The sequence below is a fragment of the Choloepus didactylus genome, chromosome 13, assembly GCF_015220235.1.
Source record: "Choloepus didactylus isolate mChoDid1 chromosome 13, mChoDid1.pri, whole genome shotgun sequence".
NCBI lineage: Eukaryota > Metazoa > Chordata > Mammalia > Pilosa > Megalonychidae > Choloepus > Choloepus didactylus.
In genome coordinates this window covers 79,423,751-79,495,484 of record NC_051319.1, presented here as the reverse complement: position 1 = coordinate 79,495,484, position 71,734 = coordinate 79,423,751, and the positions used below count along the sequence as shown (strand labels likewise).

Genomic DNA, 71,734 nt, shown 5'->3' with positions numbered 1-71,734 from the left:
CCGCCTCGCCTTCGCCTCCGGGAAAGAGCCCCCGCCGCCGGTACCCTCAGAGCAAGCCTGGGAGCCTAGGATTCAGCTACCGGCCGCCACCCCCCCCCCCAGACGAATCAACTACGACTGCAACTGGCGCCCAACGTGGGGCACGACCTCTCCACGCAGCGATCCAGTACACCACCCGCTCGCCCGGACGCCTCTCCAGCTCCCCTTCTCCTCGCCTGCAAGGTAAGGGCCGCCTCTCCTTCGCCGCTCCCGGAGCCGCTTCTCCCTCGCCGCTCCGCGTTAGGGGCCGCCTCTCCCTCGCCGCTCCGCGTTAGGAGCCGCTTCTCCCTCGCCGCTCCGCGTTAGGGGCCGCCTCTCCCTCGCCGCTCCGGAGCTGCTCCTCCCTTCCCCAATTATCCCGGCTGCCTCTCCTTCTTTTCTTCTATGACCCCCATTCCTCCTAACGCTCTCCCTCTTTCCCTCCATTACTTTGCTGTAGTCCTTTGTATGTTTCTTTCTTTGTTTGGCGCCGTGTACCTCTTTGCAACCGCCCCCCCAGACTGCTCCAAAATGGCGAACTTCCTCCTTCTTCTTCTACTGAGGGGAGGAAGTGCTCCGGCGATGACGTCAGCCCTAAGCCGGGCCGGAAACCGCATGCACTTTACCCCGCCCTTTCACAGGGCGGAGCTAGTCCGCCATCTTATGCCTTAGGCCCCGCCCTTTCACAAGGCGGAGTTAGTCCGCCATCTTATGCCTTAGACCCCGCCCTTTCACAGGGCAGAGCTAGTCCGCCATCTTGTGTCTTGGCCACGCCTACCGCGCCGCCATCTTGCGACGCTTGGGGCCTCCCACTTCCGCCTTCCCCTTCAACAAGCTCCCCCTCGGAGCCGCTACCGGCAGCTGCCGCCGCTCCTCCCACCCTGCCGACTAACAACCCCTGGCTGCCTTCTACACCTCAAGGCAACCCTTAGGACAGCGCTGCCCCTACCCCCACTCCCGTGCCAGGCCCTCTACTTTGGGTGCACCCTGCTAAAAGCCGGCTTAGGAAAATTTGCCCCGCAGTGCGGCTCTGGACCAGCCTAGCTTCAGATCTAGTCACCCTGGCTGTTCATGTATTTGGAGCGCCGCCAGAAAAAATTGTTTGGCCCCTGGATGCAGGCCAAACCCGCCTGCTTATACGTGATAACCTGGACATGCAAATTCTCTTAGAAGGATTTCAGGGGGAATTCAGCTGTCATTATCCTAGCCATCGGCTGTTACAGGGACTCGCCAAGCTTCCCTTCCGCAGCCCCTTCCATCCTTTCCCCTCCTCTGCACCCATCCCGGGTGCCACTACTGTCTTCACTGACGCCTCCAAAACCTGTTTTGCCTTCCTCTCTTATTCCCAGGACCACCTGGAACCCCGCCTATTCAGTTATGTCAACCTTCATTCAGTCCAAGTGGGGGAAATTCTGGCGGTGTCATACGCGCTAAACGCCCACTGTAACCACCCAGTAAACATTTTCACATACAGCCTCTACACGTATCAGGTCTGCCGAGTCCTCGCGTTTTCCACCTTTTTCCCGGGAGACTCGGCCATTGATAAAGCACTTTCTGACCTCAGAAGCATCCTGGAGCATCGACAGGATCCTTGGTTCATTAGCCACATTCGTAGTCACTCAGGCCTTCCGGGGCCCCTGGCTAATGGCAATAGTATAGTAGACCAAGCGGTCTCAACTCAGAATACCCAAGCTATGCTAACTCACACGGCAGCCCCTCCGGGGGATGCTGTTAATCAGGCCAAGTTATTGCATTCCAGGTTTCACTTTTCAGCTACGTCATTGCATCATTTATGTGGCCTCCCCTTAGACACCTGTAAACATCTTGTCCGCAATTGCGCAACTTGTGCGCCCTTTGCGCCACTTGGCCCCCTGCAACCTCAGGGAGTCAACCCACGAGGCCTAAAACCCAATTCTAGATGGCAAATGGATGTAACTCACGTTCCGTCCTTTGGACGCCTCAAATATGTGCATGTAATAATTGACACCTTCTCGGCCATGTGTTACGCAGTCCCCCTCGCCGGGGAAACGGCCAAACACTGTATCAAGGCCCTGAGACAAGAAATTCTCTTCATGGGAATCCCCTGGGACCTAAAAACGGACAATGGGCCTGCCTATCGCAGTGCCTCCTTTGCGGCCTTTCTTCAGTTATATAACATCACCCATCATTTCGGCATCCCCTATAATCCGCAGGGGCAAGCCATTGTGGAAGCAGTCCATCGCCGCTTAAAAACACAAATTGAAAAAGAAAGGGCAATGCTCCCCCAGGCAACTCCAGGGGACCTTATCATAGCAGCCCTTATTCACCTTAATCTACTCACATTCAATAAGGAAGGGCTTTCGCCCCTACATAAACATTGGGGGCCCTCATACAGGCCTACTCAGGCTCCGATGGTTTACTGGAAGGACCCAGAGAATAATGCCTGGAAGGGTCCCTCCCCACTTCTCGCCCAGGGGCGCGGGTTTGCTTGTATTTTCCCAGATAATGCAGCACAACCAATCTGGATCCCAGGAAGGGCAATCCGGCCTGCCACCAGCAACCACGCGTCAAACGAGACGAGAACGCCGTCGTCTTCGCAACCTGGTGCACCAGATGACAACAGTACACCTGAGCCTGGACCTCAGTCCGAGTGAAACCCCGGAGAAACAAGAAATCAGAGAAATCATACGTCCCCCTAACCTTTCATTCAGTCTCCTTTACAGGACAGTGCATCCACCCTCGCTCAAGTAACTCTCCCAGCCTCACAGCTTGTGCCAACTACTCCTCTCCCAGCAGCTCTGCCAAGTTTCTTATTCCCCACAACTCCTCCCAATGGCTGTGCTCCTCTACAGGACTTACCCCCTGCCTTAACGTGCAGACCCTCAATACAACTAATGAAACTTGCCTCCTAATTGTCCTTATCCCTAGGGTCCTATACCACAGCGAGGAAGACTTCTTCCTCCGCCTGGAAAGAACTGCAGATCCCGCCCTTCTGCAAAAGCGAGAGCCCATCACCGCCCTCACAATTGCCTCCCTCCTAGGTCTTGCAGGCGCTGGCACCGGAATCGCTGCATTAGCCAGTCAAGGCTCCGCCCTAACTCACCTCCGAGCAGCGGTTGACGAGGACATTCGTCACCTACAGAACGCTATTTCCCATCTTAAAAATTCTGTCAATTCCCTCTCTGAGGTAGTGCTCCAAAACCGCCAAGGTCTCGACCTTCTCCTCCTCAAAGAAGGAGGCCTCTGCGCCGCCCTAGGAGAAGAGTGTTGTGTTTATGCCAATTCCACAGGTCTCGCCGAAGACAGCCTAAAAAAGGTCCGAGAGGGACTGGAGCAACGTAGAAGAGACCGTGAAGCCACCAGCTATTGGTCCCACATCTTTACTCCCCTCCTTCCTTACCTTCTCCCTCTCCTCGGCCCCCTACTAATGATTATTCTAGCTCTCACTTTAGGACCCTGCATTATCCGCAGAATTGTCCAGCTTGTAAGGAAACAAACGGATGCTATTTTTTCCTCGTTCGTGCAAGTCCAGTACCAGCGACTCGCCACCTCTGACGCTCCCTACTCCAAGATGACAACCAACCCTCCGCGACCTCACCGCCACCGGTCAACCCGCCGACTGCGAGGCCCTTCTCAATCGCCTGAACATCGCACCAACCTCGAGCTCCAGCTTCTCTGAACCTTCAACTTTAAACCTCCCACCTTCGCCCATCCCGCTAGCAGCAAGGCCCCTGTCGAGCGCCCGGGCGCCACACCAACGTCAAGCTCCAACCTCGCTGAGCCACCGTCAACCCCTTTTCCCCTCCCCGGCCTCCCCCTTCCCTCATCCCTTAGTGGACCTCTCCGGTAAGCTTCTTCCTTTAATTGAAAAGAAGGGGGAAATGCGGGATACTGATTACGTGCTTCGACTTGGCGGGCCTGGGCTGGGGGACCTGATCAGCCCCTGGGGAGGGTGGTGGGCACGGGCGACAGCGCCCTCCACAGCCCCCCAGGCCTGGGAAAGTGGAGCCGGAGGCAGGCCCCATTTCCTCACCCAAAATACCACCGTTAGGGGAGGCTTGCCGGAGGGAACCGCCTTTTCCCCACCCCCTTATCTTGCCCCTGACACTCCCCATTGCCAGAGCAACTCCCCCACCGTCAGTGCGCATGCGCAGTTACCAGAACAACTCCCGCCCCTTGTCTATCAACCTCCGCGCCCTCTCTGAACCAATCCAAGCCTTTGACCTCTACAGCTACCCCGCCCCCTAAGCGCCCAATATAAGCTGGTGCTCTCCCCTAATAAAGCTCTCTCTCTTGGTTTCATCATCCCTCAAAGAACCGTGTCCCGCCTGTTCCTTCTCGCCGCCCTCCACACCTTGCACGCCCCCCCGCCGGGGACCTGGCCAAGCCCCCCGCCTCGCCTTCGCCTCCGGGAAAGAGCCCCCGCCGCCGGTACCCTCAGAGCAAGCCTGGGAGCCTAGGATTCAGCTACCGGCCGCCACCCCCCCCCCAGACGAATCAACTGCGACCGCATGTGTAGCCAAATAAACCCCCTTTTTATAAAAGCCAATCCATCTCTGGTGTTTTTCATTCTGCAGCATTAGCAAACTACAATACTAGGCTTTCAGGAGGAGGTAGCTTGATTGTTATTGGCACCAGAGGGTGAGGTTGGAGGGGCTCCACAGCCCTTTGTGAATGAATTGTTCTCTCACCAGCCAGTCCTACAACCACCCCTCACTGCTTGGACTAGAACATTTGGAGAATGTCAAATGTGTTGCAATGCAAAGGAGGGGCACGTTGTTCCTAGAAGGCCCTGAGAAAGCTCACAGTCTCAGCTGATGGGGCACACAGTTTGTCAGTCACATGTAGTGCCACAGTCTGTGTGTGCAAATACTGCCCTGGGTGACAGCTGGCCCACTGGGGAGGAAGATTTTGAACACAGATATGGAGGAGAGGTGCAGCCAAAGCCCCAAGGGAATCCTCTACCCCCAGCTCTCAGCTCTGAGCAGGCCTTGTGTGGGTCTGGAACAATTTTAGGGATGGGGAGCCATCCTAGCCTGCACTCCCAGCCCCAAGCCTCCATCCTGGGCCAGGACCCAGGCTTTCCAGGGAGCAAAGGTGCCTCTGCAGGTGCTGAGTGAAGAAAATAAAACTAAACTCACAGGGTTATTCCCAAATGTGACTTTTCTAATGTTAAACATATAGTTAGAAACATGACAAAAGGGCTTTTGTTTTTAATCATTCACTGTTGTTAAAGCTTATATTAGTTTTCTATTGCTATACCACAAATCACCACAAATTTAGCAGTGTAAGGTAACACCCTTTAATTGTCTCACAATTCTGCAGGTCAGAATTCTGGGTGGACTCAGCCAGGTTCTCTCTGAGTCTCACGAGGCTGACAACCTGGCATTGGCTGGGGTCTCAGGTGGAGGCTCTAGAGAAGAATTCGTGTCCAAGGTCATTTAGGTGGCAGAGTCCAGTTCCTTGTGCTTGAAAGTCTGAGGGCCCCATTTCCCTGCTGGCTGTGAGCCAGGGGCTGCTGTCTCTGCTCCTCGAGGCTGCCTGCATTCCTTCTCCCCTGGCGCCCTCCACCTTGTTACCAGCAACCTTGTATCCAATCCTTCTCAGCTTGGAATCTCTTTGACTTCCTCTGCTGCCACCGGCTGGAGAAAACACTTTGCTTTTAAAAGGCTCATTTGATTAGATTAGGTCCACCTGGATGATACTCCCTTTGCCATCTAAGAAGAATGTTAGGGGGTGAAAAGCATGGGGGCCTCCTTAAAATTCTGTCCCTACATTGCCTATTTTGTTTTTCTTTTGAATTTATTAGTAATTTGTTCTGATACAATAAAGTAAGATTACAATATGACATGTATGCCAACATTTTCCTTAAAACTAAATCTGGAAGGATCTGCTCCTGTAATTTGACAATGGTTGTCACTGGCTGCAAGAATTATAGGGAATCTTTACTTTTTCTTTCTGCTTCTCTGTATTTCCTAATATTATTTCAAAGGCAAAAGTGTTAATTTTGTAAAAAGAAAAAAGGTGTCTTCAAAAACAGAGATGTGACTATGACATGTTAAAAGATACTAAATTAACATCAACTGATTTAAATGGTGTTGCAAAGGTGCAAGCAAAGATAATGTAGATCAAAGAAACAGAAACTATGGCCCTGAGACAAGCGGATATGAATAAGACTAAAACATCATCAAGAAGGCAGAACAACACAGTGAAGAAGAAAATACTTAGTTAATTTCTGGTAGTGGGATAAAATTCTGAGCTGAAATTATTAAGACCCTGAATTCCCATCCTATGGTAAATCAAATTCAAATTTGATTAAAAAGGTAAAAAGAAAATAATTGGCATTTTAGGAAATAAAACTAAATTTGTAAATGTGATTTATCTAATGTTAAAAAAAAAATGGTTAGAAAGATGACAAGACTTTTATTTTTCATCATTCACTGATGTAAATTCCATGATTTCCAAAAAAAGGTATAGGCTGTGTTTTAGTTTCCTAGGCCGCTCAAAGCAAATACTGTGAAATGGGTCTGGTTAAACAATGGGAGTTTATTCGCTCAAGGTCTTAAGACTGGGAAAATGTCCAAATCAAGGCATCATCCAGGTGATGCTTTCTTCCTGAAGTCTGGCTACTGGTGATCCTTGGCTCCTCTGCCAAATGGCAAGGCACATGGCAGCATCTGCTAGTTCCTCCCTTTTCTTCTGGGTTTCGTTGATTTCAGCTTCTTGCTCCCATGGCTTTCTTCTCTTATAAAGAACTCCAGTAATAGGATTAAGACCCATCCTGATTGAGGTAGGACACACTTTTACTGAAGTAATCTCATCAAAAGGCTCTACTTACAATGAGTTCACACCCACAGAATGGATTAAATTTAAAAGCATGTTTTTCTGGGGTACATATAGCTTCAAACCACCACAGGCTATTATTGATAAATGCTTTCAAAGGCTTAATTTCTTTAAGGAGTATTTCTCCTGGATGAATTCACTTGAGTTATGTAAACTATAAATCTTGAATAAGGTGTGTCCACATTACTTACATTCACAGGGTTTCCTACCAGCCTGAATCCTCAGATGTTGAAAACATTTTGAGTCCTGAATAAGGGTCTTCTCATGCTCCTTTAAAAATCTGCAGATTTTTCACTAGTATACATCTGCTGAGGTGGACTGCACCTTGCCACATCACGCCTGTTTTCATTACTTTTCTCTCTCCTCTCTTGCTGTTAGGCTGTCATTGTGCCATTGAGGAATAGCCTCTATGCCCAGACAAAGAAACAGGGTTGCTGTTGATGGCCTATGCATTCGTTATTTATTGACTACTACTGTGTGTGATGTCTATACTGGATGCTTTGGGGTAGAGGACTTGCTTGCTGCCCCCAAGAAGCTTGTAGTACGGCAGAATTAGGGTCTGAATGAACTGCATTTAGAGCAGGGGCTCAAGGGGAAGGGGTCATCAAAACTGTGTGTTGTAGACATATGTGTGTTTTGGGGGGAGGGGACCCACTGCTTTCATCAGAAGTTCCTGGCTTAAGGAAGATAAGGAGGAGCCTCTGCTCTAGATTGAATATTAATAGGATTTGAATCAAGGTGTTTCCTTGCAAAGTAGAGCTGGAATTTGACGCTGCATCTTGGCAGTTCTGAGATCCCTTCTTCCTTAGTTCTCAGGAGCTGCCCCTGCAGAACTGGACAACTGAGGGCTTACACCTAGTGCCCTTCTCTCCCCGACCCTCACCATGTGACAAAGCTGACTGAAAACAGCTCCTCGCCAGGCTCTTTCCTTCTACTTCCACTTCTGGGAGCCTGGCTGAGAGCCTGTCAGTAGGGAAGGACCCTGCACGTAGGTGGCTTCCTTGAACTGAGTTATTTATGGGCTGTTGCCAAGAAGCCATGGGGGACTCACTGGTCCTACTGATGGAGAGAGTGGTTTTCCATCTGTTCACTCAAAAACTCATTTCCACCCAAATGAGGATATTTAATCATAAGTCTTTTCCCTCTGTCTCTCTGCTGCTCTCAAATCTCAGACATCTGTCTTTCTGACAGTACTGGGAGATGAGGATCCTGAGAAAGGGGGAAGCTCTGAGCAAGAAAGTCTTCCCCAAAGGGGTTAGGGAGCTGGGCCCCCTGCTCAAAACACAGCGCCCCACTTTAGAGTGTGGTTAAGCAGCCATATGTCTGGTCTCTGCGCCAGGCTTGCTGACCCATGGGTGCCCTCCCTTGGTCAGGGAGTCTCTTGTCCAAAGTTGTCTGAAGCAGAGCTGAGCCGGAAGGAGCCCTTGGGTGGTCACACCCACAGTGCTACCCTCCACTTTCCTGTGTGAGGCCTGAGGGGAGCTGTAGACACGCGTGTGCACCCCACATGTGTGAGAACGTCCCAGAGGAGAGTATCCCCAAGTATCGGGGGAAGGCCCCTCTTCCTTTTCTGACAGCAACAGAGGCCTGATACCACCTTGCCGAATGGAGGCTCTGGGTGAACACCTGTGAATGCTTACTGTGTGCTGGGTGCTGGGACACAGGGATGAGTCTGAGCAGCTCACACTGTAGTGGGGGAGGCCAAAAGGGAAGTGGGCAATTACTCCAAACAAGTGTTTGGGGCTGTGATGATGGATGCACAGGGGATGGAGGGAAGGGCTTCTGATCCAAGCATGAAGGATGAGACAGAATGAGTAGATTATTTCCGATTTTTTGTTTACCTGCAGTGTTCTCAACCCTGAAGGATGACATCCATTCAAGCATTCAAACCTAAAACTTCATCCTCTCGGTCCCCTTCCACTCACGTTCCAGAGGCAGTCGTCTCGCCATCCCTGAGAATGCTATTGCCAAGGTTACCAATGACATTCATATTTCCAAATCCAGTGGGCACGCCAATTATTCAACACAGCTGACTACTCGCTCCTTTTTTGAAAGTCTCTCCTCTCTTGGCTTCCAGGACTCCATACACACTTCTGGGCTCCTTTGCAGATTTCTCTTCCTCTGCCAAACCCCAAATGTGGAGGAACCCAGGCATCTGTAAGGTCCAGCCTTCTCACCAGAGAAATTTTCTCTACTCTTTCTGCTCCAGCCATGCACGACTCTCTCACAAAGGCCTCAGAGCCTTTATGCACACTGTTCCTTCAGCCTGAATTTTCTTCCCCCATGTCATTGTCCTTCAGACCTCAGTGTAAACTCCACCGCCTCTCCCACTGATGGCAAGCTCCACGATGGTAGGGACTGTGGTGGCTGTAGATGATTCTGAGGAGCCTCCCCCAACAGGCCTGAAGCCACAACTGGAAGGTTCCTAGGGGGCAACCGCACCTCAGCTGCTGCCTTTCACCCCCAGGCCCTAGAACCCTCTCCCCACCCAGAACTGGGTGTGGTGTGCAAGTTGTCTATGTCTGAGGTCTGAGGCATCTAAGGTCTGTCCGTGTGTGCGTGGGGTGGGAGGGTGGTCCCAGACTCCTCACCCCCCCACCACTTACTCTCACTGCTGCCTTAGTCAGGACTTTGACCAAAGGATCCCATGGGTGTGCTTCTTTCCTCATCAGGCAGGGATGGCCAGAGGTGGCCTTATTTGACTTCTCTGGACAGAGCATCAGGCCCATCCCTCATTCCATGGCCTTCTCTCCTGGCTTTTGGAAAGAATTCTGAGCACAGTATTCTGGGCAGCTCCTTTCAGAGCATAAAATTGAATTATGATTTCAAACCCAGAGATATTTTCCTCTGGAGGAGACATCCTCCTTTCCTCTCTTCTTTCCTGACATCCATGTGGTGCTGGATCTTCCAAGGCTGCTGCTGAGCCCTGTCCCCACCCGTAAGCAGCATGTGAACGAGTCACAGCACAAGCAGTGCGAGCAGAGACCAGGCCTGCTGGGGCCTCTCAGAGGGGCTGGGGGTCCAAGCCCTTTCTGGTCACCCTGCAGCATGTCCTGCCTGCACAGGGCTGTGCGCTCAATGTGCCCTTCACTGGACCCTCATGTGGGTGGGGCAGAAGGGAGGAGAGTGATTAAGAGTGTGGACTCTGGGGTCACACTGGCCGGGTTTGTGTTCTGGCCGCTTCCTGGTCTGTGACCTTAGCAAACTATTTAACTTTTCTAAGCTTCCATTTCTGCAGCAGAAAAATGAATAGAAAATGAACAGAAAAGATAATGCATTTAAGCACATAGCACAGTGTGTGGCATAGTAATTGTGCAGGAAAGCCCAGCTATTGCTGTTATTTGTGTGTGGAGGTGGGGGCGTTTTCCATGTTCCTGATTTGTCTCCCTCCCTAGTCTTTGATCTTTAGGAACCCATAGTCTATCTCTGTCTCCAAGTGTACTCAGCTCTGGGCTGGGCCAAAGAAAGCCCATGGATGTGACCTGGTTGGATGAATCTGCTGGGAGGTTTCGAGGAGGCTGCTTAGCCACTTAGAACCCTAAGTACCAGGGTCTGATCCAGTTACTATGGCTGTATGACAAATTACCCCAAAACTTAGTGGCGTAAAATAAACATTAATTATGCTCACAAATTCTGTAGGCCAGGAATTGGAAAAGGGCACAGCAGGGATAGCTTGTCTCTCCGCTCTGCGGTGTCTGAAACCTCAGCTGGAAGACTTGAAGGCTGGGGAGTCAATCACCAGAGGGCTTGTTCATTCCCAGGCCTGGCTGCTGGCTGCTGGCCGGGGGCCTCAGCTCCTCTTCCCGTGGGCCTCTTTGTGTAGTTGCTCTGCATGAACTAATTGGGCTTCTTCACAGCGTGGTGGCTGAGGTGCCTCGCCATCCAGATGCCAAAGAGAGAGCCAGAAGAAAGCGTGTTACCTTTTATGACCTGGTCTTGTAAGTCACAATGAATGGATTCCCCTGCAATCTATTTATTGAAGCAGTCACAGAGGCCTACCCCAGTTCAAGGGGAGGGCAAATAGACTATACCTCTTGACTGAAGGGTGACAAAGTTCTGGAAAAGCATGTGAGACTGGAAATATTACTGTAGCCGTTAGTTGAAAATGCAATCTGCCATGGGGCCTGAGCTGAGAGGGAGTTCAGAGTCCCTCATGTAGGGTGGGAGGGTGGGGCCAGGAGATGTTGGCTCAAGTGGGTGCTAACAGAAACGCAGATGAGTGAGAGGGACTGGGAGAAGGGAGAGACTTACACCCACCAGCCTAGCACATCCCCTCCATTCCCCTGGGACTTCTCTCAACCCAGCCGTACCCTCCCCTCCAAACAAGGCCCCTAGACCATTGGTGATGGAAATTCATGGAACTCATGGAACTAAGTAATCAGGCAAGAGAAGAAGATGATGGAGCATATTCTCAGGGTTTGGTGAATTCAGACCCTTGGATTAATTGTGAGGGAAGCCACCTCCTTCTCAGGGGTCCCATCACTGCAACTGGCAGTTTCCTAAACTGCATCTTCCTCCCCTCCTCCTTCCTCCAGACCCCCAGATTAAAGACTTTCTTCCCCCTGGGAAGATGGGGCTTTCTTCATATGGGGAAAAGGAGCATCCCAGGATGCTCTCCTTTCTGTAGAGTGCCAGCTGAGGCTCTCACCGAGCTCGTGTGGCCTGGATTATCTGAACTGACCTCTTGGTAGACACTAGAATAAGCAGAGACCAATGTAGTGACCCCTCCTCTGGCCCCAGAGCTGAGCTGACCTCTCAGGTGGCCAATGAGGCTGGGTCTAGGCAGCACCTGGCTGCTGGTGGGGAAGGCATGCCCCTCCTTGGGGGCCTAATGCTGGACGTCTTTGCAGCCTTCTCCACACCCAGAAGGCCTTGCAGCCCCTGAATGGCCAAAAAAAAAAAAAAAAAGAGAGAGAGAGAAGTGAACCAAGCAGAGCCCCTTTCCCTTTCCCTTCTCCTTAGTCTTCCTTGGTTAGGGCTCAGCAGGCAGGGCTCTGGCTAGGACTTGGCAATCTCCAACTTCCCTCTGGCCTTCTGATGGGTGGGCCACAGGGGAGGCACACACTTCCCTCCAGCAATCACCCTCCCCTGCAAACACCCAGTAGGAGATCCCTCAGCTCTGGGAGTCTGTCCTCCAGATGGCAGCACCCAGTGCTTAATCTGAGTCTACATGAGAAGTGGGGGTGTGTATTTAGGGTCCAGGAAAAGGGAACTAGACCCTCTCTTGGAAGGGGGTTGGGCAACAGCTGTGCATGGTTCTCAGCCATAAGAAGGGCTCTCCAGGGGAGAGTTTAAAGAAGAGTGGAACGCCTCTCCCCCCACCCACCCCCACTCCTTGCTGAGAGTCAGGGAGAGGGGGTGGTGACTGCAGGGGCAAATGGAAGGCAGAAGTAGGAAGGGTCTTTTGTTAAACAGGCACTCTAAGAATCCTGTGTTAAACACACCAGAGTTTTTGGCATTTCTAAGGAATCCTGTGGCTTTTTTTTTTTTTAAATTAAAGGACCTTTAAACGTTATAATAGTCACCTCTTTGGGTGCTGATGTTGTCTTGGTAAAGCCCAGGTGTGTGGATTTTGGGTGCTAAAACTGAAGCATAGCTGCAGTACTGCCAGCATGAGGGACCATCCGTGGCAGCCCAAGCTTTTATGGCCCCCCAGAAGCTGAAGGGAGCAGGGCAGAGCTACTGGAAAAGGGCAGGGACCCGGAGCATGGAAAAGGGCCAGTCTCACCTCTCAGGACAATCCTCCCTGAAACTTCTCTAGCCTGACCCCCTTACCCTCCAGGTGGGATTTTTCAACTTCTCTCAGTTCCCTTCACTTCCAGGAGCTCCCAGCTATCCCTCCTTCCAACGCCCACTTCCTCAAATTCCTTCATTTTCATCTGTCACAGAACCACAAGCCTGTCTCCAGGGGTGATGCACTCAGTAGTGTAATTAGCTGATTAATGAGTCACTTCCCCCTCCTTAGGGAAGCTTGAGGAGAACAGGGACTTGTCTGTTCCTCAGGGCTTAACACGGGGGTGCACGTAGGTGGCCCTCAATAAAGATTTGTGGAACAAATGGATGAAGGATCTGAATGAATCACATGTAATCATGTAATGTCTGCCTTTCCCCAGACTGGAAGCTATTTCAGGGAGGGACTGTCTGCCTCCTGGAATGACTAGCAGTTGTGCTGTAGACATATCTTTGGGTTGTGGTGTCCATGGACTGAAATGAGCATAGACTGCTGGAGCCGATCAGTCTCGACAGAGGGGGTGTTGGGGTATGGAAGGACTGTTCCATTCTCCCGTGAAAGTGGGCCACCCTTGGGAAAGACACCAAAAAAGGCTCTCAGCTGCACTGATCCTGAGCAGTTTCAGACAGCTTGAGATTACAAGAATGATATCTAATGCTGTGCTAAGCATTTTATAGGTATCATCTCATTTCATACACATGGCAGAACTATGACTGCTGTCTCCCCCTTACAGATAAAGAAATGGGGTGGGGGTGGGGTATCAGGCAGTGAGTGGCGACTAAAGAGCAGGGCAGGGATTTGAATGTGGGTGGCCACAGATGGTATGAGCTGAGAACCTGGACTGGCTGACTTGTCAAATGAAGGCCTCTGGGAGTCAGGAGCCATGGGTTCTAGTCCCAGCTCAGCCATTTTCCATGTTATCAGCTTTGCTCATTCCCCTGATGGGGCCCACCTCACAGGGTAGTGCAAAGGGTTCAAAAGTACAACATAAAGACAGGGGATCACAACACTGGAAGGAAGAACTCTGCAGGCCAATAAGAGGAAGGAAAGGGCAGAACGAGGGGAAAACGAGGACATGAAACTCAGGGGCCGGTGGGGGCTGAAATGCAAACATGTTCAACAGAGATGAGGTTCAAACACCCAGCTGTCTGGGTGTCTGAGAAACAGCTGCTGGAAGCTCCCATAAACCATCCCTCAGGGCTCCTTCCTGACCCTGCCTGGAATTGAGGTGTTGAAAGGGCACTGCAGCCACAAAGCTTCTGTGTGAGGAACAGAAACACATCCCTCTTGCATACACGGGCCGGCGCATAGTTATTGTCCACACAGCACATATATTTCTTTGGTTTTATTATCACAAACACCATGGCTCTGCCACACTTTTCCTTGGGAAATTCTGGGCCCCTGTCTGCTCTACAAATCCCATCTTTTCTACTGGACAAGGCCACATAGAAGCATCCAGACCATATGTAGACATAAGACACATTTGATGGAACAGTTCAACTCATAGCTTATAATGATGCCATTTGCCCAACTGAAAGAGCTTTACAGAAACCATGCCAGGACTTTTAAATCATGCTTGATTGCTTAATTCATGTTTTGTGAGCTTCACAAAATCATGGCTTCCTTTTCCAGAATACTTGGCATAGATGGGAAGCTCCATGTTTGGGACAGGCTTTTTCTGGGAGTGAATGTCAGGCAGCGATATCAGGTCTCCAAATACAATGGTTTGATAGCCACGTTTAGGGGGAAAATCAAAAGTATATCCCTCCCTCCTCCCCCCACCCCTGCAAGGCTCAGATCCTGTTATGGTGTGGCCCATCTACATTGAAGTGTGATATTTGGTTTCAAAAGCATTCAGTCTTCTTTGGCAAAGTGAGGAAAATTGGAAATTGGTGGGGAGCTGCTGAAGAAAAATTCCTCCTGTGATCCTTAATGCTAATGCTTCATTCTCTCTAATAACCACTGATAGACAGGGGCTGAAAGAGAGGAGATTGAAAGGTGAAAAAGATGCAGACTTCCCACATCTGTCTAGCATACTGTCAAATCTTGAGGATGGGGGTAAATGGCCTCCTTCTGCCATGCTCTCTTGCACATAGTGGCTGCTTTTTGGTTTGTGAAACTTCATTTCTCATTCAATGTGTAATGTTCTGAACTGACATTTTCTACAGCTACCAGCTTGGAACCACATCTTCATCATGGGCCCCTGCCAACCTCCTGTACCATATTCCAAGGCTCCCAAAGCTGGCCCAACCAAAAGGCAAGGCTTGTTTTATGACACCATGATGTTCTTATCTATATACAGCAGCTGGTGGGTTTGGCCCTGCTTGGGGGACAAGTCTGTAAAGACTTCAAATCCAGACGAGACTTACCTAATCGCACGGAACTCTGGGGACCCTGAAAGAAAATACAGCGTCAGGTTTTCTAGTTAAAATTATATCTGCATCTGCTTATGGGAGTGACTTTTCCCACTGACACCCCTACTCAGAAAAAATGCTGGGGGTGAGGAAGAAGACAGAGAGAGTGGAACTGATGGGCCCTTGGGGGCCCCTCGGTGGCTTTGGCAGCCCTAAGTTATGTGCAGCCTCTACCAAGCTGAGTCTAAGATGGGTGCTCCTAGGAGACCTCAAAGCCAGGCTTTCCCACTGAGACCATAGCTTGGAGCTGGAATTGCATGGGGTTGGCTCTCAGGAGTAGGAGCTAAGAGCCAAGAACCCTTCTTGAGGGGCAGTAAGCATGCTCCTCTGTCTAAAACAAGAAATGATATGTTAAAGCTCCCAGCCCTGGGTTAAGGACTGCCCCCTACAGCCTCTTCTCTTGAAATGTGAACCTTCTGTAGAAGCTCCGTATTCCCAAGGAGCCCCACCTGCCCCAGGCACCAGAGGAGCCATGAGGGGGTCCTTGGGCCAACCAGAGGGCAGGAAAAGAAGCACAAAAGGCATCAGAGAGGTTCTGAGAGGGAGATGAGGATGAGGCAGGGAAGGGAGTTTCCACACACAGGCTCAAAATCACTGCGCAGACACCCCCCAACCAGAAGAGCCCCAGTATGTCCCAAGATAGGCATTGTCATGGAACACAGAACAGAGACTCAGAGGCCCAGGATCAGGGCAGGCCAGGCCCCTGCAAGGCCAACTCGGAATGAGCTCCCTTCCTTGGACAGATGGATTCCAGAGCTGTATCTGTTCTCACTAGCTTAGCAGTGGCTTCTCCACAGATTCAGGCTCAGAAGCAAGTATGGGCTTTGACCCTCAAAGAAAGCAGGAGCCACCTAGGTTCTTGTTCCTGAACTTCACATGAGCCAGGGCTGAGGATAACCCATCAGAAGTAAAGGGAAGGTTCCAGGGAGCCCAGGGAGAGCAGCCAAGGAAGATAGGGGCTGGGAAAGCCCCCCTTCCTGGACACAGAAAGCCTCCTCCATGGTCCCCAGTAGAGGACCCAAGACTGCTCAGGTCAGGGGCAAACCTAATAGGTGTCTTACTCTAGAAAATGCCGATGCATGTTTGAAGATTTCACGTGCAGAGTCTGCAAGTTCATCCCCTCGTTCCTGAGGTCTGTTGGCTAGAAAGGAAAGAAAAGGCAACTTTTGTAAAAGAGTGAAGCTATTCTCAAGTTATTGATAATAATGATGACTGAGGGTCACTGCTGGGCTTTCTGGCCCACATTTTCACCTGAATTTTTTGTTTGTAACTTTTTATAGCTCATGGTAGAATTTGGCCCATGGGTAGAGACCTCAAAAAAAGCACAAGTGAGGAAAAAGATTAGACTGCAGTTCAACTTTATAGGTGGTAAAGAGAGCGCACACTTGGAGAGACACTTGTGAGAGGAATTCTTTGAACCACTTTCACAGCATCTGCACACAGACAATTGGGTTGTGTCTGAGCGGGACTAAAACAACCAGGCAGTTCAGTAAAGAGAAATTTCTTCCCCAAGTTCCTTAGTGTAGTGCAGTTGAAACCAACAGTCAGCCATAGGGATGCCGCCTGTGTAGGCACAATTTTGAATGTACCAGGTACAAGTTATTCTTATCTTTTTGTTTAGGAAAGTATTTCCACTGAGGACCAGTGGCCACTTGTAGATGAGGACCAGCTCCAGTCTCCACGGAGATGCGCTACTTGAGGGCCTTACCTAGAGGTTGCAGGACACTGGTGATGGCGTAGACCACACCGTTTGTGGCCATGATGTCAGTTTCAGCAACAGGTTCTTTATTGACATTCACTTCATTGTTTTTTCTAAGGGGCAAAGAGACAATTGACCATCTCTTTTTTATTCATTCATCAAACATTTACTGACACTTACATATGCCAGGTCCTGGGCTAAGTATTGGGGTTACTCTGGGAGAATGAAACAATCCCTACCCTCAACAGACCTTCAGCATGGTGGGGTAATTCTAATCCCATGGATGGACCTGGCACATGTTCTTGTACAAAATGTTCTTACGTGTTACTTCATTTAATCCTTACAACTATGTATGGTAAGAAGGATTTACCTTGGACAGAATACACGCTATGTGAAATTAAGAACCCCCTACTTAATAAGGCAAGCCCTCGATCTTGAGGCTTGCTTTTGTGAAACTTATGGCTGTAAAAGGGAGGCTAAGCCTTCCTATAATTATGCCTAAGAAGCACCTCCAGAGAACCTCTTTTGTTGCTCAGATGTGGCCCTTCTCTTTCTAAGCCCATCTTGGCAAATAAATTCATTAACCTCCCCATTACGTGGGACATGACTCCCAGGGGAATGAATCTCTCTGGCGATATGGGACACAACTCCCAGGAATGAGCCTGGCCCTGATGTCAAGGGATTAAAAATGCCTACTTGACCAAAAGGGGGAAAAGAAAGGCAACAAAATAAGGTTACAGTGGCTAAGAGATTTCAAATAGAGTCGAGACGCTATCCTTGAGGTTACTCTTATGCAAGCTCCAGCTAGATATCCCAAATGGCCACAGTATGCCACGCCTTAACCAACAGTAGTCCCAAAATACCTAGGTCCCTACCTGAAACTCTATGGAAATTTCACTGTAAGATTTATTTTTCAGAAACTTAAATCTACTGGAATATTCCTATGCCAGACAGTTCCTAATACCCAGAGGCAATAGCCTTTTTAAGAACATCAACCAGATGCAGCCCTCTTCCCCATAGTGTGAACATCCCTTTTTAATATGAACAAATTAGGGTGGTCACTGCCTAGACACCCCTGAGGATTGAGAAGGTGATTAGACAAGAGGAAGGGGTAACAACAGACAAGACAGGATTTAACAAAGGATTGTGAACACTGAATCTTTATATAAATATATGTATATTTTAGATGCTAGAGTATTAGAATAACTAGAAGGAAATGGCTGAAGTGGTGGAACCATAATCCATAATCTTCTTTGAAATTTGCTCTATAGCTACTTGTTAAATTGTACTTTGAAAGTTATCACCTTTCTGTATAGATCTTATATTTCACAATAAGGAAATAACAACTACAGCAACAAAAGGGGTAGATACCATTGTCCAATTAACAGAAGAGGAGACTGAGGCTCAAGGCAGGCTTCCTTTAAGCTAGTTAGGTAGGCTGCTGGGAACAGAAGCCAGGCCTCCAGCTCCAAGCAAAGGGTTCTTTCCACTTCTCCTTGTGCCCCACTGAAGATTTTCTTGCAGGAGGCCCACCCAGGGTAAATCTAGCTCAGGCCTTCCCAATGGCCCATGTAGCAGACACAAAGGGGAATGAACAGACGGGACCCAACACCCAACACTAGGTCCTGGGAGATTCTTGGGTGACCTGCAGAAGTCAAACAAGTCATTCACAGCTCGACTTCCCTGACAAGCACAGGGATGGCTGAAGGCCATGGGAGAGAAGGAGGGAGCAAAGCTGAGGCAACCACATGCTGGAAGAATGGTCCCTGTTCGGGGGGGTGTCAGTGTTTTTGTCTGGGTCAGCCAGTGAGGTCCCAGGTAGGATCTCAGAGGGGGCTATCTGTCTGTCTTTCCCAGGGGGACCCTCTGAGCACAGCTCCAAAGTGGAATGTGTATCATCAACGTGCAGAGCGAGGGCAGGCTCACAGACCAAGCATCAGAACTGAAAAGGCGTCTTGGGTCGTGAGCCCCTGGGTGTGGGAGGGGAGGGGAGGGAGAAGGGAACTGATCTCTCAAGACACAAAATTACTTGATCAATTGACTATCATCTTCTTAAGAGGAGGAGGATCTAATAGCCTTTCCCAGATGCCAAATCAGATGCTTTATTCCCCTACAAATCTGAAAGTTCTTACTTTCAGAACACAATCTCACTTGATTTCCTTGAAGGCCCTTTTCTTTTTTCTCTCTCTGTGGACAAAATGTACTCAGAGGTCCAGGATGCATCTTAAAGGCTGTGTGTATCTAAGGCCATCCTTGGGAGATATGCCCTGGGCACAGCCAGGCTTTCTGTTTGCAGACATACTCACCGAGCTGACTTCCAGCTTGTCACCTTGGAGAGACTTCAGCCGCACCAGGGCCCCAATGCCTCCACTAACCAGGATTTCCTCACCAATGTGGTATTTCAGAATGTTGGCAAGTTCCTTGGCATTTCCTGCAGATTTGTGGAAAAAGGAGGTAGAGTTAATCCCAAAGCTGGTCGCTGGCATAGTCAAGGAGTGTTCAGAGGAGAAGATGCAAGTGGTCACCCCCTGAGATGGAGAAGCCCCTGTCCAGGGGCTAAGCACTCCCTGGGCCCCCTCTATGGGCTAAGCGCATCACGGTCAGCAGGCACAAGGCACATGACCGTGGCCGTGACTCTGCCCCTGCAGTCGGCGGGCTGCTGGTTTAAGTGAGGCTGGACTCCCTGGCAGCTAGGAAGGAGTTAATCCATACGCCTCTGTGAGCATGACTCATGTGTCCATGAGCTAAATATTTGCTTGGAAAGCCAGGGACCTTTCCGGCATGGCATCTGGGACTTTTCACCATCAGCGTGGCTCCCGACTGTTATAACACAGTAGTGAAATATTTACACATTCTACCCTCAATGCAGATTCTGTTTGAGACGGTTGTTTCCTGAAGGGAGAACTTAAAAAGAGGCAACAGCTGCAATCTGGAGGAGTCACGGAGCCGATGAGGTCAGGGCTGAAGGGGGTATTCCCTCCAACTACCCTCCTCCTCACGTCTCGGCATTCCTTTCAGCCCACATCAGTTTCTCCAGCAACTGGGGAAAGCATCTATTGCTCATAAAGGTGCACAGGCATTTCCCAAATTAAGTGTGGGAGGCAATTTTTAAAGCTGCCAGCTGCCCACACATCTCCATCAAGGCTGCTTTTAATACTCACATTACCAGTCAAATAGCTGAATTTCCCCAGGGCTTATGAACAGCTATTTCCAGCATCTTGAAACTGAGACCAGAGGCAGTTTTATAGCATTTTGGAGAGTTCACTTGGTAATCGACAAATCCACATCAGTGCTGTGGACAGAGCCATCAGATACCAAGTGATCACCGAACATTCCACATCCTGGAGCTGACCAGATCTCCCCTTCCAAAAGATACTGCCTGAAGATAAAGAGCCAAGCCAGACCCCAAGGTGGGAAGGGCCTTGTGCAACTGGGCTGACCTCCGTTCACCAGGAGCACTGGGGGTGTAATCCTGTCTGCAGGCGGGGATTGGGGGATTGGGGGGGGAAGAGTGTTGGAGTGTTCCCCACCCCCCACCTCTGCTGCCACACAATTGAAAGTGAAAAATGAAATGGAAGCTGATCAGGCTCAGGCCACCTGGGGAATGTTCTGTTCTTGCTGGATGAGGGAGGATGGAAAGTTTACTTTCAGAATGAACTTCTCCCCTCTTCTCAGGAACATACGTCAGCATCAAAGACACAGTAATAAAGAAAATTAAACAGGACACAAATTCAGTTCTGAGCTGCCTGCAACCTGAACTTCCTATGCTCCTCACACGAGAATGGGAAGGGAGGTGTAGGGGACGTGGGCCCCAAGGTTCTGTCCAGGCCCTACCTCCTCCGCAGGCTCACCTTTCTGTGATGGGTGGAAGTGTCTCACCCGGGTATGCATCAGGGCTAAACACACACACCCATCACCCTCATGACAGTCACTAATGATAGAGGGCATGTGCTCAGCACTGTGTACACCACCTCGTCTCATCCTCACGACTCAATGAGCAAGGTGCTCTTATTATCTTCATTTTCCTAATGGGGAAACTGAGGCTCAGTGAGGTTAAGCAACTCAGCTGGCATATGCATGAGCCAAGATCAGAACCGGCCTTGAGGTCACCTGGGAGCCCAAGCCCTTAACCAGCTGTAAGAGCTTCTCTGTAAAGCTTTTGCCCCAATGGGCATATAACACAGGGAAATGGCTTCACTATCGCTGTTCTCACAGGTCCCCAGGGGGTAGCATGCCTGGGCTGGGCTGGTTGTTGTCCGCCTTCAAGCCCTTTCCTGCTCCTCTCTGCCCTGCTTGGTGCCCTGGAGGCTGACCTCTATCATCCAGGCTCCCTTGCCCCTTTGTAATCTGCTAACAGGAGGCCCAGCAGGTAACTTGGGGGCAGGAGGAGACAGAGGTTGGGGCACTTTGTGGCCGCCTTGCTGTGGTTCTGGTAGTGGCTGCATACGGCTCCTGCCGCTGCAGCCCCTTGCCCAGGGCTCCAGTTCTCTTTGGTTCCTGCCCTCACACCCTCGTCCCAGAAGGGGTGGGGTCGGGTGGGGGCAAAGGCTTCCAATGGAGACAAGTCCCAGGTGTCATCACCCTTTGTTGGTTCCCTTAATTTTGTCCACACCCTTAAAAATAGTTCTGATGATAAATTTCCTTGAAGTTAAACGCTTTGTAATGGGCCACTTGTTTCTTATCAGGACACTGACCAATACCACTCCTTTAGAAAAATTGAAAAATGTATTTAAGTTGGTCTTTACCCAAGAGTTTGTCCAGTTCTCCTGGTGGCATAGCTTGGAAGGCTTCATTTGTGGGAGCAAAGACGGTGTAGGCCCCTTCACGGTTGAGGGTCTCTGTAAGCCCTGCAGACTGGATGGCGGCTACCAGCATGCTGTGGATATAGGCACAGAAAATGTCACCTGCTGGTCAGGGCGGGATGGGGGAGGGCATTTTCCTGGAATGTGTCACCGCTTGGGGAAGGCTGAGCCCAGACCATTGGAATTCACACCCCGTGCTGGTTTTGACTCCCTCCCCATGCACAAAGGGGGAGATCTTCCAGCCTGGATCTTCTCTCTAACCCAACATAAATGCTAAGCACAGAAGTTAAAAGCCAGAAGGGGAAGGAGGAAGGGAAGAGAGCGGTCAGGGGCCTGGCTGAACAAGGCTCTGGGGAGGGCAGAGGTGTGTGATCTCCTGGTCCTTCTGTGGGCAGCTGAACTCAGTGACAGGAAAACACATTCTCCCATGACAGCGGTGAACGAGCCAGACAGGAATGGAGAAAGCAGGGCAAGAAAACAAACTGACATGTGGCAACCTAGAAGGAGCAGCAAGGAATCTTCACTTATGATAAATAGCTACTCCAGAGAGAGTGAGAGACCCATCACACATTCAAAGCCACATGCTCTCAGTTCGCTTGAGACTTTAAAGTGAGAATGATGTTTTCCTTGCACTTCAGTCATAAAAGCCCCCCTTCCTGCCTCCCATGGCTATGAAGATCACACTCCTGGAAGTAACCCTTTACCCCAACTCAGGCTTTCAAAGTAACCTCACCCATGCCACATCCCCAGCCCAGAAGGTCACACCAGTATGCTACTAGTGTTAATTTTTAACCCCCTTGGAAAGGGGGAGCTTGACAAATAGTGAAGACCAGCATCCTGCTCCAGCATAACCACTTGGCAGAAGTCACACTCTGAGATGGGACCAGCTACCTAAAGCGGTTGTCTCCCTTCAGGACATCCATGACGGTCCCCATTGGGGGGGTCAGCATCCGGTCCATGGTGAACAGGGTCCCGTACCTCCCTCTCTTGTCATGGGCGGCGATGCAGCTGTTCTCGATGCACAGGCTCTGCACAGGAACAGAGAAAGGGCTGGCTCTCCTCCCTACTGACACGGTTGTTCACAAAGATGAATGAATATATAGTGGAGTGGGTCATTAAGACTATCATAAAATGACGTGTTTTCTCCAGGAAAGAAAATAATTAAAAATCGTCTCCCTTTTTAACTTTATGGCCACAGAGACCCCAGTAAAGTCATACAGAGGCTCCATAGTGAGACTATCATGTTACCCATGAGGTTCATCAGCAATTATCAAACAAATAGATTGAGCCCAAAGATTTATTTAACAGATGACAACTATCTTTAGCTAAATGGTGCTGGTTGGTCCCAGCCAAGGGCTATGTCGTGTTGTGTTTTCTATTTGATATTGCAGGGTAACTACTGGGTGGGAAGACAGAGAAGAGACAGGAGAAGAGAGAGGAGAACCTGTGGAGCAAGGAGGGCTATGCCTGCCTTTAATTTAGGAGCCTCCTTTCACATAAGCTAAGTAGGATGCAGACCCTCCATTCCTCCCCCACTTTGTTCATCCCTCTGAGTTCAATGTGGACAGTTGCTTATCAATTTCCATGGCCAGAGAGGTGTGTAGTTTATTTTCAAAGCCTCCAAGATGCTAATCCTTCTGCAGGATCCCATTCTGGTATCAGATATACTTTCCAGAAATTATTTACTTTCTTATTAGACACCAGTTCTCAGGGAAGCTCCTGCCTTCTGAGGACACTTTTTACAGTAACACAGCTTCCCATTTCTCAGTGCTGATCCGAACAAGGAGCACAATTTAGGAATCAGAACTTACATTACGATAAACAAAAACTCTCAGTTTTTTTCCACCCAGAGTGTCCAGGGTCTGTCCATGGTACAGATACTTGGAGGCCAGCTGGTCTTTAATCAGATGGTTCATAAGTAAATTCTTTGTGTTGGCGTTGATGCGAGGGGTTCCATCTGCAAGAGAAGACATGTTTAGGTCCAGGGAGGCATGTCCCTGAAATGAAGAGAATGATCTGGGAGACAAATACAGGGAAAGCCTGTCCCTCCTTGAGTTTGGAGATGGAGATTGAGAAATCAAGGGGGGGCTGCCAATATTCCTTAACATCTGGCGTCTTTCTGTGAAAAAGAAAAAGGTTCAGAAAACGGAGGATGTATGGAGTTTTGCCCTAGTTGGGAAGGGAAGGCACGGACACAGTTTGGCCACCTTCTCTGCCTCCCCAGGGCTGCAGCCCAGCTGTATCCTCACTCTGACCTCCTCACGATCACACTGGTAATTAACCCTGCAAATCAAAAGAAAAGGGAATTCTCTGCTCTCCTGGCATATGCAAACTCTTAAGTTCTGAGGAACAGATCCCCAAATGCTTTCCCTGCTCTGCCAAATGAAACAACAGGGCCTCTCCGGTGAAGTCACATCTGCTTTCAGTTGAGTTGGGGTGGAAGTTCTAACGTTCCATGGGGGGCTGTAAATGGGGGAGAGGGTCGTGGAGGTGGCAGTGGGTGGGGCAGCTGCCCTCAGAGACTAACAGGATGCTTTCCCCATGTTACCTTTGAATACAGAATTCAGGGGGGCCAGGAGAGTCAACCGCTCGTTTCCGGACAGATGAGTGCCGAGGCCAGCTTGTCTAAAAAGGTCAACGGCTGTGGAAACATCAGTCTCGGCAGCCAACTCAAATAGTGTCTTGGCTACAAGGAGGGAGAAAGTGGATTCAAAAGTTAAAAATGCTGTTTTCGTTTATCACCTCCGAGTATGACGTATGGCAATAGGAATTTCATCTCATGCTACAACCCTTCTTCAAATGCTGCAGGGGCACAGCGGGCTTGTGTCATCAGGGGAATAGTCACCCAGAAAACTTAACTGGCCGGGGAAGTGAAGTGAGGCTCAGCGCAGCAGAGGACAGGGAAGGGAGAGGTCAGCCGTGACCCATGCCTTGGGGAAAAGCTGGGTCAGGGCGCTGTCCAGTGCTGGGGAGGAAGGACACATTCTTTGTATTATATCTTCTGAAGAGTCGATAATGCCAGTGACCACTCCCATAGAAAAAAAGGGGGCTTTATTTTTCATTTCCTGTGAAATTTCTTCACTCGTGGCAGTAGACCTCCCTGGAATTCCAGAATGAGGCTAGTATGCTGAACGAAACACAAGCCAAAGTTCATTCACTCATCTCTCCCTGGGGCAGTGACCCTGGGGTCCTGACTTGGGCACTATTGAGAGAGCAAATGCCCTGAGGTCACCAAATGGCCCTTGTGCCCAACCAGCGCAAGCAGATCTTCTGTGGAAGCCTTCTGTGATCATGTCATTCCCTCCACAGACACCCCCAATGGTTTCCCACTGCCTCTAAAACAATGTCTGAACTCCATGCCTGAAGCTCAAGATTTTCTACAATCCGGTCACAACCCCCTGGGTGCTCAGGCCTTCCTACCCGAGAGGTTATGAGCAGGGTCCAGGCAGGGAAGTGGTCTTAAATATCCCTGAGCTTCCTCCAGCCCTGCCACCACTGATGGCAGAGGGGGCAGTAGGCCTGGGAGTCGCTGGGAGCCTGGAGACCAGGCTTACCTGAGTCTGGGATGAGCAGTTCATCGATGAAGTGGATAACACCATTGGTGGCCAGGATGTCTTTATTGGAGATGACGGGCTTCCCATTGATGGTGAGCATGTCCCCACTGCAGCCCACCTCCAGTGTGGTGCCCTCCAGTGTCTCCACAGTCAGCCCCGCCATGATGGCTTCTGCACACATGGCTGACTTCAGGATGTGGTTGTTCAGCAAGTCTGGGGGCCACACAGGACACAGCTCAAGTCAGCACCTCCTCCGGACTGACCTCTGGGGGCAGCTCACAGCCTCCCCTTCACTGTACAGACTCTCTGATGCTGACCTTCAGACGAGGCTGGGGCACCGCCACACCCAGACCCTCCTTCCCTTCTGCCGACTGCCCTCTTCAACTAGCTCAGGCTTGGGCATCACATGACCTGAGTTTGAATTCCAGTTTGGCCAAGCTATGGGACCTTGGGCAAGGGGTTTAACCTTGTCAAGTCTCAACTTCCTCATCAGTCAAGTGATGATAATAATAGCATTCATCCAGGGCTCTTGTAAGGATGAAATGAAATTCTGAATTCTGTAAAGCACCTAGCATCACACCTGATAGCAGAGTACATGCTCAAGAAATGCCAGTGATTAGCTTATTAGTACATGTAGTTGAGGGTGAATTATCTTAATTAATACTAAAATCCAGGAATAAGGGGAAAACTAAAAAAAGCCCACTATGGGACTTTTTTTATCTACTGACCTTTATCAAAAATAAGAAACGTAGTAGGAAAAGATCAAAACTGTAGCAAATGACAGTTTTGAATTATTTGTACATTTTATTTATCCAGACTTGCATTCATTTTACCCAAGAGTTTACTAGTTGCCAGGAACTGTCTTAGGGGCTGGGATCAGTGATCAATAAGACATGGTCTCTGCCATCCTATACTATAGTCATTTCTTTAATTGTCCAAGTGCTATTTCAGGGGCTGGGGGCCCAGAGGAGGGCCCCTAACTCAGTCATGGCTTTCACCGGCATCCATGATCTCAGGGGCCCTAAAGATGCTGGATCTAGGAAGCGGCAAGAACCAATCAAGGAGGAGGCGTCTCCATCCCCTCCACCCCCAGGCAGAGCAGGTTCTGTCACTGATACTGCCCCAGCTACCCCAGGCCCTTTGCCTCACCAGAGGGGTGAGTTTCAATCTGTCCCTGAGTGTGGGAACCAAAACCGAGCTGCCACAGATAGCAGGAAGTTCTGAGGCCTGCAGAGTCATCCAGCTCCTGCAGAAGTGTCAACAGCCTTGAAAGCCAGTGCTGACCAGATTCAGCCAGAGGGGAAGAGAGAGGATGGCAAGACCGCTGGGAAATCTAGGCTTAGGGGATTTAGTCTCTCCAAAAAGGAAACTGAAGCCTGGGGTGGGGTGGTGGTGACCACTCAGGGTCACTTGGAGGGCCAGTGGGGCTAGGGCTGGAAGCCAGGGCTGCTTCTCGCCGGCCTGCCAACCTGCTAGTAAGACAAAGACACTCCTCCAGTGGACTCAAGACTTTTAACAGCACCAGACAGAGGGCTCTTACTTTGAGAAAGCCTGTCACTGAGTAGGAAAAGACAGATTTGCAGAAGGAATAAATTAGGTTTTTGTTGTCTTTGTTGGCCTCACTTTATAATTAGAAATTCTAATATCTGTGAAGATAGTAATGTGCTCTGTGCACAACACTTTTTTAGGGGGAGCATGGCACTAAATGAAATGCAAAATATGCTGAGATGTACCTGTCTCATCTTCTCCACCCCCTGCCCTCATTCCCATGATGTGTTGTATTTATCATCGTGTTCATCACGATGACCTGTCCTTGAGCCTGTCACCCTCACCAGACTTTAACTTCCTTGAAGGCAAGACTGTGAAGTATAAATTTTTTTTAATTAATAAATTTTTTTTGTTAGAGAACTTGTAGGTTATAGAAATATGCATAAAATGTATAAAATACAGAGTTCCCATATACCACCCTATTATTAACACCTTGCATTAGTGTGGTATATTTGTTATAACTCATAAAAGAATAATTTATAATTGTGCTTTTAACTATAGTTCATCATTTACAATAGGGTCATTGTGTTGTGCAGTCCTAGGTTTTCTCTTTTAATTTTATTCTAGTAACATACATACGACCTAAAATTTCCCCTTTCATGATGTATAAACTTTTGTGGCCTTAGTACCTAGCACCAGCTAGGCACATAGAGGCTTCCAAAACTTATCTGCTAGACACGTAAACAGATTCCCACCCATGTCTTCAGAAAAACCCCTTCTCATCCCTGCATGGGTGGAAGGAGAGCATTTTAAATTTATAAGGTGTCTGAAATGCATCAGACATTGTTTATAGTATATCACAAAGGTGGACTTAAATGAGTTCAAAAGAAAAATCATCCCTGCATTATATTGGAAGGAATAAGTGTGGTTGGGGTGCAGAGGGGACCTGGGGTCTGCTCTCTGTCTCACGGAACTCAGGGCTCATCAGGTGGCAGCTCAGTGCTCCCCCTCCAGAAGGAGCAGAGCCAACCCCCCTCAAAGCTCCTGGGGTTGAGGGGGGCCCTTTTCTTAACAGCTTACTGAAGAGGCAAGAATGTAACCAGCATTGGAGAGTCTAGAGGTGACTGTTACTGGTTTTTGATAGTAATTTTGGCTTTTCCATGAGGCCTCCTGGCCAGACGTAGAAAGAATTAAAGCACTGGCATGATGATTCCATTTCAACAATGCCAGGACATGCTACCCTGTTCTACACCTCCAAGCTGCTGTTCCACCTGACAGCCCTGCTCTGACTTTGGTCATTCAAGTTTTTAACTCTTTCTGTGCCTGGCCAGGACCTCCAGTTCTGCCTTTCTCCTGAGCCCAGCTGAGTCTCTAGACAAAGGCTGCTGGATTTTGTAATTGCCCCCTCAAGTCAGGGCAGGGCCCTGTTTTGGCCTCTACTGGGACATGGCTGGCTGGAACCAATAGGATGGGATGGTCCCCAGGCCACCTCCTTGGTGGACATTCTGAGTCACCTCATGGCCAGTGACACGTCTATCTCGGACTAGCACAGGCCTTGGGCTCGGTCTGGCTGCTCCAATGAGGCAGCTATGGGAGCCAAGGGGTGCTCACCTCTTAGGGCCTCTGGGTCACCCAGGATCCGGTTCAAGGTCTTAGCAGGAATCTTCTCGAAGGCCTCATTGGTCGGGGCCAAGAGCGTGTACTGGCCATCACCTTCGAGGAGGGTGTTGAGCCCTGATGCAGCCACGGCAGCCTATGGGGAGGGGAGAGGACAGAGGGGGCCTTGAAGGTCCTGGGGTTCTCTGCAGACTGGAACTTCACACACATGCACACAGCCTCCCTCAGAAGGCTCACGGGTTTTGTAGAAGCCAAGATGGAAGGACAAGCAGAACCAACGCTCACCTCTTAGCACCCCTCCAGGGAGGCCTTGCATGCTCTGAGCTCCAGCCACACTGGCCATCTTTCGGTTACTTCATGGGCTTCTCCCCACCACCCCCAGGCCTTCCTCTTGCTGTTCCCTCTGCCCTTCCCTCCTTTTTTGCTTCTCAGACTCCTATCCATTCTTTAGGCCTTGACTAAAATACCGTTTCTCTGCGAAGTCAATTTGGCATATGTCCCCCCACACCCTCCCACTGTCACCCACAGACAAGAATGCGTTTGTCTGTTATACACACTTTCACAGCTTCACAGCTTCTCACAATTGTAATGAAACAGTTATTGGTAATAATTATTTATGTGAGTTCCATGAGCATAAGGATCACATCTGCACAACCCACTCTCTACACACAGAATGAGCTTTCAAAAAGAATAAATGGCTTCTTGCCCTCTCAGAATAAGACCTACTTCACGAGGTCTGCAAGGCCCTGTGGGATCTGGCCCCTGCCAGCTGCTCTGACCTCACCTCCTCCTTTTGGCCACTAGTGCACTGTACTCTGGCCACAGTAGCCTCCTTGCTCTCCCTGCGCCTTAGCCTTTACCCTTGCTCTCCCCTCCACTGGCTGTGATCTTGTCCTAGCATTTTGTATAATTGGCTCATTCTTATCCTCAGCTCAAATGCATCTTCCCCAGTGGAACCTTCTCTGACATCCCAGTCTCAATTGGCCACTCTGCTACCCTTGCTTACCACCACATAGTGCTTATCACAGCTGTGGCTACTTTGTTTATATGTTTATTGTCTGTCTCCTCAGAGAGAATATAAGCTTCATGAGGACACACATTTGTCTCTCTTATTCACCTCTATTTCCCTGGCATGTTGAACAACTAGGAAGTAGTAGGTGCTTAATAAGTACATGTTGGAAGAAGGAAAGATGGGAGTTAGGGAGGGTCAAAGGAAGGGAGGAAAAGATTTGCCAAACTTAAAAACAGTAAGAGGAATTTACTCAATGGGGCACATATTAAATTAAAATGTGCTGCCAACTTTTTAGGAACAATATCATTCTCCTGCAGACCCTGACCTTTGGATGACCCAGAAGAAATGCAAAGGAGGGAGGAAGAGCTTAGAGATCCAGCGTCCCCGGTAAAGTGCTGAATCCCACACCCCAAGGGCCACATCAGTGCCAGTGCAGCCCGTGGGTGTTTGTCCTTCTGTGTTGGAGATCTCCAGGGGAGGACCCACCCCAGTCCCATATGGTACAGTTTGTGGTCAGGAAGTTATTCTTGCATCAGGGCAAAAACCCTGACAGGGCAGCCTGTGTTCACTTCCTTCCAAGCAGCTGTTGACAAGAGGAACACCCTCTTGCCACTCCAGTTGTAAGACGAATGCCTGCTAGGTAGGGAAGAGGGAACACAGAGCAGTCAGAGCTAGGCCAGGAATCAAATCCAGACTCCTGAATCCACACTGGTGGCCTCTCTGCTGATCTGGGAGCCAAAGAAACATGGCTATGGCTGGAGCAGGAGTCCCAGGATGGGGACAGGTGGTCTAGAAGCATCATGCAACCTGGCAGGAATGTATTCAGTCCCTGGTCTGGGGAGAAGGGGCCTTCCCGCCTCTAAAACCTATGAAGTAGGTACAGACAGCTCAAGATTCAAAGGACTCTGCAAGATAGGACCAATCCTACTGCTGCCACAAACCACTGAACTTTCCAGGGGAGCCAAGAAAAGGGAAAGCTTTCAAAGGAGAAAGTAGGCAGAGGGGATTTCATAGGAGATGATGAATATTTCCTTGTAGCCCAGCTGAGTGTCTGATTGTGGATTCTCCATGTTTACAGACATTTAGGGAAACTTTTCCTCTGTCTCCCCATAAGAGACATCCTCTACTCTTCCTGCCAGGGCCCAAGGGAGGCAGTGTGGCCCCAGCCTGGGTCTCCGCCCAGGGCCATCCCTCACCCGAAGGGTCTCGAAGGTGTCCTCGATTTCGATGATCTGCTGGATGTTGTGGGAGATGGTGGAGATGACCTTGTCAATGAGGTGCACCACACCATTGGTGGCATGGTGGTCGGCTTTCAGCAGCCGAGCACAGTTGACAGTTACGATCTGTCCAGGGAGGAAGCAAGCATGAACAGTTACCATATCAAAGGCATGGTCTCCAAGCCCCAGGAGGGGACAACAGTGTCAGTGTTCTCAAACACCATAGGAGATTATGGGTCCTACAAGATATGGAACTTGAGAGCCCAAGGAGAAGCAGGTGCAAGGAGGCAGGTGGTTGTCTACAGCTTATCCCTACTGCAGGACAAGACTGCCCTAACCAGCCCCACATATGGGGCCAGGAGTGGGCTCATTGTGGGCAAGAGACAACACTGTGTAACTCGGCATTCCCCTACCCCATTGGGATAGTGGTGGATTTGGATGTCCGAATTCTGGTACATGGAGGTGAGGGACGTGCCGTGTTTCAGCTCATCCGTCAGCACTCGCCTGTTCACCATGTGGTAGCGAAGGGCATTGAGCAGTTCTATGTTGACATTGCTCACGAGGGAGTCCAGCACTTCCTAGAAGGAAATACAGTGTGACAGTTAGGTGATGGGTTCTTGCTATCCAGGGAAGGGTACTCAAGTACAGTGAACCCAGGTCTCCATCTGCAAGGATACTTCCTTAGTGAGCACCAATTTTCTCCGGCTTTATCGGAGAGGTTATGGAAAGAATTTTCTGAAACAGTAGAAGATCAGAGGACTATTACAGAATCCCATTCTTCATGTCTGCCAGCCCACCCCACCCTCCAGGAAGTAGGGCAGACCCCTATAAGTGTCCCCTGGGCAGAAGGAGGTCATCTCACAGCTGGCAAGGAAGCCCAGGCCTCGTTGCTAGGGGCGAAGATGGTGAAGCTGCCGGGCCCTTCCATCTCAGGCCTCAGCTTCTCCGTGCGGTCCGTGTACAGCTGGGTGGTGGTTGATCCAACAACTCCCAGGGTCTCATAAATGTTTGAGAGCGGCAGAGCTGCAGGGGCAGAGAACCAAAGGAAGAATGGGCTTCTGTTGTCCCACCCCAACTAGACTGCCTTCGCTGCTGGAGGGAGAGCCTATTGCTGGGGAGCAAAACACTTGTTACATGAATCTTAAAATAACCTCTCTACTTGAATTCAACTGATTGGTAATTTTTAATTCTTTGGATGAAAGCAGAGAAAAGTTTTTCTTCTTAGACATTTAAGTAATACAGGGAGGAATGTTCCAGAAGTAGATATCCTCATTATAAACTAGTCCTATAGATTTATCTAGTTATTGGAACTGGTTCCCTAATGGCTTCTACTAGAATGAAAGAACTTTACAAATCTTTGAGGCATTTCATATATTTGCAAATACTAAAGCTTCACTTTCTGCAAGTAGCCTGACATTTAGAAGGGCCCTGTCCTCAGACACTGAGGACGAGGTTCCCTTTAGAGGGCGTGACACCGATGTGCAGAGGGTGAGCTCCCCTTCTAGGGCCACCTCCTTTGCCCATTCATTGCCCCTGCCTAGCCTTCCATTTCTGTCAGTTATGTGCCAGCCACACTCTCCTCAAGACTCTGATGCCATCTAAATTGCCACCCTCCCCCTTTTAAATCTCAGCCTCACCTTCTGAATCAATAAAACAGCTACTATTTCAAAGTTAAAAAACAAAACAAAACTTCTCTGCACACTCCGTGGTGGTGTGTGGAACTAAACGGACGGCTTTCATAAAATTCACAGGTGCCACACTGACTTTGGCCCGGCTGTGGCCGTTCGCAGTGCCCTCTGTTGACACTGGGTAAGCCCACTCAGCCTGCTGCTCTCCTCCCTATGGACTCCAGTGGGGCCGAGTTTGAACACGGTCTGAACCCAGCCACAGACCCAGCCTATCCTACCTTCTCCCTAACAGGGCTGGTCAGAAACTGATGGGCTGTCAGTCCAACCCTCCTGGATGCATTTAGAGTCACTCCCAGTTAGAGATAGCAAGGCCAGGGAGCCTGCACGTGGTGAGAAGGACATAGGCAGGTGAGAATCCCAGTCTATTCTACTTGCTGATTAAGGAGGTCAGCTTGGACAGGAAGAAGTGTAAGAAACTCATTGTTTCCAGCTTCCATTCCTCTGCCCTTAAAACAGAACTTGGAGGCCAGTGAGCACTTGGGGAGAATGTCAGTACACCTTCTTTCCACAGACCCCTGTTCAGACTCTGCTGCCTTTTACGTGGGTGCTTTTCTCTCTTCTACCTCTCCCCCTCCATCTGAACCAACAGGCAAAGCCTGGCTTACCTGCTGGACAGCCCCTCTCTCCTGGGACCTTTTCATATCCAGGACAGCACTCATAGCTGATGATTCTGCAATGAGACACATAGATGTGTGTATTAGGCAGGGCTCCACTCCCTTCTCACATTTCATTGGGTCCCGCTCCAGGAAGAATTGCCTCCATAGTTGAGGAAGAGGATGCTGGATGAAACAGCCTGCTCTCATAGGAGCTCATTTGATAAGTCATGTTTGTGCCAGGACCTTGTCACTCCTCATCAGCCTTGTAGAATGTTCCTGGTGGTTGCCATCACCTACAGCAGATCAACTGGGGGACAGCTGGAGTACTGCAGCAGCATGTTCAATAGGTGATTAGAAAATGTAACTTACCAAGAATTTATCTCCAAAATGATTCATGGGAAAGCCAATGGTTAGTGTTCATGAGGGGCAGCAAGGAGCAGCAGAATGAGCCTTGAACCAGGAATTGTAGCTCTGGGTCTGTCACTAACCAGCTGGGACTTCCACAGACTGTCCCTTCTCTTCTCTGGGACTCAGTTTCCCCATTGTAAGAAGCATGTATGTATGGTGAGGTAGTCATTGGATTAAATCTCTCATGTCCTTTCTAGTTTTCTGATTTAACGATCAAGAAGAAGGGCAGTGTATATATGATCATCACATTTTCCTCAGTTTTTACAAACTTTAAAAATAAAAACAAAGCTCCTCTTATCAATATACTTGCTTTCTTTTGCATTTCTTTAGTTAAAAAATTTTGAATCAATAAAAAGATATAAATGGCTCAAAATTCAACATATACAAAGGATGATGTAGTAAAGAGTTCCTTAAACACCCCCATCCTTCAACCATCCCACTGTCCTTCCAGGAGGCAAGCAATATTGCTAGTTCATGGAATTTTTTGCATTTGGGTGAAAACAAGACTGGCAGTATACAGTTTTAAATGTCGAACTTACTTGGTCAGGAAGACTGAAAACCTTCTCCTTTCCTAACTCAGACCAGTCCATCTGGAAACATTTACTACAAAAAATCGTTTACTACCTCTGAAGGTTTGAAAACATAATGCTCCACAACACAATGCTCTAGGGAAGCCCAGAAGACTTTTCCCTAGAAAAGCGCGAGGAAGTAAGAGTCCTAGAAGCCTGTACCTAAGAAAGATTTGCTTAAAAATCAAACTCCAAAGTTCTACCTAAGGCCATCCCTGTACCCACAGCATAAGCACAGTCATTCCTTGACAGCCCTGGAATCAGATGCAAACAGCCAGGTCCTTCTCCTTCGTTTCTTATACATGGATATGCCCATTGGGACAGGAGAATTCAGACTTCACTTGCAGCCATTTACCACCAAACTGCTCATTGTGGGACTCTCATAGGATGTTTAATGCCATCACCAAAAGAGAGGCTGGCAAATCAAGAAGGACTGTGGGCACTGGAGAGCTGGAGTATGCTTTCAGTGTGCCTGGAACATTGTACTCTCATTAATCCAATTGAAGTCCTCTCAGGGAAGCCTAAGTCAGTCATGGGAATAAGACTGGCTCACCTGTCTTCAAGAGGGGTGTTTCAGATACAGATCAGCCAGGATTCTCAGGCTGCCAGGGAGCTGAACATGGCACTCAGCCAGAAATGGGCCCCCCAAGAAATGACTGAGTGACAAGCTAAGCACATCCTTCTTTGCCCTGCTCTCTCTGTCCTCCTGCCTTCTTCTTTTCACTTCTTTTCTGGCCCTCTTCCCATCCTGTCCCTTTCTAATCTTTCATCCCTGTACTTACAAGGGCTAATTAGACTGACCTTGAGCAACCCATGATTTTATCTTTGGAACTAAAGTCATCTTCAGCAACTAAAGTAAGATTTAACTGATACACAACTTTTCAAAAGCAGTCTGGTATAATAGAAACAGCACTAGAATTGGGAGAGTTGGTTTGTAATCACTAGCTTGCAGGGTGACCTTGAGAATAACTTTCTCTTTCTGGGTCTCAAGTTCCTGATCTATAAAATGGGGTGAAGTTAAACTAGAGGATCTTTAAGTTTCCTTCCAAAACACTATTCACTTTTCCAGTCAATGGACTTATTTCTAGGGAACAGAGAAACACAAAGAATTCTGAAGAAGAATCTCTTTCCCCCTGGCTGATCCATTCTAGCATCCAATGGGACAGCTGTGGGCAGCTGGAAGGAGACTGTCTGCCCGCTTCTCACAGATAAACCTAGGGAGAGCTCTCCACCTTGAACCAAAGCACCTGGGGACAGTCATGCAGGCCTTCTCTGATAAATATCAGTACTCTGTGGCTGGGGTTGGGAGGCGGGATCAGGTCAAGCCACCCAAGGCTTAGTTTCTTTCCCAAAGTGCTTGTGTTCACTTCCATGGAGTTGGAGAGACAGAATTGGAGGATCTGTCTTACCCTCAAAGTCTTCCTCATCTCTTGGGGCTCCTGTGTACATGGATACTTCACACTCCATGGTTTGGAGACCCCACCAATCTGGCCAAAGATTATCCTTCCATGGTGTCAGCTTCTTAGTTCCATCCCCCAAATAATGAGGGAGCTGAACATCTCAGTTTGCCTCACAAGGATTTCACTGAGGACAAAAGAAAACAATTCCCTAAGTGTAAACTTACTGGTTCTTGTGATGAGAAAAAGAGAAAGGACACCAGGGTAACAGAGGGCTGAGTGGCTGTGAAGGAAAGGAGAGAGCTAAGCAGAAAAGTCTCAGTATGGAGAAGTATACTTAGGATGGAATCAGAAAGCTGCAAGAGCTCTGAGGGGGTGGGTAGGGGTTTCTTAAAATCACAGCTGGGTAGGGGCAGACCTAGGCCTATCCTCATATTTCATCAAGTTCAATTCTCTTTCCATTGCTTTCAACAATGCTAATACTTGGGGGAAAGTGGACTGATTTGGAAAGTATGACATCTAGAGGACTCAGGGGCCCTAAAATACCAAGGGGGCTAACACTTGTCAGCACTCATTGTGTCTTTCTTCACGGGGGCTTTCTGCAACTATGTTCACGGAGGTTGAACTAAGCTCTGCTTTCACATGTGGATGGCTGAACATGGCACACTAACCACAGCAGAGGCTCAGTCCCCAATGCTGGAAAGCCTTCACAGCCAAATACCTCTTCTTGGTTAACTGAGTGTGGTTCTCTGCCAGGAAGGCTTTCTTCCAATCCTCTGGCCCCTGCTGACCTCTCCCTCCTCTGACTCCTGCTGCCCACAGTCTAGCATTTCTGCATCTCTCTAAGTGCACAGGTATAAGCCATGCCTTCCGAGCTGAGAGTGGCATGCCTTGTGAGTTGACATGGTTCCAAAGCTGGTAGTTTACCTGCTCCCAACTGCCCCCCCCCCCCCCCGGCAAACCATCCCTTCTCACAACAGGTCTGCATGGCCCCAGAGAAACAGAGAGCAGCTGTGAATTACAGACTGAGAAGATAGCTTATCGAGATGATCTTGACCAAACCTTTCTGGATTGGCAGTCCCAACAGTGCCCTGCCCATCCATGCCTATTCTTAGCCGATTGTATAGCCCAACATGGGCTCTGGGCCTGGGGGCAACAGGGCTAGGGGTTAATCACAGTGGAGTGGGTCTGATGTTATCACTCTAGGATGAGTGCAGGAAAGGATGGAAACCATGGAGACCCAGTGGTCTGTGTCCCACCAATTCTTAGTCATCCCTGCTCAGAAAGGACCAATCAATTGGTCTCTGACTCTAATCTCATCAACAAAAGCTCTTCTGATTAAAGGCTTCTCCTTGACCAGTCGTAGTCTAGTAATAGAAGCCTCAGGTAAGAAAAATTATACCCACTAGGGCAGTGAGATATTGTTCCAGTTGCCCCAGGTCAGAAGAACAATTTGAAGGAGAAAGTGAGAGAAGGTGCCTGATTTAGAAGGGCATTTAGAAGGGGCAAAATGATAGTCCCAACCCAAGATCTAAGAACAGAGATGGTTCAGGGAGCTCTCCTCCATTTTCCCCTAACATTTTAATTCATGACTGGATAAAAAGGGAAGTATTGGCATTTTACTCCCTGAAATAATTTTCCAAGAAGTTAATGCAATATATGAAAACAATCACTCTCTCCCATATGCACTGCCACTGTGGCTGTAAATGCCTGGGGATTAACTAGACTCTGGGAAGTAGGTAGGGCCAGGAATGGAGTGCAAGAGCCAGTCTCCTGTGACAGAAGGTAAACTAGTCAGTGTGTCATGGTTTCCAAGCAGATTGCAGAGCAAACACAGACCGACATTGTCTAGACATTTGACATGCCCCACAGGCTGCCTGCCTGGAGTGGTTCATTTTCTGCACTCCTAACCTTGGAAACACAGCAGCTCACATTCTTCAGGATCTCCAGGTAGAAAATCAGGGCTTGCTTTAACCTCCAGTCCACCACTAAAGGTCCCAACCACTACCCCATTCACCAGTGTCCAGAGATTGGTTAGTGATGAGGACTAAGTCTTTAGAGAGTGTTTCCAAGATTTTGGGGCAATTTTGTGTGTGGTGTGTGAGAGCATTTTGGGGGCTTCTGGATGTTGTGTCTCCTCAGATGCCATGTCCTCCATCAGACTAGGGGTGTTGGGTAGTCTCCTTGGAGCAGGGGATCAGAATGACCATTAGGAGAGAAAAGATGGTAATTCTGGGGCTTCTGTTGACCCTAAAAAGGGGCTTCTACTGTCTTGCAGTGATGTCATCATCAGGGTGATGTAAGACATCCCCTGGAAAAGTCTCCCTTCAGAATCAAGTAATAAAAGGACAAATCTTACTTGCTTGGAACTTTGGAGGATGATAGAGATTGAATAGAGATTTCAAGTCAAATACTGAATTGAAGAAAAAGGAAAAAACCCACCAAAAACAGGTATGAGGTCTATGGCCTGGACCTTGCAGTCCCCCTCACTCGGTTCCATACAGCTTAAGGGTCACACAGGCAGCGTGGCCTGGGTCCCTCCTGCTGTGGATTCAGACATTAGACCACTCACCGCAGGAGTTAGAACCCCACGTTTCCAGGCACAGGGACCAAGTCTGCAGAGACCCAGGTCAGAACACAGCAGCTGAGGAGCACCACATATAAAAGTGCCCCCAGGAAACAAAAGAGACTGTGGCAGAACTGTTGGCAGGAGGTGCACACACTCAACCCAGTCTCTGATTATTAGGCCACCTAAACACAAAGTGGACCTTTCTGGATCGACCCCATCTGGCTCCCAGAGTGGGATACCTTAATAGGAAAGTAGCCAGAGGCCGAAAAGCCTCACAGGGGAAAAAAAGTGGGTGGTGGGACCGGGACTGAACAGCTATAAAGCAAGATGTGTCCCAGAATTGACAAGTGTAATGAAGAGGGGGCATTGAGTGAGGGAGAGAATTTAAACAAGTCATAGGAACTGGGGAGAAAATCCTGCACAAAAACAAACAGAACAGATCAGGATTCCTGGGTAAGGAACACAGGAAAGGAAGCTTTCTCCTGGAGGTGAAGCAATTGCACATAAAAGGGCAATCTTAAAAGTTGCACCATATAACCAGGGCAAGAATCAGGTATAGAAGAGCTGAGAAAATCTGAACAGTTAAACATGGACTACTTTAAAGGTCCAGTAGAAGTTGGACCACATGTCCACATAGCCAATCTACAATAAAACCCTAGGCTAAAGGGAGAAATTGACCTTCAGAGTTAGCACATCAAAATAATCAGATGCCAAGACATCAGCAAAAAATGACAAGCCATACTGAGAAACTAGAAGATATGGCTCAGTCAAGGGAACAAACTAAAACTTTTTGGAATAATGAATCAAAGAAGTCCAAACAAATCTTCTAAATCAATTCAAGGAGATGAAGGAAAATATAGATAGAATTAAACTAATGGTGGATATAGAGATAAAGGTTATTAAAAAGACAATGTGTGAGCAAAAACTTGGCTGGAAGGAAAAGATAGGAGAAAGGGGCTTGGAGTGGTGTGAAGCAGTGAAGATCTTCAATAAAGGTAACTGAACGGGTAAATGCAAAATCCAACTGCACTGTATCTTCAATACTACTCTTACTTCAATACTTCACTACTTCAATAATAGTTCAATAGCACTGTATCTTCAATACAGTACTACTCTCACTTCAATACTACTCTTCAATTCCTATAAGAATCAGAATACTCTTGAATAAGAAAAGGCTGTATTTCCAGATAATGTACACACAAAATATAAAGAGGTAATGTGGGATGAAAACAACATAAAGAGGGGAAACAGATGGATACAGGAGCAGAGAACATGAAGTTAAGTTGGTATCTTTTCAAATTAGTAGGTGTGCTGGTTTGTATATATATTATGTCCACCAGAAAAAGCCATATTCTTTGATGCAATCTTGCGGGGGCAGATTGATTAATCTTTTGGATTACGGTGTGACCTCTTGATTGGATGTTTCCATGGAGATGTGACCCACTCAACTGTGGATAATTCCTTTAATTAGATTATTTCCATGGAGCTATGGACTCTGCCCATTCAGAGTGGGTCTTAATTTAATCACTGGAGTCCTATAAAAGAGCTCACAAGCAAGAGGAACTCAGAGCAGCAGCTGAGAGTGACATTTTGGAGAGCAGCTCAGAGAGACATTTTGGAGATAGCCACTGAATGCAGAGTTTTGCTGACACTTTGGGGATGCTAGCCCAGTGTTTGCTCTGGAGAAGCTAAGAGAGGACAAAACACCCCGAGCAACATTTTGAAGAAAGCACAGGAGCTGAGAGAGGAGCTGGAACACAACTGGGGATCAGCAGATGCCAGCCACACACCTTCCCAGCTAACAGAGGTTTTCTGGAAGCCATTGGCCTACCTTCAGTGAAGGTATACTTGTGTTGATGCCTTAATTTGGACATTTTTATGGTCTTCAGACTGTAAATTTGTCACCAAATAAACCCCCTTTATAAAAGCCAATCCATTTCTGGTATTTTGCATGACAGCAGCATTAGCAAACCAGAACAGTAGGTATAGACACAGATTGCATAATAGAACCCCCAGGGTAACCACAAGAAATTATTGTAAAAATATACAGAAACAGAAATGAAAAAAGCATCATTCAGATACATCAAAAAAGATCAACAGTATGAAAAAGGAGGCTGCAATGAAGGAAAAGAGAGACAAAAAAGATATGATATATAAAAATCAAAAGACAAAATGGCTGAAGTAAGTACTGCCTTTACAGTAATAACACTGAATGTCGATGGATTAAATTCCCCAATCAAAAGACACAGATTGGCAGAATGGATTAAAAAAAAACATGTTCCAGCTATATGTTGTTTACAAGATACTCAAACTTACACCCAAAGACACAAATAAGTTTAAGGTGAAAGGATGAAAAAAGATAATCCATGCAAATAATAATGAAAAGAGAGATGGGGTAGCTGTACTAATACTGGACAAAATACACTTTAAGTCAAAAACTGTTACAAGAGACAAAAAGGACAGTATATACTAATAAAGGGGTCAATCCACCAGGAAGAAATAACAATGATAAATACTTATGTGCCTATCAATATGCCCCCAAATCCATGGGGTAAACACTGGCAAAGCTGAAGGGAGAAACAGACACCTCTAAAAGAATAGCTGGAGACTTCAATACACCATTCTCATCAACAGTTAGAAAGTCTAGGCAGAAGATCAATAAGGAAACAGAGAACTTGAATAATATGATAAATGAATTACACCTAACAGACCTATATGGAACATTGCACTCCCAAACAGCAGGATATATACATTCTTCTCAAGTGCACATAGATCCTTCTCTAGGATAGACCACACATTGGGTCACAAAAGAAGTTTCAATGAATTAAAAACATGGAAATTATACAAATCATCTTCTCTGACCACAATGGAATGAAGCTGGAAATCAATAACATGCACAGAACTGGAAAATCCACAAATACATGGAAGTTAAATAGCACATTCTTAAACAATCAATGGGCCAAAGAAGAAATTGCAAGAGAAAATGGTAATTAGCTTGAGATGAATGAAAATGAGAAAACATCATGTCAAAACTTACGGGATACAGTGAAGGCAGTGCTGAGCAGGAAGTTCATAGCCCAAAATATTTACATTAAAAAAGAAGTAATAGCTAAAATCAAAGATCTAACTTCACACCTGGAGGAACCAGAAAAAGAAGAGCAAACAACATAAAGCAAGCAGAAGGAAAGAAATAACAAAGATTAGAGCAGAAATAATGACACAGAATTTTTTTTAAAAGAGAGAGCATCAACAAAACTAAAACCTGGTTCTTTGAAAAGATCAATAAAACTGACAAACCTTTAGCTAGACTGACAACAGTAAAAAAAGAGAAGACACTGATAAATAAAATCAGAAATGAGAGGGAGACATTACTACTGTCCCCACAGAAATAAAGAATCCTGAGAAGATTCCATGAACAACTCTATGCCAGCAAATGAGACAACCTAGATGAAATGGACAAATTCCTAGGGACACACAAACAACCCAACTTACTCTAGAAGAAACAAAAGATCTCAACAGACCAATTATAAGTAAAGAGATTGAATCAGTAATCAAATACCTCCCGACAAAGAAAAGCCCAGGCCTAGATGGCTTCACAGAAGAATTCTACTAAACATTCCAAGAAGAATTAGTACCAATCCTGCTCAAACTCTTCCAAAAAACTGAAGAGGTGGGAACACTACCTAACTCATTCTATGAAGCCCAGATCATCCTCATACAAATGCCTGGTAAAGATACTATAAGGAAAGAAAAGTACAGACCAATTTCTATTATGAAAACAGATGCAAAACTCCTCAACAAAATACTAGCAAATCGACTTAACAGCACATTAAAAGAATTATACACCATGATAGAGTGGGATTTTTCCTAGGTATGCAAGGGTGCTTCAACATAAGAAAACCAATAAACCAACTAGTGTAATACACCACATTAACAAAATTAAGGGTAAAAACAACATAATTATTTCTTTGATCCAGAAAACCCAGCATCATTTCTTGAAAAGGATTTTTCTTAGAAAAATAGTAGTAGAAGGAAACTTCCTCAACATGATAAATGGCATATATGAAAAACCCACTGCTAACATCATACTCAATAGTAACATACCGAAAGCTTTCCCTCTAAAATCTTTCTGGAACAAGAGAAGGATACCCACTCTCACCACTCTTATTCAGTATTGTACTGGAAGTTCTCACCAGAGCCATTAGGCAAGAAAAAGAAATAAAAGGCATCCAAATTGGAAAGGAAGAAGTAAAACTTCCATTATTGGGAGATGATATGATCCTACACATAGAAAGTCCTGAAAAAATCTATAACACAGTTACTAGACCTAATAGAGGAATTCAGCAAAGTGGTGGAGGTACAAGATCAACATGCAAAAATCATTGGTGTTTCTATACACTAGTAATGAGCAATTGAAGAGGAAATCAATAAAAATAATCCATTTACTATAGCAACTAAAAGAATCAAATATCTAGGAAAAAATTTAACCAAGGATGAAAAGGGCTTATACATAGAAAACTTCAAAACATTTCTAAAAGAAATCAAAGAAGATCTAAATAAATGGAAGACATCCCATGTTCATGGATTGGAAGACTAAATCCTGTTAAGATGTCAATTCTACCCAAGATGATTTACAGTACAATGCAATCCCAATCAAAATTCTAACAGCCTACTTTTCAGAAATGGAGAAGCCAATCATCAAATCTATTTGGAAAGGTAAAGGAACTGGAAATAGCCAAAACTATCTTGAAGAAGAAGAACATATTTGGAGGACTCACACTTCCTGACTTTAAAACTTAGTACAAAGCTACAGTGATCAAAACTGCATGGTACTGGCACAAGGATAGATACACAGACCAAAGGAATTGAATTGTGAGTTCAGAAATAGACCCTCATATCTATGGCCAACTGATTTCTGACAAGGCTGCAAGTCTACTCAACTGGGAAAAATAGTCTCTTTAAAAAATGGCACTGGGAAGACTGGATAACCCTTTGCAAAAGAATGAAGGGGAACCTTTCTCTCATACCATATATAAAAATTAACTCAAAATGGATCAAAGACTTAAATATAAAAACTGGGACTATAAAACTCCCAGAAGAAAACACAGGGAGGCATCTTTAGGACCTTGTGTTAGGCAATGCTTTCTTAGACTTTACACTCAAAGCACAAGGAAGAAAAGAAAAAAAAATAAATGCAACCTCATCAAAATTAAAAACTTTTATACCTCAGAAGACTTCATGATGAAAGTGAAACGACAACCTACACAATAGGAGAAAATATTTGGAAACCACGTATCTGATAAGGGTTTAATATCCAGAATATCTAGAAAATCCTTCAACTCAACAACGAAAAGACCAACAACCCAATTAAAAAATAGGCAAAAGACTTGAATAGACATCTCTCCAAAGAATATATACAAATGGCCAAGAAGCACATGAAAAGATGCACAACATTATTAGCCATCAGGGAAATACAAATCAAAATCACAATGAGAAACCATTTCACACCCACCAGAATGGCTGCTATAAAACAAAACAAAACAAAACAAAACAACAACACACAAAGAAACGAACAAAAAACCAGAAAATTACAAGTGTTGGAGAAGATGTGGAGAAATAGGAGTGCTCAGTCATTGCTGGTGGGAATGTGAAATGGTTCAGCTGCTGTGGAAGACAGTTTGACAATCTTTAGAGGTATAGAATTACCATATGACCTGGCAATCCCACTTCTAGATATATACCCAAAAGAATTGAAAGTAGGGACTTGAATATATGATTTCACACTGATGTTCATAGTGGTATTATTCACAATTGCAAAAAGTTGGAAGCAACACATGTGTCCATAACAGAAAAATGGATAAACAAAATGTGGTATATACATACAGTGGGATGTTATTCAGCCATAAAAAGGAATGAAGTTCTGATTCAAGCAGCAGAGATGAACCTTGAAGATATTAGGATGAGTGAAATAAGCCAGACACAAAAAGACAAAGAATGTATGATATCACTGATATGAAATAATAAAATAAGCCAACTAATAAAGTAATAATAAATAATAATAAATAATAATAATAAATAAATAAATAAATAATAAATAATAAATAATAATAAATAATGAAATAATAAAATAAGCCAACTCATAAAGTCAGAATCTAAATATAGGTGACCGGGGGCTGGGCTGGAAGTAGGGAATGGGGAGTTAATGCTTAAATTGCACAGCATTTCTATTTAGGTTGATTGTAAAGTTTGGTAATGGATGGTGGTGATTTTAGCACAACATTGCGAATGTAATTAACAACACTGAATTATATATGTGAATGTTGATAAAAGGGGAAATTTTAGGTTGTATAAATGTTGCTAGAATAAAAATTAAAAACAAAAACCAAAGGACTGTCCAACACAGTGAACCTTATTGTAAACGATGGACTACAGTGAACAGTACAATTATAAAAATGTTCTTTCATGAATTATAGACAGATGTGGGGCAGTTCACCCAGGCCCTCCAGGGCCGCCCACTGGAGACCTCCCCATATCACTGACATAAGCTGCTAGGCTTGATTCTCCTTGAGAGGCAGCATAGTAGAGTGGGCAGACCTCCCCGCTCACCAGCTGGATGACTGAGCAGGTGACTTGGGCTCTCTAAGCCTCAGACTCCCCAAGCCTCAGTCTCCCCTTCTGGAAATGGGCTAACGATCATATTGCTCTTATAGCGTGATTATGAGAATTGAATGAGCTAACAGATGATAAGCACTTAGCAGAATATCTGATATTTAAGAAGTGCTTGGTTGTTGAGCTTCTTCTAAAAAATTCCAGGTATAAACCTTAAAATTGAAGTTAGGTTAAAAACTTCATTGAAAGCAATGCCGTGCATAACAGCACTGATAAAATCACATTGCAATAAATAAATCCCCCATAACACATCAATAGTTAGGGCCTATATTAGTTTCCCACTGCTGCTATGACAAGTAACCACAAATTTAGTGGCTTAATGCAAATTTATTATCTTGCAGGTCTGGAGGTTAGAAGACTGAAATTGGTCTTATGGGACTAAAATTACAAACTGCATTTTTTCTAGACATTTTAGGGGAAAATCCACTCCTTGCTTTTTCTAGTTTTCCTAGTGGCTGCCTCCAATCCTTGGCTCATGGCTGTATCACTCCAACTTCAGCTTTTGTTGTCACATCTCCTTCTCTCACCCTGGTCTCTTCTTTTCTCTTATAAGGACCCTTATGATTCCATTGGGCTCACCTGGATAATCCAAGATAATCCCCCCATCTCAAGATCCTTAATTTAATCATATCTGCAAAGTCCCTTTTGCCAAGTAAGGTAACATGTTCATGGCATGGTCATGGCAGATCTTTGCAGACATTCTTTATTCAGCCTACCGCAGGGCCTTACCCCAGATGGTACATGAGTTCATGTAAATAGTCAACAGAACCAATATCCATGTCACCTAAGCAGCCTCCTTAGGGTTTACAGGAATGGGATAGAATCTTCAGGAAGCAATGCCCAACAGAAGTGTTTGGTGAATCCCTGTATGTCTAATCTCAGTTGTCCTGGAGCCGATGGCTGCACAGGGAATATAGAACAGGGAAATTGGTGCTGGTGTTAGGCCTGGGGACAGCCAGGCTTCTCACCAGCCTGTTCTATTTCCACTCAAGACCATGGTTTTGGGATGTGTGGAAGAGAGGAAAAGAGGATGGCTCTTCTTTATTCAGCTTCACTTCATATGTCTCTGGGTACCCTGCCCAGAATGAGATCTATTGAAATATCCCTGCCAGCTGATGGGAAAGCTCAGCTCAACAACAGCTGGCTTCAGTAAAAGTTAACTCTAAACTTTAATGCAGCGCTGAGGAAGTATTAATATTTCATCCCTTGGGCAAAGCAATGCTTTGCTACTAGAGAAATGGGAGTGTCCTGCCAGCTCATCTTGACTCCAGGAAATGGCTACTGCTCTGCTGCAATGTGTTGCTTGTGAAACAATTTCCATACTTTTGGAATGGACAGATGCCACCCCTACCTGCATGCTCCAGCACTGACCTTCCTTGTGCCACAATTATGATGTCTGAGCTCCTGCTACAGACTGTTACATCCCAATGATGTCAACTTCACCTTGGCCGTTACATAGGTCTCTCTCTTGGCAAAGCTCAAAGGCAGTCTGTTGAGAAGCATCAAGGCTTTCTGGCCACAATTTCCTGCACTATCACTCAAGTTGCTACAAGTAAAAATTTTATGGATACTAATCAGACTGGATCCTGAAATAACAGAGTGGGATGTTGTCTCCTCCTCAAGCCCATTTGTTTGATTAGCCACCATATCACTCTGGTACTTTTTAGGATCTGAAATCAAAGCTAAAGTGAATTTCCAAGTAATAAAATTCATTCAAGTCACTAGTGAGAGGCTCATTTGTGAGCACTTCTGGTAATAAGACCCAAATGTTGGGCTTAATAAATAGCACCAAAGACTTGGGTTATTCTCTTTTGGGAATTGCAGACTAGTTCCCATCTGAAGCCAGAGGGTTAATGAGGTAGCTTCACCTAATGATGTCAGTGCTGAGTGTGGCCAGCCCTCTCCTCGGAGGTAGAATCCGGGGCCTCATGACAGCAGACAAATGACTCCAGGATCCTGTCTCACTGGGCCTCTCTGTGTGACGTGCCTGCAAAGGCTTCATTCCCTGTCCTTGGTGTATCTTGTCTGCTTTCTAGCTCAAGTTCTCTTTCTGGTCTTGGGCCCCTGGATGACCTGTCCCTGCCACCTACCCTGTGACACTTTGCTCTCTTCCATCCTAACAAACACCTCTGCTCCAGCTTCTTTTCTGGGGTCTTGCTAAGAAAATTCCTATTGTTCATGTTGGCCAATGCTCCAATGACCACCATGCTCCCCACTTCCCAGTCTATTCCTCACTCAAATAAATATATGCAGAGACCCACTTTGACTCTGACAAGCACAGCCCTCTCCCCTCCCCTTCCTAACCACCCATGGCACTTAATTCTGGCCATGTGGTGGTCAGGTGGCAGCTCCCAGGTACCCCCACTAACTGCTTGCTTGGTTGCTCTTCCTCTGCTCTCTCTTGGCAACAGATGAGTTAAACCTCTTCCTCTTCCTCTATCTGAGTTCTCTGGATCTTTTCCAAGTCAGCTCCACCTTCCTGATACTACACGTGATGTTTCAGGAAGGTCCTCTTTTGTCCTGGATCATGAAGTTTTATATCAACTCATGTTTTCCTATCCTCACTTCCTCTTTTTGATGCTGCCCAAAAGCAATGGCCACATGAAAGTGTTAGATGTGAATAATATTTCCTTCTGGCATTGTAATACCAGGTCAACAGCTGGGATTGGGCATTGAGCTTTGCTTGTCTCCATGTTAAACCTCACTTTCTCCACCCACACCCCACCCATCTTTCTTCCTTCTCCCAGCCTGGGCTCCCCTTTGTGCTCACTGCTGTGAGGATTCTGTGCTATCAGAAGACCACACTCCCAGAGGGGAAGACACAGTCAGCAGGAATCATTTGCCAACACACGACCATGTTGCTTTTGCCTTGTTCTGACCTGCAAATGGAGAAAACTGCAGGTGTTGAACCAATGAGCTAAGGCAACTCATCATTGACAACAGTTTCAGCTTGAAAGTTTTGGGGGAATATTATCAAGCTACTGTTAACTGGGCAGGCAAATGCTTAAACACAAAGGGCACTCTGAATCAAGATGGCAAATACCACTCCAATGCCAGCTTGCCAACACAATTGGGTCCCACTTTAGGGAAACCTGAACTAAAAAAAAAAGACAGCTTTTTCAAACTCAGGGCTCTGAGACGTAGGAGAAAGTCGTTTGCTTGGTACCGGCACTTTGGTCACCTTCCAAGAAGTAGCAATTATATAGGACCTGGCTTTGTGTTTTATTAATTAACAGTTTATTTGAGTAGATGATATATGCACATGGAAAAAAATCTAACAGTGCTAAAGGTGTGGTTTTTTTTGTGTGTGTTTTTTGTTTTCTTTGTTTTGATTTGGGCACCATGGAAGGATGTGTGGTGTAGAATTTGTATAATCTCTATTTGTCTCAGCAGCAAAAATTATTGCTGGACATTTGTTCATTGAACCTGGGAAGTGTGTCTTCCTAACTCACTTGACATTTAGCTTTGAGGCTAGGCTCTCCAACAGGCAGGGGCTAGCTGTCATGGCATTCCCCTAGACCAGGAAACTTCTGGTCTCTCTGCAGCTCTGCCAACTTTCCTAATGCCTTTTGCTTTAAAATAGGATTGCTAATTGCCTAACATAATAAGGGTCACAAATTGGGGTATTTATTTTCATGCATATTTTAAGGAAAGAGTGTTTTCCTCTCCCTTGGGTTGGTTATTAAATTGGAGAAGATGTCTGCTCAAAGGCAATGTCACAATCAATAAATCTGAAAATCCCCAGTACTGGAAAGAGTTCAAGATAGAGGCATACAAATCTCTTAATCCTCATTATTGTGCAGACAAGAGGAAGATAAGGCTTACAAGTTGCTCAGAAGGTTTCCACAACACATCTTCCTATCTGCCGGTGACAACCAGCTTTGAAATCTGTTGACAGTTGACACCAAAATAGATTAGCTCTCCCTGGAATTCCAGAAGTTTCTGTTGGAACATGCATGCTACTGTGTTTGCAGCTGGCAGCTGGGCAGTCAGTTGGGGTGAATGCCATCTCCCTCCATGCTGACAGAAGTACCAACAAGTCCTACTGGAACCACACTAGTCCACGCCCTGCTGGCACTCTAAAGTCTGTTGGTGTGTCCTAGATTTGAAATTTCTGGGGTAATAATAATAACAGCTAGTACTCATTGAGCACTTTCTATATACCAGGCACCATATTCAGCCCTATATGCACTATTTCATACAATCCTCATGACAACCCCAAAAGGTAGGTCCTATTATTTCCATTCTACAGAAGAGGTAATTGAGGCTTCCTAAGGTGAAACAATTTGTCCAGGTAAGTGGCAGCACCAGGGTCTGAGCCTTGTGAGTCTATGTTCTTAATGTACTGTTCTGTCTCATAATGTGCACATTTCTAGGCTCTCTCTATCTTTTTGGCTTGTCTTCAGGACAGGGGTGGTGTTTTTTAGTATAAGCTCATCAATAAGCTTTCTTTCCCTGAATCATATGCTGGTGGCTTCTCCACTGAATATTTGTATTATTTAGTAAGGATTAGGGAGCACACACACCCATAAACTCACAAACATATGTCATGTTTTATGTTTCTTGCAATCCCAAACCAGCCCTAAAAATGTATCCAAGCTTTTTCAGCAAAATGCAAAACAAAATTGGCCAGATTACGAAAAGCCACTCCCAAGCACATAGTTCCCTGATGCATTTGCACACACGTCTTCCTGGTTCCAAAGGCAGCCTGACATTTTAGAGGCTGGCCCCAGGCCTGGGGCACCTGCAGCTGGCATACACAGAGCATGGCCTCCTGGTGGTTGGTGATCTTGGGTGTTACAGATACTCACGTTGATTTGCCACAGATTTTCCTCTGATACCACTGCTTACAGTTGGTGAAGTATTTCTTGTTGGTTCCAATGACCTTCTGCACAGCACACACGTTGGGGCTGAAAACAAAAGCAACAGTGTTCACAAGATGGTAGGCATGTCTGCCCAACTCTGACGTCCTTCCCACCAGGTTGCCCCTTCTGAGTCATTAGTACTTTCTAGATATGGAGGAAATACAGCCACTTCAGTGGTGGTATCATGGGAAGGATGGGGTGGTGGTGGTGGTGGTGGCTTGGGGGTAGACTTTGGCCCTCTGACTTAGATTTCCATCAGCTACCCCAAATGAAAAATTGGCAAAGTCTATCTTCCATATCAGTACAATTTCATATGATAAAAGCACCTCAAAAGCGGAGCGTTTGCTAAGCAAAGCAGCTTTGAGAGAAGCCCCCAGCCTTTTTCTACACAGGCCCTGAGATGCACATTGCTGGCCCACTGTCATGAGAGGGAGGCCAAGGTCAAGGCCCCAGCACCTCCCAGGCAGCTCCACATACAGATAACTGTGTGCATCCCTAGGTCAGCTGCCTGGCTCCCAAGAACAATCTCTTAGGAGTATCTGTCCCAGAAATTAGAGGGCATGGCTATCTGCTGTCAGGACTACCACAGGGGACACTCTCCCACTGAACCCCAGTCCCTCATTACTTAGGACTTCATCAACTCCTGCTCCCCAGAAAGACTTTCTCCATTGCCCGTGATGACACTCTTCTTTCCTTCCTCTGATCTGGGATACAGCTGTCCATACCCCTTGTTTGATGCTGGGTACCAAAAGAATCCTATTACATATGTGGATGTGTTTTACTATCTTCAAAAGAACATGGCAGGCAAGCACTTTGCCTTGTTCTTTTTCTTTTAGGTTCTAGATAGGGCCTAGCATTGAGTCAGAGTAGAGACAGAACTTGGAATGAAATTTTTGAAGATACCGCTCCCAGGACCAGCTCAAAGAATTCTCAGGAACTGTGAGAAAGCTGAGTGCAAATGTTCTGGGATTCTGCTGGGATTGTGTTTTGGGGTGTTTCATCCCGCTGTTCTAAGTCCTGACTTAAACTGTGCACAGGCCTAGTGATGGTGGGTCCTCCACGAAGTATCCTGGGGGAAAGGAGGCTGCTGAGGTTGCACAGGGGCGGGAAGGGGTCCTGCTGAGCCTGAGGCAGATAGCACACCTGGCAGAATCACAAGTCAGAGGAAAGCAAAAGAGAACAGAGAGCTTTAGGGCTTTCACAAAACTTCTGCACCCAGAGAATTTCAGCTGTCATCCAAAGGGTAAACTATTTCTTTAATGTTATGTTCCTTTGTTATTTCACAAATGCAATCAACAGACATTATTTGATGTACATGCTCTCTTTAAAAACTTTTTATTTTGAAATACTTTCAAACAAACCAAAGTTACAAAAATAATAAAACCCCATTCAGAGAACTCCAACAAAGTCCTATCCTCCCAGATACCAAGATCCATCAATTTTAACATTTTGCCACAAATGCCGTATCATGCTATCTATCCATCAGTCTATTAATTCATCTACCTATCCATCTATCTGTCTGTCAATTTATCAATCCATTTTCTAAACATTTGAGTATAGGTTGCATACATCATGCTTCTCAAAGATTCAATAACTCCATGTACATTTCCTAAGAAAAAGGATATTTACTTATGCATCCACTTTAAGTGTAGTTATAAAGTTCAAGACATTTTGCAGTGATATAAAGCTTACGATCTATATTCCAATTTTTCATATGTTCCAATAAGGTCCTCTTAAGCCTTTCTCCTTTCCTGTTAGATCCCATCCAGGATCATGTATTGCCTTTAATTGTCATTGTCTCTTCAGTTGCTTTCTTTTTATTGTGGGAAAGTGTATACAACATAAACTTTCCCATCTCAACCACTCCTAAGCATATCATTCAATGGGGTTAATCATATTTTCTTTGCTGCTGTACCCTCACCACCTTCCATTGTGAAAACTTTCTCATCTCCCCAAGCAGAAACACTACACCTATTTCACATTAACCCCCCCCATTTACCCTGCTCCCCACCTCTGGCAAACTGTACTCTAATTTCTGTCTCTATGATCTTGCATATTCTCCAGTATTTTCTCTGTAGTTGCCATGGGGCTTAAACTTAACATCCCAAATCTATTACAATCTCATTTGCTTTGATACCAACTTAACTTCAATAGTATACATAAACAATGTTCCTTTACCCTCTGGCCCCCACTTTTATAGAATTCTTGTCAAATATTAATGTTTATACATTCTGAGTCCAAACCACTGATTTATCATTACATTTTATATCTTTTTCTTTTTGATCCTGTAGCTAGTACAAAGTGGAGTTACAAACCAGAAATACAGTAGGACTGGCATTTATATTTACCACTGGTTTTATCCCTACCTGAAGATCTTTATTTCCTCAGACAGCTTCGATCTATTGTCTATTGTCCTTTTTCTTCAACCTGCAGAACTCCTTTACCATCTCTGATAAGCCAGCTCTAGTGGTGACCAACCCCCCTAAGCTTTTGTTTTCTGGGAATGTCTTAATCGGCCCCTCATTTTTGAATGACAGTTTTGCCAGATAAAGAATTTTTGGCAGTTTTTTGCTTTCAGCACTTTAAGTACATCCTCCCACTGCCTTGTCTCCAAGTTTTCTGATGAGAAATTGACACTTAATTTTATTGAGGCTCCCTTGTACATGACATGTTGCTTCTCTCTTGCAGCTTTCAGAATTCTCTTTATCTTTGGCATTCAACAGTTTGATTATAATATGTGATGGCATGGGTTTATTTGAGTTTATCCTGTTGGTAGTTTGTTGAGCATCATTTCTTTCATTAAATTTGAGCAGTTTTCAGCCATTTTAAAAAATATATTCTTTCTACCCCTTTCTCTCTTCTCCTTCTGGGACACCCACAATGCATATATTGGCACACTTGATGGTGTCCCACAGATTCCTCAGGCTCCGTTCACCGTTTTCTTTCTTTCTTCCTTTTGTTCCTCACACTGCATGATTTCAACTGTCCTATCTTCAAGTCCACTAATTCCTTCCTCTGCTATCTCCATTCTGCTATTATACCCCTCCAGGGAATTTTAAATTTTCTGTTACTGTGGTCTTCAGCTCTGTTTGGTTCCTTTTCATAATTTCCATCTCCTTTGATATTCTCTTTGTATTCATCTATTGTTTTCCTGATTTTCTTTAGGTATTTGTCCATGTATTCTTTTAGCTCTCTGAGCATATTTAGGAACATTTTAAAAAGGTCTTTGTCTCAGGTCTGTATGTCCCAGGTCTGGTCCTCATCACTGATGGTTTCTAATGCTTTAATGTTCTCCTTTGCCTGTGTCATCCTTCTGTTTCTTTGTATGTTTTGTAAGCTTTGGTTGAAACCTGGACATTTTGATATTTTGATGTGTTATTGCTGGAATTTAGATTCTGAGGTATTTGCACCTCACATTTGTATCTAGTTAGTGCTATGACAGAGCTTTTCTTGATTGCCAGGAGTTAATGAAGAAAAAAAGAGAGAGAAGACGAAAGAAAAAGAGAAAACACCTTTCCTGCCTTTGCAGATTGCCCTGTGCAAGTGCTCTCCTTCAGGGCTTATCCATACAATGAGTTTAGAGAACAACTCTAAGCCAAAGTGGTAGATTGGTCTTGCCTTGGGATTCCCCTTGTGGGCTTAGGAATCTCCCCATTTACAAGGTTTGAATGTCCCCTCTTCCCTAGGAAATAGTTTCCTCATGGTTCCAGACGCTGCACTGTGTCCTACAGTTAGCAATCCCTTGCTCCAGGCATCCACTTGGCTACTCTCCCACAGTATTCTATAGAAGAGCTCAGTAAGCCACCTTCTACAGGCAGAACAAGGTCTGGGATAGAGAGTCCCTCAGGTCTCTACCAGACAGATTGGGCCAGACATCCACACTCCCAGTATGTACACGAGGGTTACTCTGCTCCCTCTGGAACCAGGATCAGGGATCTGCCCTGGGGCCACCCCAGGCTTCTCACTGAGCCCATGCAGGGTGGAGGAGGGCCCAGCCAGGTTATCATGATATCCTACTGCATTTAAGTAGCCTTCTTTCTTGATTTAGTGCTAGCTTGTTACTGCAGTCCTTTAACGGTTTTCTGGAGTTTTGAGAAAGATGCTTCTGTCAGTTTTGTTGGTTGCTAAAAGCTTCTGTTGGGGGTCAGAAACTGAAAGTGTCTCATTCCATCAGAACACACTGATATTGCAGAAAGAACTACACCCATCTCATCAGCTGTAGGAACTTGGCAAATTCTCAGATATGCAGAGTCAGGTTATAGGGTGGGGAGTCACTGTGACCCTTTACTTCTTTGCCCCCCTCTCTCCGACTGTATGGCCCTCTCTTGTCCAGTGTGTCATTTAATAGGCAAAGATGAGTGGACCAAGGGGTCCCAGTAAATATTAGTGGATTGCTGCAGGAACCTGAGAGTGAGAGAAGTTAAGACCGGAGAGGAAAGATACCACAGACCCAGCTGGGAGAAGAGTCCATGTCTCTGTCCTAGGTGGGTCTGACTAAATGCCCACCACCCCCAGCAGATTTTTAGATACCTTGTTTCCCTGCTTGCTACCAGATTCACAGATTACAGTGGTTCCCAAACAATCCCTGAGGAGTCCCAGCCCCAAGGTCCTGTTTATTGCTGCACAACCTCAGAAGCTCTTCTATCTGACCAAGCAGGAAACAATTACTGTCGATGAATTCCCTGCAACTTTCCGTAGGCGTATGGCGAATCTTCAGTGAATCTCTTGTGCATGTGGCTCCAACATTCCTTTACAGAGTGAGTTTCCACTGCTGCTGCCCTTTGACAGGAGCGGAGGCTGGGGGAGGCTGTGACTCGCTCTCATAGGAAATTTATGCTAAAGTTTAATTGAAATGAGCAAGTCATGGAGGTATTTCTGGGCCTTCCGCTTCAAGCTTAACAGCACTGCTGTTCAACTTGGATTTGAAAATGAAGTACTTGAGGAAATTCAGTCCAATTTTTGGTTGTTGCTATTCGGAAGTGTGACTGCATTTTTACTTGTTTCTCAGTATTTTTTTCCCTCCCTAGCAGCAATACAGACACAGCTGGGAATCAAGAAACCATGCCAGAGTCACTACTCTCCCAACAGCTTTCTGGACTGAGTCTATCTCACTAAGTTGCAGTTTCTCTGTCTATAAAGTAAGAACATGAACAACCCATCTCACTGTATTGTTGAGAAGATGAAAACAAAAGTGCCGATGGGTGATAAAGAGCTGCCCATGAGTAAGGTAAAGTTATTTCCTCCTTCATGTCTTGGAGCACAACACATTTCCTTAAAACAGCAAAGAGATTTTTCTTCCCTTTTTTACAAATTCTCACTTTGAATGACGAGTTGGGACTTGAACAAGGTTATCCATTTTGCACAGAGTGCCACACCCATGCATGCACGGCCAGGCAGCCCTGTGGTATTTTCAGGGACAGTTAGAGCAGAATAAATGTAACCATGCCTACAACCATTTTGTCATGGTTCATTTGCCTGAGGACCTAGGCTTCACTGGGGGTGGGGGTGCATGTAAGATTTCTTAGAGCATTCTGCCCAAAACAGATTTCTATGAGCCTTTCCAACTGTACTGCAAGAAGCAAATCAAGAGGATTAGCCTTCAGGGATATGGTTGGGAAGTTGATCTAAGATCTGAAACTCATAACAAAGAGCATCTGCTTTAAAACAAAACAACAAAAAAGAAACTTATTTTCTGGCTGACGGTGGCTTTTCTGGGCTCTGAAGGGAAGGAAGAGGAGGTTTGCTATAGAGATGGTTTTTGGAACACCCTTGACATCTTTTGGGAACCTTCACTGTGGGTGTGCGCAGATGCCATTCTGGCTGACAGTGCTGTGGGGCATGCTCTCGGGGTCTCTTTCTGACTTATTGGCTAAGATGAAGAAGCAACAAAAACTTCCCAGGCAGACTGTGGCACCCAAACATGGCATGCTTCATTGGCAAGAAAGGCAGAAGGACCAAAGGTAAGCTGGGCAGAGATAATAAAAACACCAGGTTCACACTTTGACTTTTACACCTCATCTTTAGCTTTTTATTTTTCTGCTCTGCTCCTGTTGCCCTCTAGTACACACAGCCTACATCATAGGTGACACCCCCACTTTCCCAAGCAGCCCAAGAAAGCTTCTCCTGTGCTCTTCTCTTTCCAGGAGGGTGTTGTGGCTGCGGCATGTGATTTCACACTGTAGAGTGGCCAGACTTGCTCCCTTAAGCCCTCCTTTTCCCTCAGCCCTGAAAGGCTAAGTAAGAGCATAAAGCCACAGGCAGAGGAAAGAGGGGTAACTACGTCCTACCAGGGTCAGTCTGTACCCACCCCAACAGCACTCCCAGGTGTGGGAAGTCAAGGCTTGGTAAGGGCCTATAAAGTTAGCTGTAATCACCTGCTACAGTGACTTTTGGTCCCAGTGCAGATCTGCCCAGTCACTTGGAGGCTGGGTACTGCCTGGGTGTGAATGCCAGACCCCAGTGGCATTTGGGCTCCCTGAGGAGCCAGTTCCATGACTCTTTCCACATGTAGGTTTTCCCATTTGTGAAAAGAAGCTGGTGCACCAGGTAGGCTAGAAGCTGCAGCTAAGCCTGGCCATGTGTGAAGCAGCCATGGACTGGTTTGGGATGTAGAAATACTGCTCACCTCTGCCTGGGTCTGTGCCAGGTCTTTATCAGGTCAGAATTCTCTGCCTGGGTTTGCTTCCTAAAGCCAACACATCTTCAGTGTCTCAAAAGAGTATCTACACTTATGTCCAAACTTTACTCCCGTAGACTGGGAGTGATCATAGGAAAGTGGAATATCCTCTGTGAACAATGGGTGTGAGGGCCAGGTGAATTCCCCTGCTCCTCATACTGCAGGAGAGGAGGTGCCACTCTGCTCTTACTGTGCCTGGGTTGCTTTAGATGCTGCCTCCTTGTCTCGCACCAATCTCATGTCTAAAGTCGCTGGACAAGGACCTGGCTGGGGTGGAACCTGTGTGCCCCTCTGCCCGGGCCACCTTCCCAAGGGATTCTGGGCATGCAGCTGCCAACTCCCCGTTCCTCCTGTCGACTGTGAGTAGACGATGAAAGCCCGAGTCCGTGTCATGCTCTTAGTCTGAGCCGGGAATCATTGGTCAGCTCCCCCACCCACTTACTCTGTAGAACGTCAGCCTCTGGCTTTCCCACCAGGGTCCCCATCTCCCTCCCTCCAACTCCTTAAAGGCTGGTCTCTCCAAGAGCCTCAGGCTGCATGCTTTTCGTTCTGGCTTTGTCCTCTGGTGTCCCCAGCCCGCTTTGATGCCCTCAGGGGCGTGCGTTCCAGAGCCCCTAAGTCCAGTCCCGCCGCCACCCGCAGCGGGGAGGCTCGGCTTACCCGTGCTGTCGGCCCCGGAGCTGGCTGTGCTGCAGCACCAGCTGGTAGGGCGACTTGGAGGGTCCCGCCAGGGTCGTGGCCGGGCCCAGAGTCATCGCCAGGGCAAGGGACAGCAGCCGCACGAGGAGCGCCATGGAGTCGAAGGACGCGCACTGACCGGCCGACCGACGGGCGCGCAGTTGGCTCCGGGAAAGTGAGAGCGCCTCCGCCTCCCGGGCCAGGTTAAATAAGCGGCGAGCGGGAGGGCGCGGCTGCGAGGGGGCGGGGAAGTCCTGGGCCGGCCAGCGCGCGGAGGGAGGCAGGGCTGTCCCTGGCGCCTTGGCGACCGGCCCCCTCTGGCCTCCAGGCTCCGTTTGGCATCCACTCGCTTGCGCTTGGTTTCCTTCTCACTTTCTTCCTAGCTCACCCATTCACCACTTTGTCCTCCTTATTTTCTTTGTCTCTCCCCTCATCAACTGGCCTCCCAGGCACAAAGGACTACCGGTCCTTAAGGGAGGCCGCCGCCTCCTCCTTCCTGATGGCGTAGACTGGGAGTGAGGGGCAGCTGTCTCTGCTTCGCTCTCTCCGGGGGTCCTGCACGCCCTGAGCCCAAAGATCCCTCACTGATCTTCAGGCTACAAACCACTGCAGGGATGGGGAAAGGGGAAAGAAATTCTGATCCCCAGAATACTGTATCACCCATGAGATGGACCTCTGCATTCCAGAAGCTCCCACCTTTCCAGGAGCTTCCTCCCATCCCAGTCTTGCTTATTGAAAAATAGATAAGGAATAAGTCTTAGGGCCCAAGGAAGCCAACAAATGTGGAGCAGGTTTTGTTAGACTTTAAGCTACTCATGGAAACAGTGGGGAAGGGTGGGGTCTGTCACTTTCTTATTCACTTAGGCCCTCTTTCAATAGACATCTTGTAGTAGCACTACCTACCAGGTAGATGCTGTGCAGGAAAAGAGAAGATGCCTGCCCTAGAGGAGCTCAGAGCAGGTAAACGAAGAATTCCAAAAAGTGGAGACATAAGCACTCATCTAAGCACTCATGAATCACCCACCCCTTACCTGGCACTACTAGCTCTGGGGAGACCAAGATGGATGGGGCTCAGGTCCTTTCTGAAAAATCTCACAATTGGGGCAATCTGCAGCCAACCAAAAACAATGTGCTGTGGAGAGGTGCAGGCGGGTGAGCTTGGGAACCCGGAGGAGGCACCTGACCTTGATAGGAGGTGACATCTGCTTTTAGGTGTGGAGGATAAGGAATGAAGTGTGCATTCAGGGAACTTAAGTTACTTGGTCAGCTGAAACATGGGTCAAGGGAAGGAGCAGGGAGGAGGGCCAGAGTGTAGCAGGTGATGGGGAGTAGGCAGGGGTGATCAGGTGATTAGGAGGAGGACAGTATGAGAGCTCAAATTATGGAGGTGAACAGGATGGGGGAGATGGGGAGAGGAGGGCAAATTTGAGGGGTGTTGAGGAAGCAGTAGACCTAGCAGATTTGAGAGGCTCATAGGGAGTGGGGGAGAAAAGTGACTAAGGTGTCTTTGGCATGGGCATTTTAGTAGATGGGGTGCCAGTTTTACAATGAGGGGCACAGAGGGAGATGCAGGTGAGTGGTTTGGGATACAGCAAATTTGAGTATTCATGCAGGTGGAGTGTTCTGTGGGCAGCTGGATATAAAGATCCGGAGCTCAAGCCAGGATCTGGGATGGAGATTCAGACCTGGGAGGCCTCTATGGTTTATAGAAAGCTGAAGCTGTAGGAGCAACTGTTATCCCCAGTGAGGGCATGTGGAATGAGAGGTGGGTGATGACAGATGATGGAGAGGAGGATTGCAGAGCATAGCCCAAAAAGGAGGCCAAGGAGTGATGATGGTCAGCAGGAGGAAAAGGTGGGTGTGGAGCAGTCGTGGAAGGAGGGGAGTCCTGGAAGGTGGGAGCTGTTAACAGCAAGAAATGCTGTCCACAAGACAGGTCTGAATAGCGGCTGCTCCCGGAACCTGGCTGTGGAGAATTGTGTCAGGGCAGTGGAAAGGTTGAAGCCTGATTTGGGGGGTTTGAGGGGCAGGAGGAGATGAGGCAGTGGAGACAGTGAGTGTAGAGTGTAGATGATTCATTCAAGAAGTTTGTCTGTGAAGGGAGGGGGAATCAGGGTGGGAACCAGGAAAGGCAAAATCAAGAGGCTTCAACACATTAAAAAGAGGATGGAAAGGAGATGGAAAGTAAATAGTCAAAGCTAGGGAGAGAGAAGAGGTAGAGTGAGGGAGATGAGAAGCAAGGAAAGGCACAGAGTAGAGGAGTTTGGGGATGGAGGAGGGGCAGGGTTGTTGACCTAGCGAAAGCTATTGGGGGCCTGAATTGGGAGAATAGTAGAGGGAGTGGAAAGGAGGGGGCAGGTTGAGGGGAGATTTTAATGGTAGCATTGACCAGATTTGGAAACCACTTGACAGGGGAGAGTCAGGGAGAGGGACGAGTTAGAGATAACAGCGAGGCTTAGCGCCTGAATGACTGGATGCATGAACCGGGCGCACTAGTGAAGGTGCACATTTGCGTATGTGAGGGGAGTGTGTCATGAGTCCAGTTGTATCCACATTGTGCATGATGAGCCACCCATGTATCCAAGTGGAGATGTACAGGAGGGAGCTGCACTTAGGGTCCAGAGTTCAGGAGGGCTGAGGATTGGAGATGCAGATTTGTGAGCCACTAGCATGCAGGTGGTGGCTGAAGCTGGGGATTGGATGAGTTCCCTTGGGGAACATGGGTTAGAGGGGGAGCAAGAGGAAGAGGAAGAAAGGAGGGAAGGCCAGAACCTTGAGAAGCACCAAGCTGGAGATGGTAAGGTGTAAGTAGAGAAGGAACCCTGAAGAGGCAGAGAGACCCAGGGAAATCCACAAAGGCAATGGGAGAAGAGAATTCTCAAGTCATCTATGCCAAATGGGACAGAACATCCAAGCTGCAATGTACCAATAAGGTTCCTAGCATATAGTTAGCACTCAGGAAACCAAAGACCACAAGGCTGTAGAAAGTTTCCTGGAACATTCTAACCCAAGTCTGTAGTGTCTGCAATGAACTCTAGAGGATGTCCTGGGATGACTCTGACCTTGGGTCAGATGCTGACCTTCCTTGATGCCCTCTCTGTCCCCTCCCCTTCCTCACCTCCCTAGAGGGGACAGGTGGGAAATTTGCTCCCTTGGCTACCTGTGGAGGCCAGTCCCAGTTCCAAGGACCTCTGCCACTTTGGGGGAAATGTTCCCTTTGACTTCTGTCTGTCCAGATGGGGTCTGTACTGCTTGCTGGTGAGGACTGCCAAGAACATACTTCAGTCTGAAAAAAAGTGGACTTTCCCCCAAAAAGAATTTTTGACAGAAGAGAATGCTACTCATGCAGTATTAGGTTCTGGGTTTAGGCTCTTGGGATTTGGCTCCACTTTGTCTGTGAATCATTTTCCTCATTGTGGTGTTTATTATCATTTTCTTTTGTTTTGGAGCCTCAAGAAAGAAAATCCAGGGAACAGAGTAGGAAGAACTGGTGATTTCCACATTGAAATCTCCTATCTGCTGATCTTCTGTTTGGCCAATGATCATGCAAAGTGAAAAGTGGCAGTGGTAATGAACCCACTTAGTGAGTGAAGGTGCATAGCTGCTAAGACCACAAGCTGGGGAGGCTTTATTCACTGGGCTGAGCTCTGAAAACACATTAGTCTCAATGTATTGACTTTGGAGGTATGAGCTCCTGTTTAAATAACTCTTTTATAAAATTGGGTTGGTCCTGGCAAGAGGGGTAGGGTTTAGGCTCTGCAGCAGATGACCTGAGTTTAAACCCCAGTCCTCCTTTTTTTTTTTTTAAATGTAATTTTATTGAGATATATTCATATACCATACAACCCATCCAAAGTATAAAATTACTGGCTCACTGTATCATCACATTAGTTGTGCATACATCCTCATGACCAATTTTAGAACATTTTCATTAGTCCAGAAAAGAAATAAAAAGAAAAAAGAAAACCTAAATCCCCCCATACCCCTTATCCCCCCCATTATTGACCCATACTATTGGTGTGGTACATTTGTTACCATTGATGAAGAGTATGAAAATATTACTGTTAACTCTAGTCCATAGTTTGCAATAGGTACATTTTCTCCATATACCCCTCTGTTATTAACTTCTTTGCAATAGTGTTGTACATTTGCTCTAGTTTGTGAAAGAACTTTTTTATATTTGTACAGTTAATCATGGACATTGTCCTCCACAAGATTTGTTGTGTTATACATTTCCATGATTTAACCTCCAATTTTCCTTCTGGTCTAGTCCTGCTTCTTACCAGCTGTGTAGCCTTGGGCAAGTTATTCAACCTCTCAGAGTCTCATTTGCTACATTTATAACATAGAGATGATAATAAAACCTACCTCACAGGACTCTAGGGTAGAGTACATGATATAATTCAATTAAAGTGGCCAACAAATATGAGTTCTATTATTACTGCCTCTCCCCAGTAATTGTTCTATTCAGTAGGGGTCACTGAAGAGACATGATAGTTTACCAACTATAGATGTAATTAACTGAAAATGTTCATTTAATTGAAAGAAAATCTTCTCTGTTTCAACCTGATTGCTTGGCATAGGGCATTGGGACACACCCAAAGAAATTCAAGCTCAGCCTGAAGTTTCCCCTGGGGAAGGGAGCATTGGCTGCATTACAACTTCTGGGAAAGATGTCCCTTGTGGTAAGGGCCTGGAAGCCATGCCTTCCAGTCCTAGCTAGCTCTTCCTCCAGCAAGATTTAGAGGCTTCAGGGGCAAGTCAAGTAATCTCACTGGACCACAATTCTCTCATCTGTAAAAGCAACATTGCTGACTTGAGTTTTCCATAAACTCAGTAAAGAGATTACAGCAATACTTCATTTACTGTTTAGATGTATAAAAAAAATTTCTACCTCCATGCCCCATCATCTCACCCTGTTTCAAAACCATAAAACACAGAACTCTGTGAAGGTAAACATGTTCCACCACTAGAAGCTGCTGCTTCTTTGGGATGTTTTTGTTCCACAGGAGCAGGGGTAGGGGTGATGCTGCTGGAGGAGGGCAGAGACCATCTCCAGATGACCCAGAGCCAGTCAGGGGAAACAGAGCACACCAAAGACCTTTCATTTGGGAAGGATTTTTTCTTTCCATGTTAAACAATTTAAAGAGGAAAAAGAGAGGCTTGTTTGGAGCAATAATTACTAGACTTTTGGGGGCACTTCATAGAAATGACTACTTTCACATTTTGTGGTGCACATAAGATCATCTAACAGTTTAATTTTTGAAAATAACCCTGTAGTGCACTAAAACAGGGCTTAAATATCAAGATGAATCAATAGTTCCAACAAATTCCCCACAGTGGAACTTAAGAAAGAAATTGGTTCTGGCTATGTGGGTGGGAGAGATGGCATTTGCAGCCTGACCAACCTCAGCCTCCCTTTTGTCAAACTCCCCAAAGTTCCTAGTGATGTTAGGGCACATCCCCCCTGACACCCAATACCCCAGCACCCTGGCAACCACTGATTATTTTTTTAAAACTGACTTTGTAGTTTTGGCTTTTTCAGAATGTCATATTATAGGAATCATACAGTATGTAGACTTTTTAGACTGGCTTCTTGCACTTAGCAATATGCATTTAAGGGCCCTTCATGTCTTTTTGTAAATTGATAATTTTTTTTCACCCTTCCATCTTCCTTGTATAACACAGCATTTAAAACAGCACCTTCCATGCAGCAAATATTTGATCCACTTAAAAAGAAATACAAGAAAAATCCCAGTTAACCAAAACTAAGGGGTGATTAGTCACATTTAGAGTCACATTGTAAAAAAATACTATTCACTATCAAAACTTGAGAAGCACAGGCATACAGAGGGCCATGTTAAATAGCTAAAAGCCCAGAAGAGTTTAAAAGAAGATTCAATTTCTGTAAAACTTTTCAGGAATGTAGCCACTGACAAAAAGAAATACACCAGAAAATTCATTCCAACCAAATGACCATAGTGGAAGTTTCAGCTTGTGCTAGGGCCAAGATGTTCATTCTTAAGCTGCTCCCTTCGTGGATCCCTGTCAAGATGCTTTGGTGCTGGCAAGTAGCTTTTTCTCTAGGTCCTATTGTTGGATATTCAGTGTCTTCCACACACTGAATAGGGAAAGGATATTTCACTGGTTCAGTCCGGGTCACCTTCCATTCTTCTTTCCTTACAAAGCCTGCAAAGGCAGGGAGGGAGCGGTCTGTAGGTTTATAACAACAGCGTCAACAAACTGGCAGCACAAGGTCCCACAACTGATGGGAACAGCAGTCAGAGCCCCAAAATGGCATTAGATCCGCAGTGTTTACTTTCTTAAATGACCTGCTGTTTTCACAACTTCTCTAAATGGTGGCTTTCTTAATCAGGGATTGCCAAATGTAGTTGTTGGTTAGAACCCAACTTTATTTTCCGGGAAAATTGATTTTTCACAAGAGAGTTGCATTGATTTGGCTCAGATAAAATATCTTAAATGAGAAAATCCAGAGGCACTTTTAAAGTTGTTTTAATTGACTGACCTCAGATACTTTTGAAGAGTGTAGCTTACCATTGGGAACCCACCAGAAGATTGCCGGTCTGAGGATAAGAGCTTACCCATGCCTTTTCTCTGCTCCCCTCAAGTTTTCTTCCATGGAGGGCACCCACCTGGGGACCCACCTACCCTATCCTCAAGCCTTCAGAGAAACTGACACTACCCAGAGGCAGTGCATTCCAAAGTAATCCCCATGGCTCCTCTGTCCAGCTCCTCGTCTTCATTTCTTCAGTCCTAACATTGGCACAGTTCAAGGTTGGAAACCTTGGTACCAGTTTTTCTCTACTCCCTTCCTTGCTGGACTAGCATCAGAGACCAAGAAGGAAGAAGGAAGTCTAAAGCAACCATGACCGCTGGCCTTACAGTAGCCATTCTAACGTAAAAAATTCCTAAGAATTTGCTTTTATCCTGACACCCCCATCACCCTGACCCCCCCCACCCCCCCCAAAAAAAACCACGAAAAATCCCTGTACATTTGAATTCAGGTATAGAAGGCAATTTGCGCAGGCTAGAAAACTTGTGAGTTGAGGTCCACATAATTTTGCTTGCTGGTTTTAACATTTTGGAACATGTTATTCCTCCAAATCAGTACTTTTACTCTGAGATGAAAGGATAAAATTAAACATGCAGAGGGCTCCAGGATATTCATCCCAACCTTCTCTGGACCCTACATTCTCTCTCACTCAGCAGTCAGGCCCTGGGCCCAGCCAAGAGGACAGGACTCAAGGGCGTGTCTGTCAGCGTCAGCTAGCTGCAACACACCCCTTCCTGCCACTGTCTTTTCTCCATAATCTTCTGTCCCGTATGCTCCTGATATTTCACTGAGCCATTTGACTGGGATAATTAGTTGTGCTATCCACAAAACCACACAATATCCTATAGTTCAGAACCTAAATGTTTAGAATGATAAAAAGAGAAAGTTAAGAGATTTGGATTGGTACGTCTAAAGGCAGCAAACACAGGGATTAGCTTCCAAGGCTTGTCTAGACAAGGCTATGTTTATGAAAGGCTGTAAGTTTGAGACTGATGCAAGGAAGCAGTCAAAAGAAGAAAAACAGATATGTGCACACACAGAATTCTAGCCTATTAGATAATAATTAACAGCTTGCCAATGTCAGGTACTATTCCATGTATGAAGTCATTCCACCCTCAAAGTAATCCTATGAGTTAGGTATTGCTATTTTTTCTGTTTTACAGATGGGGAAAGCTAGGCTTAGAGAGATGAAGTAACTTGCCAGATTGTCTCAAAGCCAATAAGCAGAAGGGTTAGCATTTGAAATGAGGCCGCCCAGCTCCCAATGCCTGTCCTACTTAACTCACTGTGCTACATCACCTCTCCAGGAAGTGTAGTTGCATGTATTTTTGAAAGCCCTCAGACTGTCTTTCTCTTGCACAGATGTTCATTGCACAGACCCCCCAAGTCCCCAGCAGCCAGCCACTCTGGTGAATAAGGCAGGTTTGGCGAGGAAAGCAGCTGGCACATGAAACCACTATTTTCACCATGAAATCAGAGTTCCTTTGAATGGACCAACTAGAATTATTTAAGCAATCTTCAACAAGCTTTCTGTTGCCACCCCCAGCTTTTAAAAAAGGAATGTTCGGTACTGATTGCTTGGTGATACAATGCTTCCCAGATACAGGAGACAAAGACTTCTGCCCCAGAGAGGGTATTTCTGCCAAAGTGCTGCTGCAGCTGCAGGTATGCCTTCTGCCCTCTCTGAATCATCCCACTTCAGGGTCCTCCCCTGGTAAAATCTCTGGGATTCATACAAACCCAGTACAGTTCCATGTTGAAAATCTAGATTTAGAATATAAATCAGCAAATAGACTGATTAATTGCTTTACACAAGGATTTACCATGCAATTTTTTTATACCATCGGTCACTAAGGATGCTGAAGAGGGGACCTGATTTTTAAAATGCAATTTAACTCCCAGTCCACAAATTCTGGAGTAATGCTAGACCCACTCAGTTCAGGAGGCCTTGGGGGCCATGGTTGTCTTCCTTTCTGGGTATTATGTCCTTCTTCAGAAAGATGGATGAAGGAAAGAATGAGGGAGAGATTCCTCAGCAAAACCAAGACAATAATAAAGTTTATGAATCAGTCAAACAGGAGCACATGCCAGAGAATGACCAGGCCACAGACTTTCTGACGTCATCTTGGCAACCAGTCCAGAATTAGGTTTTGAATTAAACAGATAAAAAAACCACTCACCTAACAAAGGCAAGAGGGGAATAGCTTTCTTGAATTTCTGGGTAGACATCTAAGAGAGTTTGCAGCAGTGACACTGGGCTCCCAGTGACCTGGGATTTCCCAAAGAGAACATTCCCCACTCATCCCACTCCACCCACAAATTACCATCGGGTATCTTCTAGGCTCCAGAGCTTATGGGCTCAGGTCATGTGGGATTCTTCAGCATACTGAAGCAGGAGCCAACGAGGTCCAGTCATTCAGTTTTAATTATTTAATTAGACTCCTCTCTGCAACCTTTTGTACTTCAAGCACTTACATCTGTCTAAATTTTGGGGAGCTAGATGGGTCATTTTCTTTCCTAATGTATTTCATTTGGGGATGGGCTAATCTGTACTATGCAGTCAGTGTCTCTTAAACCACCATAAGAGTGTATAAAATAAGAATGAAAAGGTAACTTTTGGGATACTTGGCACATTTCCACATGTGATAATCATTCATAAGTAAAACTTACTTATTAGACAACACTGTGGCAATGCATGTTTTTGAAATAACATTTCTTTTATTCCTTGTTTAATTACTAATCATATATCCGTTACCTATACCTGAGAATTCTTCAAACTAACAGTATCATCATTTTAATTAAATTAAAATATTTTTTTTATCATGGCAACATATATACTATTCAAAATTTCCCATTTTAACCACTTTCAAGTGTACAATTCAGTGGTATTGATTACATTCGCAATGTTGTGCCACCATCACTGCCATCCATTAGTGATATTAATGTTGAATACAGCAAAATCCTAGGATAACATAAGAATTAAGATAGCCGTAGAAAAGACTTGCCTACATTAGCACATTTCTGAAGTCTCAGTTAAACTAGAGATGGAGTTAGTTCTGTTATTCTATCATTGTAAAAAATTACTATTGACAACCACCTTGCTCCAGAAAGTGGTTCTTGACCGATTCTGCAAACATTCTCTGAGCTTGTGCTATGAGTCCAGCAGCGTGCTAGGTGCTGTGGATCCAAGGATGAGTGAATCATCTCTGGCCGCAAGGCACTCACAGTCTGGAGATGGCTGCCAGGCACATATTCAATGAAATAAGTGCCTAGTGTGTGTCTATATGCAAAAGGAACTCCAAAGGGAGTGGGGCAGGGGTTGGGTGAGGAATGAGCTGGAGGGGAACAGGATCCTTCCTAGAAGAGGTGATTCATCATCTGGATGAGAGCAGAGCCAAGTCAGCAAGGTAGACTGCAACTCATCAAACCAGAAACAGGAGGCAGGCTTAGTGTGAGAGCCAGGATTGCTTGTCTGGATTTCTGGTCCTTGTTAGTGCTTTACAATCCCCAAGACATACAAGAGCCTGAAAGAGTTGCTTTTCTGTGCATTCATTCTTCAAGAAAAATGCTGTCCTGATTATTCTAAGATCATCTTTTTTTTCTCCATTTTATAGAAATCTACTAAATACCATAAGGCCTGATATGGTCCCTCTCAAAAATGGATGCAATAGTCTCCTGTGTGGGAACTTTTCAAACTCCATAACCAATAACTGCTGAAGCAGGCTTTAGCCCTTGTGACTCTATGTATATCTTCAAGGCCCTATCAACAACTATTACTGCAGAAATCACATTGTGCTGGGACCATACAAAACACAGTTCAGATTCCTTAACTTTCTAGTTGTTAACAGTTTAAAGGAGGCAAGGGAGGCCAACAAATGTGTGTGTCTGTGTGTGTCTGTGTGATGTGCAAATAACAAATCCTAGCTGTGTGTACAAATTACATAACTACAAATCCTATCAAGTCCTTGAGAACAGAAGTGGCAAAGTTCTGCCGAGTTGGGGAGGGTCACAAAACTCAAGGCAGAGCTCATAAAAAGACTTGGCTAGGTGATTCAAGTACAAAACAATACGCAACTTCAAACACTTGTTTATTTGGATAAATAGTTCATTCAAGACCCCATAAATAAGACCTTGGCCTGTTTTTGTAGACTGTTGTGACAGTCGTGCCCTATTTTTAACTTTGGTTCTTATAGCTTTACTCAGGGGACCCAAGTTGTTGGTTCCAAACCAGTAAGTTAATAAATAAAACAGCAGAAAGGAAGATTACAGGGTCATGAGGCCTAGGATTTCATGAGTCTCCTTTCTTTATAACTGTTTCCAGATGTGGGGATTGGCACAGTGTCAGCTCGGTGACAATGACTAATAAAAGGTCTTCTCCCCAGCTCACAGCAGGCAGCTACTGGTCCCAGCAGAACAGCCTGTTTGTGCTTTCATTTCAGAAAACTCACTTGGTTGGAAGCTTATGCCCTTCTTGAGTGTTTACCTGGCAATCAACTATAATGATAGCTGATTGTAGAAAATACCCAAGAACTTCAGAGAAGGTATGTTCAAGTTTGCTAATGCTGCCGTTTTGCAAAACACCAGAAACGGATTGGCTTTTACAAAGGGAGTTTATTTGGTTACACATTTACAATCTTAAGGCCATAAAGTGTCCAAAGTAATGCAACAACAATAGGGTACCTTCACTGGAGGATGGCCAATGGAGTCCAGGAAAACTCTGTTAGCTGGGAAGCATGTGGCTGGTGTCTGCACTGTAGTTCTGGTTTCAAAATGGCTTTCTCCCAGGACGTTCCTCTCTAGGCATCTGCTTGTTCCTGTGCTGGGTTCTCCAAAATGACTCTGTAAGCTGCAGCTCCTCCAAAATGTCACTCTCAGTTGCCCTTGGGATGTTTTGTCCTCTCTTAGCTCCTGTGCATTCTTCAGAGTGTCCTTCGTGGCTGCAGCAAGCAGTGAGCTCTTTCTGTCTGAGCTTTTTATATGACTCCAGTGATTTAATTCAGACCCACCCTGAACAGGGCGGGTAACACCTCCATGGAAATTATCCAATCAAGGTCTTGTCCGTAGTTGATTGAGTCACATCTCCATGGAAACAATCAATCAATAGGTTCAAAAATATAATCAACACTAATACATTGGCCCCCACAAGATTACATCAAAGATGATGGTGTTTTGGGGACATAATACATCAAAACCAGCACAAGGTATCTCCTGAAAAAGAAGGTTGTGGAAAACTGCATACTTACAACAGTAGTAATAAACAAAGGGGAGAAGACTGGAGCTGGATTTGGGGTCAAAATATCCTATCACTCTGGAAATGGTGCACATGCCCAGGACTCTGTCTATAAGTTCATTTGGCTAGGTTATGGTGTCCAGTTTTTCAGTCAAGAAAGTTTTGGCCTGATATTTACTGTAATGGTATTTCATAAATGGATTTGCATGTATAGTTGGTTGATTGCATCTATGGCAGACTGCATCTACAATCAGTAAAGGAGATTGCCCTCAGCAATGATGGGAGTCTTCCCATCTGTTCTAGTTTGCTAATGCTGCCAGGATGCAAAATACTGGAAATGGACCAGCTTCTATAAAGGGGGTTTATTTGGTTACACAGTTATAGTCTTAAGGCCATGAAGTGTCCAAGGTAATGCATCAAAAATTGGGTACCTTCACTAGAGGATGGCCAATGGCATCTGGAAAACCTCTGTCAGCTGGGAAGGCACGTGGCTGGCATCTGCTCCAAGTTCTGGTTTCAGAATGGCTTTTTCCCAGGATGTTCCTCTCTAGGCCACAGCTCCTCTTCAAAATGGCATTCTCGGTTGCTCTTGGGGTGTTTGTCCTCTCTTAGCTTCTCCGGAGCAAGAGTCTGCTTTCAAAGGCCATCTTCAAACTGTCTCTCATCTGCAGCTACTCTCAGCTTCTGTGTGTTCTTCAAAGTGTCCTCTTGGCTGTAGCAAGCTCTCGCCTTCTGTCTGAGCTTATATAGTGCTCTGGTAAACTAATCAAGGCCCACGCTGAATGGGCGGGGTCACATCTCCATGGAAACACTCAAAGAATTACAATCTAATCAACACTGATACATCTGCCCACATAAGATTACATCAAAGATAATGGTGTTTGGGGGTCATAATACATTCAAACTAGCACATCATCCAATCAGTTGGAGGCCTTAAAAGGAGAACAGAGGATTTCAGCAGTCAGAAGAATTTCTCTCTACTTCAGCAGTTGGCTTCTAGGGAATTCAACTTCACCTTCATCTGAATTTCCAACTTGTGGTCTGCCCTATGGAATTCAGACTTGCCAAACCCCACGGTCACATGCGTCAATTCCCACAATAAATATATATGCATCTGACCATTTTGTTTCTCTAGAGAACTCCATAATAAGTTGTCCCTACCATTGGTGAAATGCTTCCTCTACAGAACCTGAGGGGAGATCCAGACAAGGTGAGAGACAGTTGTTCCTGAATTCCGGGTGCTTACAATCTGAGATCGGTCACACACCCATGAAAGAAACCAGTAGGGTGACTGGGGACAGACAAGATTTGTTAGGCATGCATCCTGAAAAGCATGCATGTTAGGGGACTCATAAAGGGCAATCGGGCACACTTTTTAGTGGAGAAAGAGGTGTTTTTAGAACATGGCAGGTTCTTGCATGTTTAAGAGGGTCTCTGTGTGCAGAGAACTTCAACCTTGCATGCAGATGTCAGACAATGTACCCGCCAGGCTGTAGTGGCCTGAGGCCTTGGGGCCAGGCCAGCTGAGACCAGGCTTCTCCCATTGTGCTGCAGCCCTCTCCTGACTTTTGGGAAAGTCTCCTTCCCCTGCTGGTATTCATTTGCTGGTCACATAATGTGGTCTTCCCCAAGAGACAGATAAGGGGTAAGTTTGCCTGTGTGGTGGTATCATTGACTGTCTTGGTGCCAACCATAATATTCAGTTGCTAAGTGTGGTATGAGAATGAATTTAATTGCTCTCTAGAACACAAGCAGCACTTGTGGATTTCCAGAAATCTCCTGCAACTGGGAAGACACTAAGAGATCTTGGAAAAATCTTTGCTTTCGTGTTTCAAAAGACATAGTCAATCCCAGTTGTTTTTGACATGTCAGTGACCACAGCATGTTTCCCTGAGTGATTTGCAGGAGTTAATCTTGTAGACCTGCATAGAAAAGCCCCAAGGAGCGTGAGGGAGAGCTTGTGGTTGACAAGGGCCACTTTGGGGCAGCAAGAAGGGTTGAGTCTGTTCGCTGGTGACTGGATCATTTGACCTGTCGGTGATAGAGCCAGAGGCTGAATGGACAATCCTGCTCTCTGATTCCTGCTGCTGACTCTTCCCTGGTCTCAGATGGGAAAAGCAGGCTGAGACAAGCTGCACCATTCATCCACCCCACAGGCCCATGGTCACACAGCCCCAGCCCTGGGCTACTGGGTGTTGTACACCCCTTGCAAGTGAAATGGTCCACGTAATCCTGATTTTGGAACAATGCATGAAAAAGATATTTTAGGACCTTTAAATGCATATTGCAAAGTGAAAGAAGCCAATCTGTAAAGGCTACAGACTGTCTGATTCCAACAAGCTGGCATTCTGGAAAAGACAAAATTACAGAGACAGTAAAAGGATCAGTGGTTGCCACAGGTTTGGGGTTCATTCCTATAGGAATGAACAGGTGGAGCACAGGCATTTTTAGGGCAGTGTAACTCTTCTGTATGATACCATAATGGTAGGTAATTGACATTATGCATTTGTCATAACCCCAGAACTGTATAACACAAAGAGTGAACCCTAATATAAACTATGAACTTCAGCTACTAATAATATATCAATATTGGCTTACCAATTTTAACTAATGTACCATAGTAATACAAGATATTAATAATAGAGAAAACTATATGTGGGGGAGGGTGTATAGGAACTCTCTGCACTTTCTATATAATTTTTCTAGAAACTTAAAATTGCTCTAAAAATAAAATTTATTACTTCTTAAAAATGAGATATATTAGAGTATGGATTCCCAGAGTCTCATGTCTTAGGGGCCAGAAGATGGTGTCTGTTAGTCCCTTTCTTGGCAGGACTGGGTTTAATGCAGTGCTGCCCAGATCCAGGGGGTGTGAGAGATGAGCTCCAGGGACGCTCTGGAGAGATGGCCTTTTCTAGTAATCTCAACACCCAATGAGTATTTATTGTCAGTTGTGGGTATGGCACAGGCAAGCAAATATGGAGGTAAATGCAAAAGATGAAGAAGATTCTTTGTGTTTTCCCCAGTCTGGCAGTTCGTCAAATGATTAAACAGAATTACCATATGACCCAGCAGTTCCACTCCTAGGTATATACCCAAGAGAAATGTAAACATACATCCACACAAAAACTTGAACCCAAATGTTTATAGCAGTATTATTCATAATAGCTAAAAGGTAGAAGCAACTCAAGTGTCCATCAATGGATAAAAGAATAAAGAAAGTGTGGTATATCCATACAATGGAATATCATTCAGCTATAAAAAGAATGAAGTACTGATACATGCTACAACATAGATGAACCTTGAAAACACTATGCTAAGTGATAGAAGCCAGTTACAAAAGATTACATACTATATGATTCCATTCATATGAAAGTCCAGAATAGGGAAATATATAAAACAGAAAGTGGATTAGTGGTTGCCTACATTTGGACAGAGGAG

The 71,734-nt window shown here is 46.2% G+C and overlaps 1 protein-coding gene across 1 annotated transcript; it reads right to left on the bottom strand.

The window, feature by feature from the left end:
• Positions 1–13,882: 13,882 nt before the first annotated feature.
• On the bottom strand, positions 13,883–56,656 carry TGFBI (transforming growth factor beta induced). The gene is made up of 17 exons (XM_037801437.1): positions 56,472–56,656; positions 49,082–49,180; positions 32,668–32,732; positions 31,237–31,397; positions 30,788–30,952; positions 30,354–30,500; positions 28,140–28,281; positions 25,041–25,253; positions 24,035–24,172; positions 23,298–23,443; positions 22,378–22,514; positions 21,430–21,560; positions 18,991–19,115; positions 16,694–16,796; positions 16,047–16,126; positions 14,941–14,965; positions 13,883–14,547 (listed from the first exon to the last, which is right to left on the bottom strand). Exons 1-17 carry the CDS (start codon positions 56,603–56,605, stop codon positions 14,507–14,509), a joined length of 2,052 nt encoding a protein of 683 aa, XP_037657365.1. The 5' UTR covers positions 56,606–56,656; the 3' UTR covers positions 13,883–14,506.
• Between the last annotated feature and the right edge of the window lie 15,078 nt (positions 56,657–71,734).

What these genes read in the sequence shown, in the direction of transcription:
- TGFBI (XM_037801437.1), bottom strand. Translation starts at nt 56,605, where the DNA reads ATGGCGCTCCTCGTGCGGCTGCTGTCCCTTGCCCTGGCGATGACTCTG. An exon ending in CTCCGGGGCCGACAGCACGG is followed by an intron (nt 49,181 to 56,471) that starts GTAAGCCGAGCC and finishes TTTTGTTTTCAG; the next exon opens with CCCCAACGTGTGTGCTGTGC. An exon ending in TGACCCAGAGGCCCTAAGAG is followed by an intron (nt 25,254 to 28,139) that starts GTGAGCACCCCT and finishes TGTGGCCCCCAG; the next exon opens with ACTTGCTGAACAACCACATC.